The sequence below is a fragment of the Emys orbicularis genome, chromosome 10 (assembly GCF_028017835.1).
Source record: "Emys orbicularis isolate rEmyOrb1 chromosome 10, rEmyOrb1.hap1, whole genome shotgun sequence".
Taxonomy (NCBI): Eukaryota; Metazoa; Chordata; order Testudines; family Emydidae; genus Emys; species Emys orbicularis.
Window position 1 is genome coordinate 74,318,323 of NC_088692.1, and position 72,089 is coordinate 74,390,411.

The 72,089-nt window shown below is 44.7% G+C and overlaps 2 protein-coding genes across 2 annotated transcripts; one reads left to right on the plus strand and one right to left on the minus strand.

Annotated features, from left to right (window-relative positions):
- Positions 1 to 21,664: 21,664 nt before the first annotated feature.
- Positions 21,665 to 23,479, minus strand: TLNRD1 (talin rod domain containing 1). Its single transcript, XM_065412357.1, has one exon. It carries the CDS (start codon positions 23,477 to 23,479, stop codon positions 22,412 to 22,414), a length of 1,068 nt encoding a protein of 355 aa, XP_065268429.1. The 3' UTR covers positions 21,665 to 22,411.
- Positions 23,480 to 37,802: 14,323 nt separating this feature from the next.
- MESD (mesoderm development LRP chaperone) lies at positions 37,803 to 50,487 on the plus strand. Its single transcript, XM_065411983.1, has 3 exons — positions 37,803 to 37,973; positions 45,285 to 45,517; positions 48,086 to 50,487. The coding sequence occupies exons 1-3, from the start codon at positions 37,803 to 37,805 to the stop codon at positions 48,348 to 48,350; spliced, it is 669 nt and encodes a 222-aa protein (XP_065268055.1). The 3' UTR covers positions 48,351 to 50,487.
- The last annotated feature ends 21,602 nt before the right edge of the window (positions 50,488 to 72,089 follow it).

Consider the following 72,089-nt stretch of genomic DNA (forward strand, 5'->3'; position numbering starts at 1 on the left):
CACTACTCCACATAAGTAAGGATATCAACAGCTGCCTCTACATTAATATTAAAGAATATTCACAGAAACCAAATTTTGATCTCAAACACTTCCAAACTGTATCAATGCAACTACATAGAACTAAAGAGTACAGCTGAAATTTTGAACATCAGATGTAGCGAATGGCTGACAAGCAATCTGCGGGCTCAGAATGATTTGCACAAATTATTTGGTGAATAAAATAAATAATAAATAAATAAAACTAGAGAAAATCTTACGGTGCTTTTGGGACAATCCACAAGCAGAAAAAGATGCTCAATTCAAATGTTATTTATTCACTCAGCTATACTTTGATAACTAAGAGTTACTCTCTGATAATGTTTGATCTGGTTGAGTGCATTTAGAACATAAATTTAGACATACACTGAGGCCTAATTGTGATACATCCATATACAGCTTACTGTTATGTATAAGAGAGAGAAGGTGGGTGAGGTAGTATCTTTTAGTGGACCAACTCCTGTTGGTGGAAGGGACAAGCTTTGGAGCATGGAACGAGAATGCCCAAGTTAAATACAAGGTGGGACAGACTGTTTAAGAATAGGGGGTTCATGCATGTTGTAGGAAACCACTTAAAATGACGTGGGCAATTAACATCTCTGCAGTCATAGGACACTGAAGGGTTTGTAAGTAGCAGGGTGTGTTGCAAATTGTTGTAATGGGCCATAAAACCGGCGTCTCTGTTAAGTCCATTGTTTTTAGTGTCCAGGAGAGTTATGAATTTAAATTCCGAGGCTTGTCTCTTGAAGATGTTGTGCAGGTTTCCTTTCAGGATGAGGACTGAGAGGTTAGATATGAAGTTATTGCTTTGTAAGAAGTGTTTGCCCATGGGTGATGTGGTGTTTTTGTCATTTATAATTTTTTTACAACACGCCTTTCAAGATCCATAAGTCCTACACATGCCTATCACAGTAAGTGGTGTCTCTCATCCAATGCATCAAATGCCCCAACAACAACTCTTTGGGGTGAAACCAATCACTATGCTCTCAAATGAACTCTCACCAAAAAATGATAAACGCATGTTTTGTCTATCACCCGTGCGAGAATACTTTTCACATAGCGATCACTCCGTATCTGACCTCTGTCTTCATCCTCATAGGAAACCTGCACAACACCTTCAAGAGATGAGCATGGGCACTTAGGCCTGATCTACACTAAAAAATTAAGTTAGCTTAACTATATCGCCCAGGGGTGTGAAAAAAATCAACACCCCTGAACAGCGCGGTTAAACTGACCAAATCCCCAGTGTAGACAGCACTAGGTCTACAGAAGAATTCTCCTAGCTACTGCCTCTCTGGCAGGTGGATTATCTATACTGATGGGAGAATCCCTCCTGTCAGCATTGGTAGTGTCTATACTGAAGTGCTAGAGCCGTGCAGCTATGCCCACTATAGCATTTCAAATGTAGACAAGCCCTTAAATTCATAACTGCTGGACACTAAAAAACATGGACTTGAGAGACTGATTTTATGGCCCATTTCAACAATCTGTAACATACCCTGCTACCGTCACTGTCCTACCCTCCCACTACTACCTCTCCATTTTCCTATGAGTGCAGGGGTGTTACTTGCCCACTTCATTTTAAGTGGTCTCCTACAACCTGTGAACCCGTTATGTTTAACAATCTGTCTCCCCTTGTATTTCGCTTGGACACCTCCGTTACCTTCTCCAGACATGAGGAAGAGTTCTGTGAAGCTTTAAAGGTTGTCCCTTCTACCAACAGAAGTTGGTCCAATAAAAGATATTACCTCACCTGCCTTGTCTCTCTTGTATCTCTCAACATAGTTACAACGCTACCGCAAACAACCAGTCACTCTCAAGTGTGCTGTTGTACCATCTCAGACTTATTGCATCAGGGCTGGACTTGTCTGATACTCATATGAGAGATCTTCATGAAAAATACAGGTTGATGCACAAAATGGTGTTGATAATTTTGGATAAGACAAATCTCAAGGTCCTGAATACTTGCAGTCCTTAAAGTTCCTAAGTCATTTTCTACAAGAACAGGAATGTAATCCTGGCCAAACTCCAGATCACACACTTATACATTCTATTTGCTGAAAGTCCCCATACAGTTTCAGTATGCTTCACTTCCTGTCCTAAGTAGCTACTTATTTAGTGTTGCTACATAGTGTTTAATTTCTGCTGTGGAGGTTGGTGGCATTTCAGTGGAAGGTGAAGGGATTCCTGTACATGTATTCATACATAAAATGACAATTTCAAAGTTGTTCTGATGTATGTTTATTGCAGCACTCCTAAAGATTGATTAGTAAATATGGTAAAACTTGAACATCAACATAGATGGCAGGTGGAGTTTTATGACAACAGCAATTAGAGTAAAAGGATAAACGATACAGCATTTGAGTATGGTACTCAGTTGGAACAGATGAAGTAAAATCCACATGCAGAAAATAAATTCACATGGGCTAAATCTTTCGGGGGGGGGGGGGGGGGGGAGAAATAAGTTTTATAGGATGTTGTGAAGTTAGTGTAGATTTAAACTCCATTATAGTAAAATTGCAATACTCTATATTAGCTATATAGTCTTCCTTTGACTATTAAAATCAGTTATTTCATTTGTGCATGCTTGCTGTAGCTGAGATTAAACAGCAGCACAATACAGCTCCAGCTCAATAGTGAGAGACTTCAACTGAAAAGCATTTGTTTATATGTTGCGATTCACTCTGTTTTCAGTGTCACGGCACTGGCATTTTGAATAGGAGGTTTGGGTTCCTTTTAATGGTTTATTTAAACAGGAGAAACAGCAAGAACTGTATCTGGCCACCTTTATGTTAATAATACAACTGGCAAATGCTACATTTTCAGTACTGACGTATTGTACAAGGATATGTGAGAGGTTGGATTGCTACAATGGTTGCCATTAAAAAGAAACCCTAGCTGACAATAGCTCATCTTAATTAATTAGCCTCTTAGAGTTGGTAGGGGAACTCCCACCTTTTCATGTTCTCTGTATGTATATATATATCTCCTCACTATATGTTCCATTCTATGCATTCGATGAAGTGGGCTGTAGCCCACGAAAGCTTATGCTCAAATAAATTTGTTAGTGTCTAAGGTGCCACAAGTACTCCTGTTCTTTTAGCTTTTGCCATCAGTCACCACAACAGTGGTATCCGAGAACAGGTAATAATAGAATAGAGTGGTAACACAGAACAGGAAATAAGCTTACAGAAAAACTCCGGTGTCTATGGGCAAATGTTAATGTTTTAATAGCCACCATTCAAAACAAATCACTTTGGTGACTTTCAGTACAATAACCTCAAAGTTAAGATTGGTATAAAAGTGAAAAAATGCCAGAAATTTTCTAGCCATTCATGTACTGCTCTGCCTTTTAGGCTCAAACTGGGTTTTGTTTTGTTTTGTTTAACTCTACATTTCTTTGGTTTGGCTGGTTTGTATCCCAGTGTGAACTAGAATGACGAACTGCAGCCCTAAAACAAAAGGCCTCTTCTACTGACCTTACATCAGGCCTTGAATGGCATTTATAACTAGTTTAGCTTTCAGTCCTAGTTGAGCTGTACCTGGAAAGGTGGCTGTTCCTGAGTGAGCCTGGATTGTCTCCTCTCACAAGAGGACTTCAAAGCCAAAAAATCTGTCACTTTACCTTCCATTTCTAATGCTGTCTTGAGGGAGAGAATTTTTGATAGAAAGCTGCAGATCTTAGAGCTTGATGTATGAGAACAGATCAGTGCTCCATCTATTTCCATTTCCTGTCTCTGATATTGACCAATGCCACATACTATAGAGGAGGCATACCTATCCAACACCTCCAAGCCTTCCAGCTTGTGAAATACTGTACCCTCGGGGATGGGCCATTTCTTCTTGACCCCAGCTGGTCAGTAGTTTATGCCCGGATGAACAGGGAGCGATAGCCCTTTAATTTATTATTGCTAGTGATAATGTTCAGATGCCTGTATTCTTATTCACATAAAGGTCAAATCCTTTGACTATTACTACAAGTATTTGTTGCAATAATATTCTGCAGCAAGTTAGGTTGCAAGGAAAGCTCCATGAGCCCGTAATAAGTTTTCAGAGGAGCTTCCTGAGGAGAGAGTCCCTGACTTCCGATTCCCTCCTCACATTTGGCCAGAGGAGGGACTCCTCTGCACATGCAGCATACTACGGGTTCACTGTGGGCACACAGCGTTCATGGCCTTCGCTATTTAAATTGTACCATGCAACAGCTGCACATAGGGCTCAATTGTGCCTGATAGACACAATAAGGGGGTGTGCAGAGCTCCCTATCATCCTCTGAGAAGAACTATACTTGGGAGGCTCAATACTCAGAACGCCTATGAAAATGCAGCATGCTGCTCCCTGCATATCCATCCGAGAGACCTGTATCCTTTGGGATGGCTAGTGCCTTCAGGGGCACTCCATGCATCAAATGGGATTCCAGCTTGACAACTGTATGGATTACCTCTGGGTGCTGCCATTTGGCCCCTCTGCATGTACTGTTGCTGTCATGCACATTTTTCATCTAGATGGCTTTTTTTTTTTTTTTTTAATATGGAGATATACCTATCTCATAGACCTGGAAGGGACCCTGAAAGGTCATTGAGTCCAGCCCCCTGCCTTCACTAGCAGGACCAAGTACTGATTTTGCCCCAGATCCCTAAGTGGCCCCCTCAAGGATTGAACCCTGGGTTTAGCAGGCCAATGCTCAAACCACTGAGCTATCCCTCAGTGGTTGTGGCAGTGACTCTGGCAGCTCCTGTTTGCTCTTCTAACAATTTCTGTTCTCTAAGTCCATTACTGGAGGGGTCCTAGCTTTTACTATCAGAAAGACTTGTTTTGCTTCATGATCTCTTAAGTACAGTATTGATCTATAAAACTATATCCCCCTTCCTTCTTCGTGGCTGTTGCTCATCTGCTTTTAGTAGTTTTAAATATAACAATTATACCTTTTGATCATACTTTCGACAGTCACTCACCCAATTCCTCTTTAAGTAACCCTCCTTCCCCCCAGCCAACAAACTAAAGGAAACAAGTGTTCATGGTTCATTTGCTGGAGCGTACATGCAAACTAAGCATAGGCGTGCACACACAGTCACCTAGGAAAGGCAAAGTATTTGTTAGGAGAGTTATCTGTAAAACACTACCCATCTCTTCCCCATGAGACGGTGTGGGGGACTCTTCAAGCATGGTTGGTTTCCATTGTATCTTATTGTTATGGCTGTATCTTTGATATTTTGTCAGGCATCTACAACTGGGGCCAGCCATCATCTTGTATATTTTATATTAAAAGAAGAATCAGTCAGCAAGCGCTGCTAGATTCTATATAACTATCCAGAAAAGGCTGGTACTATGGAATAAGTAAGCACTTTTGAGACTTTGTTAGTCTTGTTCTCTCAAATCTCCCCATGTCTATTTCTGATCCCAACCCTCTTGGAGGCGGGACAGGGGGAGGAGGAGTTCCCCAGTATGCCTGAAATATTGAACTACTCCCAAGGGACAAAACCTAAACAAACAGTATCCTGCTGCTTGTCACACCCAATCCTTCCCTAACCTAAACAGCCACTGACCCGCTTATCGCCCTCAGTCAACAACTTTGTGAAGGTTTTATTGTGAGAGGGGAAAGCCTTTTACTACTTTCACTGGTTTTATTGCTACCTCTGTACATTACATGCCTTAAACAGCCAGCTGTGTGTGCTTGCCATTTAGAGGTAGGCATGCACAGAAACGGATGCTAAATTAGTCAGTTACTGCAATAGTCTTAGGACATCCTGTGTTGAAGTGGGGGGGAGGAGGGCAGAAATCATGACAGAACAACCTTTGATTGACATACTTCCCCTTCTTGGTACATCCTGTCTGTTCAAATATTACAGTCAGGACTAAATCCCACCTCTATTTTGAACTGACTGGCTGAGCAAATTTTCATAGGCAACCAATCACTAATGCATTCTTTGGCTCCTGCAATGTATCCACATCACAATGGAAACAAACCATGCACCTCTAATTCCAACTGCTAACTCACCACAAAAGTAAACGGGGATTGACAGCCTTAATATGAGACACCACAAGAATTCAGGACTAGCTGGGAAAAAAAATGATGATCACTTAACACAAAACCTAAAGTTCTTGAGATCAGATATCAGATCCTTGAATGCGATCTGCAATAGTCCCATGTCAGTCTTTCGAGAAGTGCACCAGCCCCTCCCCCATCACACAGCTATATTGAGCCTATGGCATTTGAATTCAGTTCAGAGCTATTTTCAAGGTGACAAGAACTTTTTCTACCCTATTATCAAGCAGAAGTTCTTAGCATTGTATAAAGCCCTTTTCACCTGTGGCTCTTAAAGCACTTCATAAAAGGTGGATAGGCAGAGCCAGGTCTCAAGACTCCAAGTCCTATGCCCAATCCACTAAACCATGCATTGCGGACACAGCAAAATATGCATCATGTGTGAACAGTTTAATAGCAAATGCAAATACATATTTTAAATTTCATATCAATCCAATAGACTAAAACAGGAATGCACTGTCTTACTAGATAATTAGCAGTTACTTTTTAAAATGTGTGTATCATATATAATGTCCAGCCACGTTTGTAAAGCGCTTTGAGATGCATGTACAAAAAGCACTATTTAGTATATATGTGCAAGAATAGGAACATCAGGAGAGATCAGGGAAAGGTGGGAGGGTGAAATTCACCCAATACAGATGGACTGCACAAGGCCCTAAATCCACATAGCTCCCACTTAAACCCTTAATAAAGAGCTTACATGGGGTGCGGTCCCTCTACGCTGAAGTAAATTTCATCCTTACATTATTTTTATGGTCTAGACTGAAATGTGAATAAAGCATAACAAAAGTTTACTGTTCCTCTGGCATAAGGAGCTGAACTTGGAACAAACTTGGTTAAACGTATGTAACCGTAAAAGGGCAGCTTGCCAATTCCTGGAGAGGAAAGATTTTTAAATAGCCGCTGCACTATAGCTCTGGCCTACAGAGCAAATAGTGTAGGCTGAATTGACTATGATCTTCAGGTCTGAGTGCACAGTAAATGGACTTCATGCGCCTTTCCAAGTCATCTCCTGTGCCCTGAACAGACAGCCCCGAAGTGAAGTACTTCCCCCCAACCCCTTAGGGTTGTGCAAACCCATGCTCTTAGCAGTAGCTAAAGGAGAAAAACACCTACCTCCACTTCACTGCAATTGAGGGAAGAATGGAAATGAGAAACTGGTAAGTTGCTGAGGTAATTTTGCATACAAAGCAGCTTCCAACTCTCTTCACTGATGATTTTTAAGAGCAAAAGTTTTTTACTTGTATTCCATTAAAAAAACTTGGCCCACAAGTACTCGCTATATACACAGATGAAAGCAGCAAAATGCCTTAAATGACTTCAGCAGGAAACTACTGGGAAGAGGAGTGGTGTGTTTTCTGACAGACCCATTGCACATTTCTAGGAAAAACTTTTCAAGCTCTGTGTCCTGAAATGAAACAGAATTTTACAGGACTGCCTCACTGCAGAGGTTTTCTACAACACTCCTTCCCTGGATCCCAGGCTATACTGCCCTAGATGAACTCCTTTAAAACACACCCCAGCATCAATGGTTCAGAAAAAAAGAGATAGGAAGAAAGCTCTAAAGACAGCAAGTTTAAAATCAGCACCAACAGGACCAAAACCTGTCTCAGATAAAATGCGTATTTTGTTCTGCTCACATTCCTAAATCCCCCTCTCATCAGCCATTCACACGCATACTCTCATATGAAGTGCTCAGTGAGCTCAGAATCTACCCACATCGTAGTGATGACAAAGCATGAGACTACTGCAGTCTCCATGATGGAGAAGCTGAGTAATAACTGACTCCAGCCAACTAGATCACTGGGGTGTAAGGTCATCCTGGAACTCTATTTCCATTATTTCTTCTGGGTAAATTGCTCTGGGAACAATCCTCTTTTCTAGCATAACGTAATCAAGAACTAGAAAGTCACTGCCACTTACCACAGGGTTGCAATTCCTGGCCCGACTGGCTGCATTGGGAATTTAAATGATGTCTCCACCCTAGCAGCATGTGGAACCAATGTAATGGCTAATACAAATCAGGCTTAAAATGGAGTGGTGCTGCAGTTCCTGCTGTTTTTGTAAGCCAGCAAGAATGATTTTTGGACAAAACCGTAAGCGTTAAAGGGAACAAAAAAAAAATCAGCAGAAGTGAGGAATGGCTTCTAATCTAACAATATACACCAAGGAACATCCTAGTGACCAAAAAAACAAAACACAAAACAACCCACCATCAGTGGGCTGTATTACATAATACCGTGCTCAGGAGCAAGTCAATGAAAAGAATGCAATTTTTCACCAATCCTTGATTATTTTGGGGGGGAGAGATGTACAGTTCTTTACCTGCATTTTAAACAATGCTCAGAACCTGCTACATCCGAAAAGGTTAAGATATGTGTCCTAAGGGTGAACGGTAGTGGCTCACCAGTGAACCTTTTGCTCCAGTAAGTGAGGTAGTTTCTTGATTCTAAACTAGGTTTGGCTAAAAGTGTTGTCAACAAGCATTAACGGAGCTCCACAATACAGTTCCCTTGTTCAGCTGTGGGCCACATTTTCCTGTTGAACATATGCCAGGTCCCAGCATTTAGTGTGCCATCTTGACCCAAGCTAACTCTGGAAGAGCACTGAGTCTCCAATTTACAGCTCTAGATCACACAATGAGTCACAAGAGTTAACACACATATTAATTCTGCCCATTAAGAAATGAGCATAGATGTTGCCTTTCTCCTAACTGCCAGAGACAGTCTTTCTTTGTTACGTATGAAGTCACTGGCAGGACATGTTGAGAAAAACCATTCATGTTATTACTAGAGTTGCCTTTTCAAAACTCTCTGCCTATGCACAGAAGTCCTCAGTCTACGGCTAATGTAAAGCCATACTTTTAGCATGTCATTATTTCCCCATTGTCTCCCTTCTTCCTGGGCTTCCTTTAGCACAGTTCTCCCACTCACGGGTAACTGACTAGACTGCCACAAGGGCTGCCTGCCTGATACAGAACCCTGCCTTGCAGTTGTTGGATCTTTTGGGTCTCATGGATGAGATGTGATTTCTGGGCTTTGGAACAAGTGACAGCCCTTCCTTTCATTCAACATATTTGGAGAGTACTATATCACAGAACACGTTAGATTCGTGTTAGATTAAGTACTGCTGAAGGGGTTAAACTCCCTTTGACAAATAGATCTCCAGCTCTACATTAATCCAACTTAAAATTACATGTTTCTTACATGTTCCAGGAGCAATTCTCAAGGGTCTATTTAATTGTACAATGTGGCATTATGAAAAGTCCTGCCTGTCCATTTTCTATGGACGATTTGGCCAATCCCAGACTTCCTGGGTCCCTATCCCTCCTGCGTAGGGTCTGCTATTTCCCAGGGAGAACGTACCCTTTTGGGGCCACAAGGGTGTGGGGAGTGAAGCTTTAATCACAGGCCACAGGAAGGATCACAACACCCCAGCAGCCCAAAATGTTCCTGACTGGATTCCTCCATGTCCCTTCTGCAGGAATATCTTCAGACCATCTCTATGCCAGTTAAGTGGAACCCCTGCCTATACACTGCTTGCTGGGATCGTAGGCAAAGCCGACACTTTCAAAACTCATCCTCCATCTCAACATCACCAGTAAGGACTGAAGGTTAGTGGTGAAAACTATGGGCGAAATCACGGGTCCCCAAACTTTTCAGGGTTGCGCCCCACACACACACACACACACCCTGTCTGCACGGAGCCGGGGACAGGCGTGGGGCCATGGCGTGGGGGTTAGGATGCAGACAGGGGTAAAGGGGCCGAGGCTGGGAGCGGGAATGGAGTTGCAGCCAGGGGCCAGGGCCCAAGGCTGGGGGGTGGAGCAGGGCTGGGTGGTGCTCCCTCCTTGCCCCCCGTGGGGGCTGGCCCAGGCCCAGCCATGCCCCCCTCGAACGGTCTTCTGTGCTCCCCAACAGGGGGCACACACCACAGTTTGGGGACCTCTGGGCTAGATCCAGTCTCACTGAAAACAATGAAAGTTTTGCCATTGACTTCAATGGGTACAAGACTATCATGTAGGCACAAGGCCGTTAATTTTTGTTTAGGTAATGCCAAGGGTTAACAAAGGGAAGTGACTGGCCTTGACAACACACACTCCCACTTAAAAAGCTCCCAAGAGCATTTTATAATTCTACAAACAGATGGGGAAGGGTAAGGAGGTTGAGGGAAGCTCTTACAAGCATAGGAGTCTGGAATTCCTTGGGATACATGGAATTTTTTCAATCAATCTCAATAAAATGCAGAATGCATAATCCAGCATTAAAACACAAACACTACACACACTAAACCTGTTCAAAACAGAATAACTCTAGGTAGAAATCACTGCAAACTAGATCAGAATGACTTTTTTTTGTTTTTACTGAATATACTCCACTAAACATTAATTCCTAAATAGCTGGAGAGTGGGGGATGAGACAGTGATGCACTCTCAGGAGGTTGTGACAAAAGGAAACAGTTTAAAAATAATTTGCTCCAGGCTTGAAAAAGTCCTAAAACAGGCTTCTACAAATGCAACGACCATTACAATTATTAAGCTAAACCTCTCATCTTCTGACCTGGGTAATTTTTTTCCCCAGAATTAATCTTAGTAAAAATGATTAGGTAGGGTTATTTCGTCGTGAGTGAAGAGGATTCAGATATGATGTGATTGAAGTATTTAAACTAGATAAAGACTTTTTAGAAAATGAAGCCAGGTGATCTATTTGAGGTCAGCGGACAGACTAGAATTAGAGGACAGATATAAGTGAATGGGGAATGTATGTAAAATGATTTTAAGGAAGTATTATCTTACTGAGTGCAGTGAGTAAGTGGAGTTAAGCAGTAAGTATATGGCCTCTAGTATGTGAAAGGGGTATTAATTACTTTTGAACCCTTCGCTCTTTCTGAGGGACCAGGAGGGAATGTCTCACTGATCATGCTTCCCCACTGCAACTGGCAATGGGTTTTCCTTCAACTTCTGGCACCAATAAATAAATAAATAAAAATAAAAAGAGAAAACATTTAAAAAGTTGTCTAGACTAGAGATAGTAATGAAACAACCCTTCAGCTCATTTCTTTCTTCTGATCCTACATAACCACACTATATGGAAAAAGCTGCATTTATTTATTTTTTAATTGGATAAATCCAGGTCTTACAGTATTTTAAACTTAATTATTCTGTAGGAGTAAAAAGGTATTTTATATAAATAAAATAAACTTCTGAACTAGGGCATCTGAAAGTGTCTCTTTTAGACTTGTCCTAAAATATTTTTGATGCTTTATTCCCTGTCTATATTTGTTTCTACCGCGGTACCGCAAATTATTAGATTCATTTTAAAAACAGTGCAAACAACCAGAACATCAAAGGCTCCCAAGGGAGCAGAGGATATTCAGCACCTTGCAGGATAGGACCCTGAGTTACTTAAAAGGGATATAATGTGAGCCAATGACTGCAATAGATACATCTTCCTTAAGTAAAACAAACTCTTACTATAACAGTCTCTCAGGGGAGGGAAAAATCAAACATAGTTTAAGTTAAATGAGCACAACAAAGAAGCAATCGCTAACATAATATTCCTGAAAAAAGAACGAGAAGTACTTGTGGCACCCTAGAGACTAACACATTTATTTGGGCATAAGCTTTCGTAGGCTAAAACCCACTGGAAAGGCTTTGAAAAATCCACTATTTGGCAACTCATATTTTTATTAGATGGATATATTAGTTTAAAAAAAATCTGTCTACTCAGCAAACCCCTCAGCCCCATGTACTACATTGCAAAGCATATTTATCCCCCAAAGAGCCATTCACAGACTGCATTGTCATTTTCAAAGGAAAAGACAAAGGATTTCAAAGATATTTGAGTGGGTTATTTCATCCCATCACTACAGAGCAAGTGTAGCATGTGCTCTCTGTTTTAGAATAGAATAGCACAGAATACAAGATGTAATTAAAACATTTCCTTTATCAAACGAGCAAGTTCTTATAATTAGCAGATAATTCAGGCTTTAGCCTTCTTGTCTTATTAAAGGAAAACTTTCCACTAAAGTCAATGAAGAATTTTGTCTGTGTAAAACATGCAGGATCAGATCCCTGTGTGGAAGTTCTCAGTACTACAAGTACCGTACCTACAATTGCGTCTGCACAGGAAGACCCATTGTGCCCACACGGAAGACCCACTGAAGTCACAACACACTTTTGCAGATTATAATACTAGCCTCACATAAATCAATCCAAGCAGCCTATCTGATCTTTAGTTGTGTTATGCCAATAAACTTAATCCTGTATAGTAAATAACATGCACTTTCTTCCTTCATATCCAAACAATAGATGTGTTAAACACACACCCTACACAACCTTCACGCAGGGCTTCTGAAAATTAAAATGAAAAGAAAGTGTTTTGGGGCTATTTATGATAGTGTCCTTTAAAGACTGCTAGGGAAATGGATAATTACACAAAGCACTTTTTTCCTAATTGGAAAAAAATGAAGACAGTCTTGAAAAACTACTCTCGAAATCCCGTGAGATGATGACATAGGCAGGAGCTAAGAATTTTTGCTCCTGTGAGATTTTTAAAAAAACAAACCCAAGTGAGCAGATTTCGAGCCCAACACAGAGATCTATTAGGAGATGCAGCAATAAACAGAAACTGTTGTTAGACTTTACAAGGTGGTATAGATCCAGGCACTGGTTCTCTATTACTGAATTCAAAGTTCAGGATCAAGTCAAGACAAAAAGCTTTTTGGGATACCCAGCCCCTTAAAAATGTTTGTGTAAAGTTATAGTTAGACAAAACAAAAAAACTAAATGCTACATAGCTGGGACATTTGCACTTGAAGCTTCAACATCAACAACCTTAACTTAGTGACTAACACCCATCTTCTCTCCACCTGCAGGCTAGAGATCCAACCCCAAACTACCTCCTCTACAAAACAGATGAACCAACACCAAAAAAGTTGCCACATAAAAGAAATGTAAGTCTGCTTTGTGCATCGGAATTGCATTGTTATTGGCTTTTGACATACCACGTAAGGCACACTTCTAGGGTATACTGATTACAGGAGAATTTCTATTCTGCATTTTGGAAGGATGCATGAGGTGGAATCTGGAACCAGTACATATGGAGCAGAGGTATACTTCCAGCCTGATCTGGATGGTGTAGTGTCAGACCATAATTTGCAGGGGAAATGAAGTACCTAGGAGAATACAATATAGGGAGAGTGCATGGAGTACAATGGAGTCTCTGTTCCACATCAGGGTGTTGTACTGGGCATGGAAGATGGAGGAGGTGAAGCCTCTGGCTAATAAATGAATGTAATATGCAAGGTGCTGGCATGTGAACCATGAGAAGCAAGTGGGGTGGAGCAGTCAGCCAGAAACAGAGCATGGGCAGGGGCAGTGCCACTGACCCATACTGGAAAGCCGGGATAGTGGCCAGGAATACAAGGGTAATTTACAATGGAAACTTAATTGCAATTGCAACACAACCTTGTAGTGTTTTGTTTTATTTTTACCACAACATTCTATTAACTTTTTTTAAAAACCCACATACTGTCAAACTTTATCACAGAATTCATAGGTTTTTTTCCTTAATAGTCACATCACATTCCCATGCCCGCCAATCTCAAACAACTTCATCTTAATCTTGCTTGTTAAGATTTTTCAGACATGTCTTTCATTACCAGAGCTAACAAATATTACAGACTCCAGTGACATAGCCAGCAGAACTTAAATTGGTGTTATTTCAAATACGATTCTCGTGATTTCACAAAACTCCACTGGCCAATCCTGTGGAGCCACTCCTCAGGCCAATGGAGGGCCAATCTAGCCACCCAAGCTCAGCCAGCCAGACCGAGTCATCGTCAGTGCAGCAACGTCCACTCTGTTGTTTTTGTGCGCTAGCTCAAACCCTGCTAGCAGGAGTCTGTCTAGCCAGGTTGGGAGGCTCACTCCCAGCTGCAGTGTAGACATACCCCAAGAAGTCACAAGTTCCACAGGCATAGACTGTTAGGATAAGCTCCTCTAGAATGGTGTTCACAGAATTTGTTTACCAGGTTTCTGATAGAAGTTACAGTACAGCTCTGTATGAGTGCCTGACAGAATTCCCACCATTAATTGAACATGTGTAATTTTAGTATACTAGTCCAGGGCACAAGTTCTCTTTAAGGACTTATGCATAAGGCCAATTTCAATTTTACAAAGTAACCAATTTTTTAAAAACTACAAGAAAAAATAGTTCACTTGCACATCAAAAACACACCCCTATTTTTCTGTGTCCCATAATTCAGACGTTATTTGTCCAGTTAACTTCCAACTTAAAAATAAAAAAGGGCTCACAATTTTTTTTTTTGGCCAGGCACATAGCAAGAGAAGTTTCATTCTTAGAGGTGTCCTAAGCCAGCAAAAAGGGGTCAAAAATATGGCCTAAAATTAAAACGTTCAGTTTTAATTATGGAGTTGCTACTGTGATTCTAATATTGTAAAGTCAAATTTATTCTGTGGTAAATTTTTTAATGAGATCAATTTTAACATCAAGGTTACAGATTCAAGCACACAACAGGCAGGACATGCAAAAGTTAAGCTTCCCATAGTAATCTTAACTTGCCATCCTGCACACCCAGCTCTGTGCAACTCTTCTAAAAGGCAATCAGATGGGGCATGTTCAGAGTGCAAAACTGAGCCCCAGACACATTAAGGTTACATTGGCTAGTAATTCAAGAGAGTCCACATGTAATGTGGACAAATTAAAATCCTAAACATACTGAGAAAAGTCTTTATGGGAAATGGCAGGTTTTTACTTGATACATCTGCAGCTGCTCTACAAATACAATCCCAGGGACCCACATGCCTGCAGCAATACCTGTGAGATCATTCAAGGCCAATGGATCAACATAATAATAGATTCAGTGGTCACCCTCTTACAACTTTCCCTAGCACCTTCTAAACAACTTTCAGGGATGGACTTGGTATACATGGTTCTGGCTCAGCGTGTGGGGATGGACTAGATGGCCTCTAAAGGTCCCTTCCAGCCCTATGTTTCTATGTGGAGATCCTAGTTCCACTGCATATGGGGCAGAGAGTCCCACAGTACATCCACTCCACAGCCATCTAACTCCTTTCAACAGACCCACTGAGGTTCTGCTGCTTTAGGAACCATCAGCAGCCCCTGATGAATGAATATTGACCAAACAAAAACCAAGCTAACAATACCCATATAAAGAAAAAGGTACCATCCACTAAAAGCTAAACAAAGGCAAATTAACATTGGTCTGGCATTATTGCTGATGATCCACTGCACTAGTGCACCCTGTGGTCCTGAATGACTGATCACGCCAAGAAATAAGCATTTGAAAGAGTAGGAGGTAAAGGTGGTTTCAATTCCCTTGATTTTAGGGCTGTCTAGATACTAGTCTGTTCTCTAGTGTAAATTACACTGACTACAAATGGCCTCGAGGGGCGATTCTGGCACCTGGGGATCTCGGGGAATGGGGGTGCCCAGGCTAGGCCTCCTTTATCCTGACCAGACCCCAAACCTTCAGTCAGGAAGATGGGAGACATAGGAGCTGCTGTGGCAGTTCTAAATCATCCAATATGGCTAATTAAGCTAATCCAGGACTGTTTTGTGATGCTGGAGCTGCACATGCAGCCTAACATACCAATGTACCAGACCCTATGAATTATTTAGAGCAATACCAGCAGCCATATAGTCCAGACTGTACTGGAGTTTCCAGTTTAAGCCCTGCTCCTGCAACAGGATCTGCAAAGGGGAATCTCTGAGCCTGTGCAGAGTCCCATTGATTTCAGTGGGCACATAGGTCTTGTGACTCTTGTTGCAGGACTGTCCCTGATCTGTGCTTTTTAGGATTCTGTGTATTTATTGACTAGACCAGTGTTAGGAAGTGCCGTTTCCCTGCCTTCCAAACAAACATACCTGAAAGACATCTATCAAATATTTGTGTATAAACAAAAACCCAGAAAAAAACAACTACTTTGAGACATCCTTGCTTTCAATCATTTCACCTCAAACTAATTCAATTTAAAACTAAGCAAGTTGTTAGTAATAATCACTTTTGATAGTTTGGGGAAAAAACCTTCAAAATATTTAGCTTTCAAAAGTGTTTAACACCACAAACCAAAAGAGCCGCATCTGGCAACCAGCAGGATTTAAAAATATATTAAATGGTATTTACATAAAAGTGAGGCTGTCAATACAGTATGGCAATCACAACTTTTACAGCCAGGGAAACCTTTAACATAAAAGAGAAATTATAAAAATTAAATTAGAACAGTATCAAGGGTCTGGCAAACCACCAAAAAGCCAGGAAATTCTGAGTTAATGCTGACTCTCCATTCTTGACTGTGTCTAAATATAGTACCATGTAGTGTATTGTATGGTAAAAATCATTTACTGCTCAGAGAACTTTGCAATCGTGTGATAGACTACAGCATGTTGTTAATATGAGTCTGAATCTGTCCCCATACATTTTCTAGCTTGGCAATATAAGCCAGACTCTTGATGTTATTTTAACATAGTTTGTGAAAACAACATTACTAAGAATATAAATAGACATTGATTTCAATGGGCTACGGATCAGGCCCTTAATGCCCATAGGAAGCCTTTCAAAAGCATGTATAGTTATGCTGATTATTAGGCCAATTTATACAAATTCAAAAAGGTCTTATAGAATAACTCTTTACACGATGTATTCAGGGTCAACAACTTCCTACAAATAAATCATAGAAGTTTCTTGGGGGAATCTGATGTCTTAAGGGATCTATAATGGAAGAAAAAGCCGTTCACTTAGTAGTCGGCCAGTTTGATTTTTGGCCCAGAGTGGGAGTTACCCAAAAATATAGATGTTTGGTGGCCTACGTCAAATGAATGGATGGTCTCAGTCCAATTTCCGACAGACAGATGTCCATGTCACCACTGAGAATCTTTGCTGGCTTCTCAGCAATGAGCCAAAGGATTTAACTGAATGGACCGGAGACCAATCTAGGAGGTCTGTGGTTTGGTATCACTGTTCTGTGGGGAAAGGACTTTTGTCTTCCTAGCCATAAATCTCACATTTTTCACAGGCACTAAGCTAACATAAAATTTTAAAGAAATCTAAGACACGGGCCCTTCTCAGACCCTTCCACTTCTAAAGCCCTGAGAGCCAAAGGTAGGCTAGCAAAGACTACTATTTCTAACAAATCGTCCTGTCAGGGTAACAGTGTTTGCCACCCTCACATAATGGTGTGGCCCTCCAAACTTGTGGATATCCTGAGATCCTCAGGCAAATTCCACAAATGCCCCATGGCTACACTACAGGCCCCTTGTTTCCTATGGCAGCACAGCTCCCAACAGCAGCCAGAATGTACCTAATCCAATCCTTCCATACAGAGAGCAATCTGACAGCTTGGAACGGGCATCCGTATCATTTACTGGATCAGTCCCAGCATTAGCTAGCATAGGGAAATTCCTGGTGGTTTACAGGAGATATTACCCCTGTGGAGCATTTCCTCTTTCTTGGCTCCACCCCTTCTCTAATCAGGCACACCCCCTAACACTACAGAGCTGCAGACACCATGATGGCTCAAGCCCTTCTCCCTCTGACAGAAGTCTGGCTAAGAGCAGGTTTTCTGCCACTTTGATCATTTCCTGTAGCAAAAAGTGAAGGGGATGGTAAGACCCATTTCCCCCCCACCTCCCTAGTTTTGCAAATAGCAAGGATAGCCTTAAATAGTCAACCTTACTTACTTTTCAGTTATACTTTTGGTGGCTAGTTTACAGGTTCTCCTGCAGTCTTTACATTTTTGGAAAACAACAAGCAAATTGCTCTTAACTTCTAAGCCCTTTCAGTTACTTATTTAGTCAAACTGCATTATAATGGAGAAACAAACAAGGTAACCGTCAACCTACAGACAATATGAACGTGCTTTTTTCCCCGTTAAAAAACTATCTATTTTTAAAAATAAATTGAATCCTCATTTGGTGGCGATAGTGTTATTTTTGGCTGACATGATGCTCCTTGCACAGTAAACGTCAAAAAAAAGGGTTAACCCTTTTACTCAGTGTACTAGTAGAATAGATCTGCTACAAATGGGACATAAGCGGCCTGAAAAATTAAGTTTGCTGCTGTCAAATAACATTAAGGCCCTGATCCAGCAAAAACTCTCACACACCTGACTTGACAATGAAATCAACAGCACTACTTGCTTGCATAGGGCTAAGCACATGAGTAAGTATTTGGACAACTGGGGCCTAAAGTATGAAGTACAAAATCAGGTGATAATCAAAGACCCTCTATAATGGCTCTCTACCTACAAAGGTGGAAGGGAAAAAAACAAAAACAATACCACCCTCACCACACACACCCATATAGAAATACTTCCTTCTATGACTCATTTTCTCTGACTTGGAAAATCCAAAGTGTATCAACAACATAAATATATTGCTGGAATACTTCCTCCTATACCAGACTTGTCTATTCCATGATAATTATCACAATACATGTTAATTTTTTTATAAACATGAGACTACATCTTTTTTTTAAAAAATATTCTACTGTAATTATATCATGCTTTTTCCAGCTGAAAAGCTGCCATTTTTTTGGTTACTCATTAACTCCGTGCCCAAAAATATCTGTTTGTATCAGTTCATATCAAAAGTCTTTCCCCCCCCCCCCCCTAATTTTTTTACATTCCAAGTGTGTGAATACATTTTCAGGGATATACTCTGAACTCAATCCATAGGCATGCAGTTCCCTTTGTCATCAGGGGAAGTTCTGCTATGGAACGAAATCAGTACATGGCCTACCTTGAGTATTTTGAGAGGTGTTTAAATAATTCATTTTTAAATTTATGGTAAATTATTTTTGCCAAGTTACTGATTACATTTTTTTTTAAATCTCCACTAATGAAAATCATGACCTTGACAACTGTGTTTCTCAGATTTTATTCCCAGGTTTCATTTAACAGTGAAACATAATTCACGCCTCACAAGGAAAAGTAATCTAGAGCAGCACATTTTACTTCAGAACTTCTAGAAAAACTAAATTCTGAAGTAAGTTACATCTGTACATCAGAGAGTGGGGGAAAATATGTGGTATTATTGTTAAAACCAAAGTAATATACTAAACCACTCAAAAAAAAAAAATCTTACCACAACAAAATCAACACTATTGTGATTAATAATATATTGCCTTTCATATTCAGAGGTAAGAAGAAGGCTTTACTGTGTTTCATGTAACCTCACTAAAAACATATAAATGCATCAAAATGAGTCTAATTATACAGCAATACCAATAATTATTAAATTCACACATCAAAAGACGCAGTAGGACATTACTTTTCTGTCAGTTACACTACAGAGCTGCCCTTCAGAATCCTTGGCTTTTATATCTGGAAGCAGGTCTGGGAAATTTAGGTCATAGCAAATTAAAATAAATTAGAGCTAGATGATACCACCTAGATACATGCACAGAGGGGACCCTCCGAAAGATGTCTCGGGGGAGGGAGAAGCAGGTGGAGGTAATAGCTGCCTTCACCGCACCATTCTTACGGATCCTACAGACACCTCTCACTTGGTCAAGTGTCTGTGCTAAAGAAAAGGGTGGCGCCCACTCCTCATCCCCTATCCCTCCCCACAGAAGTTAGTCAAAAAAAGATAATACCTGCTGAGACTTATCTTTTCCACTGAACATCTCTCCTTCCGTCCTAAGGGCGGCTGTAATCAGGGGGAGGCCCTGGTAGCTTGGTTTTAATGGAGACAGGCTACTATGAAGACAAGGAAGGAGGGGCCATAGGAATCACTGACAGTGCAGTGGCACAGCAACTCCATGTAGATGCCCCTGGCCTGCTGTGGGTTCCCAAGGGCCTCCAAAACCATTCCTGAGGAAGACAAACCTTGCCATCCTGATGGGAATGTGCAAGTGGGGAATCTGAGGGAATCCTCATGGAGATTTCCTCCAAGGGAGTTTCCTCCTGTGGGCTCTTCCTGTGGGAGAGGATTATCTGAGCCAAAGGGTACGTCTTCACTACCCGCCGTATCGGCGGGTAGCAATCGATTTATCCGGGATCGATATATCGCGTCTCGTTAAGACGTGATATATCGATCCCCGAATGTGCTCACCGTCGACTCCGGAACTCCACCAGAGCGAGCGGCGGTAGCGCAGTCGACGGGGGAGCCGCGGCCGTCGATCCCGCGCCGTCTGGACCCCAGTTAATTCGATCCAAGGTACTTTGACTTCAGCTACGCTATTCGCATAGCTGAAGTTGCGTATCTTGGATCGACCCCCCCCCCCCCCCCCCGCCCCCAGTGTAGACCAGCCCAAAGTTAGAAAGTTACGCCTGAAGAAACTGGATCAGATTGCATTAAGAGGGTTTACACTAGAGTTATACAGATGCAGTCACCTATACCTGTGTTGCATAAATTACACAGAATAAATTAGTAACTTAGTGAGGAACACACAAAGGCATTAAATTCAAGGCTGCGCCTCCAAAAATAAAATTCCTAGCCACAGAGGTTGCTGAATTCAAATTAGTTTCAATGAGGAAAATACCCTAATTTCAGGATCCATTGAATTTCAGTAAGGAAAAAACTCTAGCAAACATCCTTCCAAACCCAATGAAACGCTGTACAAATAGATACATATAATCTCATCTAAAAAAAAGTTCAAACTGTTAGGGCCTAGAGAATCAAGTGATCTTTTTCTTATGTTTGAGGTTAGGAAAATAAAAGCACCATATCTGCCACCAGCCTTTAAACCGTGCTGTAATAGGAAGACACTTCAATAGTCTAGGACAGTTTATATTCTAATGCAGACATCAGCTTTACTTCTTATTAAACAAATACAATAGTCTATGGCAGTGGTCCAAAACATGGTAGTAATATTTTTTAGGTACAGTTTTAGACAATTCCTGTAAAATTCTATAGTACTGTTTATATGCCAAGTCTAACTTCCACTGCTGGACCAGGCCTTCCTAGGTAGGTCTCTTAGTCAGCGAACCTTTACTTGTACCTGCATTATCAAACTTGTTATACTTGACCTCTGTCGAAGAACTACAAATGCAAGTCTTTGTGGGATCATAGGGCCCGATCCTGCAAAGCTTTATGTACAAAAGCAGGCCCAATGAAATCAATGGGACTTCATCTGTAGGTAAAAGTTTGCCGGAATAAATCTTCCTACCAGAACTCACAGGCTTAACATATTAGAATCCATAATACCAACAAAAGCTAAAATACACAGTAAAACTTCTCAAATACTACATGAAATGTACTTAACTTGACAATATAGATTTGCAAACCCTCCCTGTGCCACCCAGAACCAACAACTACTTCTTTACAAGTGTGTGATCTCTACACATAGTACGTTCCAGCTTTTAAAAAAAATAGACTAATTCAATGGATTCTCTTTTGGGGGGAGGAACAGGAGTGGGGAAAACAGGGGAAGAAAAGTATTTGTTAGAATAAAATAAATTGAATTCAAGTCTGCATGCTGCTCTGTATAAATTACAGTTGCATTTGTACCACGCATTCCCTGGGGAAAGTGACATACAATGCAAACAGGCCTAGTTGTTCAATTATTCAGGTTTTAAGAGATTCACAGAAAGACATCTGAGAAACATAACATTTTAATAGATGAAATAAATACTCCAGTACATGCAAGATAAAAACTGACATTGGGAAAAAAATTAAAAATCATTTTAGTTATAGTGTAATTTTTTGTTTGTTTAAACACTCACAGTAGCTTTTCCCCCAGTTTGGAAATCAACACATGGAAAACATAATCACAATCTCCACTCCTGCACACCAAATGCACTTCTCTAACCTAACACTTGATTCAAAAGAAATTAGATCCCCATTCTCCTCCCCCCTCCCGAAAGTAGCTACATCCATCATCTAGGTGGTGTTGGTTTGTTTTTATACGTGAAAACTGAGGTAACTTCTTTTTCCTGCACAACTGAACAGTGGAATTTAGAAGGGAAATTTTGGAAGACAAGACAAGACAAACTTTAAAAACCGCACCCAGCGCGATTAAAGCTTTTTAGATTCCCCCACCTCCTCAGGTATAAAGCTTTTTTGATTACCTTTTGTTTGTATATAGACCTTATTGATTGATGGAAAATATATTTGTGAATAATTACTCAATTACAAAAATGCCTAAACTGGCCACTAATTATTCTGACCACCTCTTCTTGCGTATATATAGTTTAAGTATGTTGCTGCTGTGTTCCCTCACCACATAAAATCAAAGGATTGGGCTCATCTAAGCAAATTCTTTGGTATACAAAAACCAGGACTTGGGGAGGTGGGATATTATTTTCCTTTAGCAATGACTGAGATCTAAACGGGGGGGTGGAGGTTAATTCACAGAATTGGAGTTCACTGGCGGTAAAGTCCTGGGTGAAGATCTTTCTCTTAGTGCCTGAGATAGCAGGTTGCAACCTTCTGAGACGGCGCAAGCCGAGTTCCTCAACCTTTCCCTGTAATCTGTCATTTTGGTGCTACTTTCTGGGTGTTGGGCTATATCCCTGAGGCATTGGGTCAGAAGCACGCAAGCAGATACCACGCTCATGGCCCCTCCTAGAATGGCAGTTTGCACAGCTTTGCCCTCTGGATTAATGGTGGCAGCTTTACCCAAAAACTGGGGCTCAGTGGCAAAGCCCACCAGAGCATGGACAGATTGCACCAAGGGTCCACTGAACAAGACGCACCGGTTCCTGGTCAGCTCACTGGGTGAAGTCTTGACCTCCTTGACACATGCCAGGAGGGCAGAGGCGCTGGTGCTCATGCACTTGACGCTGAGTTTGAACTGCTCCTTGGCAAACCTATCCTTGGATTTCTCACTGGCCAAGACACAAGCATCTGTCAGGAATTTCAAGTTCTTGGACATGTTCTGGGAAACCTCCAGCAGGAGCTGAGGGCTCATGTCTGGCAAAGGGGTGTTTTTTAAGATCCCACAGCCATGCTCCACCTCGTGCCTGCATCTGGTCACCTTGTAGCGATCCACCAAGCCGGGCAGAGCAGGCTGAGCCCCTGGTGTCTCCACAGCAGCCAGGTAGGCAGCATGGGCAGAGCACTCAGTGAGGGAGACCACCAGGTTCCCCATATCCACCAGGCTGTCCCCCACTTCCCCGAAGCGCCCCATGTTGAGCTGGCTCTGGACATCGTGGGTCAGGATGGAGAGCCCCTTGGTCCTGGCAATGATCGTGTCCCTGCACTTCTCGAAGGACTCCCCGAAGACCGAGAGGCTCTCGGTGTTCACCGGCCTGGTCTCGCTGGACAGCAGGAGCAGATCCGCCACCAGTTGCATCTTGATCTTGCAGTGGTCGCAGATTGAGACGAGTTTCTTCCTCTGCAGCGAGCTGCTGCTGGGGACGGCGCTGCTGGACACCTCGCTAGTGGACTTGCCAGAGCCACCGCTAGCCATCGCGCCGGGGGGGCACTCGCATGCCTCTTGCGACCCCACTGCCACCGCCTCTCCCGCCGCCCGAGCAGTCCCGACTGAGCCCGGCAGGATCTCTCTGCCTTTTCCGCACCATCATTCCATTAATCTCCGCGAGTAAAAAAAAAGCCTCTGGGCGCCGGGGCTGGGGCTGCTGGGAGTGGGTGGGTGGAAAGCAAAATCCTCCGCACTTGCTCAAGCCCCGGCCTCTCCCCTTTGCAATGCACTGGCTAGACCTCCGGGCCAGCGGCGGGCTGCTGCTCTGGGGGAGCCACCGGGTCCCTTCCCCGCATGATCTATTTTTTGTATTTATTTTGCACGCTGATCTGTGCTGTGGTGGTTGGTTTGCTTCCCGGCAGCTGGATTTTGCAAAGTTCCCTCTTCACGGTGAATACATTACGGATGCAAACCGGTTGACATGAATTAGAAAAGAAACATCCAACTTATTACCGTTTAACTCCTTCAAAAAAAAATCCCACTGGTCCGAAAGGAGGCGACTGCGAACCATGTGCTCCTCCTTTACATGTCCCCGAGAAGTCAGTCGCAGGCGGCGGCAGACCCGCATCTCCTGGTATCAGGAAGCACAGCCGAGGGTGTGGCCCGGTCGCTCTGCACGAGCCCTGGAGGAGCTGGGCACAGACTTAGTGTTTGCGCTGCTGGGATCGCGAACTGTTTGCACACACCCCACCTCGGTGCAACGGGAGGGGGGAGAGCAAAAGAGCCACCGGATCCGGCTGCTGGCGGGGAGGGAGGGATCCTCTCCCCTTCCCTCTGTGGCTGCCTCACGCCTTCCTTCCTTGCTCATGCATCCAGGCGCCCCGAGCTCGCTCCCTGCCGCCTGGCTCCATCCCCTCCTCTCTGCGGGCCCTCCGGACGTGGGCGCATCCGATCCGACTTCGCCCGGCTCCTCGGTGGCCTCTTGCTGCCGCGGCACGAACTTAGACTCTCCCCGCAAACAAGGGTGGTGGCTCCGGGCTGCAGCAGCGGCAGATGCTGCGACCCGCTCGGCCTCGCTCTCCTCCTGCCATTTTTCTGGTTGAATCACCAACTTCCAGGGGGGGAACAACCCTTCGGCCGCCTTCTCTCCTCCGATTCCTCTGCCCGGGCCCTAAAACAAACTACTGGGAAGAGGCGGCTGCTGCGGATCTGCCAGCCAGACGCTGCATGGCTCTAAGGGAGGCTGCTTCGCCCACTCCTCCCCCCCTCCCCGTTGCCTTTGCTGTAACCTCACTTAAGCCTATAGAAATCTTTTGTGCGGTGTCACCGCCCTTCGTTCAAATCCTGCCCTCCCCCTTCTGCGCTCTCCACGCCCGCTGCTTGACGCTCCTCCCAGGGAAAGGGGGCAGCAGCGCCTTGCTGTGGCCAGCCCCATCCCATTCATCCGCCTGGCTGCTGCCCCGGCGGCGCGCTCTGCACAGCAATGGCTCTAGACGCTGCTGTTTTTAACATCTCTCCCCCCACCACCACCTCCCCTTGGTCCTGTGCCTGGGTCTTTTGCTGGTGCAAACAGCACGGATCAGTCTATCAGGAGCTTTTGTGGGTAGAAGCAGGTTAGCGTGATACGTAGGGAAGGTGATTAAAAAGGAGGTGATAGTTTTTATTTATTAATCAATCTCAAATAAACACAAGAGGGAGGAGATGAAAGGGACGGCAGAACACAAGGAAAATAAAATACACAAGGAAAGGGGTTTGCCTCACGAGATCAGCCTGTATGGATTGGCTTATGGTTCCTCACTGACCAATTAGGTGAAAGCACATAATATGCAATGCAGTCATATTAGTTGGAGATGGAAAAGATACTATGGTGAAAAAAAGGCAATTGATAGGGAAAAAAAAAAAACATTCCGACACCCACACGCAAATTGACCAGTTCACAAAGACTACTGTGTCAGATGAATATATCAAAGGCTCTGCCACAGCTACATGTAGAGTTCCCTTGCTGCAGATTTCCATGTTGGATTAATTCTATCTGGAACTACAGTACTGCTACTCTGAGCAGGAATTTTTTAGTGGGAGTTTGATATACCTATTAAATTCCCAGCATTATCGCAACTTGTTCTGTATTATACAATGAAGTAAAATACTTTGCGCAAGCATGGGCTAAAGTTTAATAGTATATCAGGTTTGCAATATAGAATGCAATTTGTGAATTAGTAAAGTGCAATAGAGGAATCTGGTTCATAGTTCAGTTAATATTGTAATAATTTATTGAAAACTTTTCATTGTGTTAGTTTGTTGTTGGGTCGGCCCCTGTCAAGTCAGTTTAGGACCCAAACTTAGTTTTTATAAAAGGTAGGTGTTGTAAAACCAAATATAAATAGAAAAAATAGAGTGTATTTATAATGCCAATTATTACCTTTTTCTGTTTATATCTAAACTTTCCCCTGCACTGTTTGCAGTGGCCTTGTGCATTAGCCGAGGCAGGGACAAGTTTGAATCCTATTTTGGTCTGGTGTAAAAATGAATTTTGGTGCTCTCCTTACATTTGTGCACATCACATTGTAAAGATCTGTTGATATCTGTCAGAACTTTTTCACTGGGGAAGGCAGGATCCTGCTTCTGATGACTTTAAGGGTTTTTTGGAAGGGCTATGAGAAAAAAACCTCTTTCCTCTGGCTGATTTCCCTTCTAGAACTTATCAAGGGCAGTATAAGAAGATTCTTGGCATAACATCTCATCCAATACAAGAAAGTTTTGGAGGCAACAGAGTTAAGTCTTAAATAAGAATCAAATGAAAATTACTTATTTTGAAGATACAACGGTTTGTCATATTTAATGGGACATTTCCATAGAAAATTTACATTTCAATAAAGTGGTGGTGAATGATGCAAAATATTAGAAGTCCATAGGTCTGATTCTCAGCTATTACACCATTTTTATGCTAGTGTAATTCTGTTGAAGTGAATGGATTTCCAGCAGCATAAAACTGGTGTAATGCAATCACAGAAACTTAGGGTTGGAAGGGACCTCAGGAGGTCATCTAGTCCAACCCCCCTGCTCAAAGCACGACCAATCCCCAGACAGATTTTTCCCTAGATCCCTAACTGGCCCCCTTAAGGATTGAACTCACAACCCTGGGTTTAGCAGGCCAATGCTCAAACCAGCAATATAGACTCAGGCCCAGCCTGTGATCACGTTATGTTTTTATATATTTTGCTGCTGCTGTTAACTCAGCAAAGCAAGGGTTAAATAGTAATATTAATCTTTTGACTTCTTTCAGATCACTTTGACTTCTTATAAATCAAACTCCCTGTTACATATGTGTATAATTTATTTCGCAATGTAACGATGGCTACCGAATACATAAGTCTAACTCAATACATGGGGCCTGATTCTCATTTACACTGAAATCCTTTACATTTATACTGCCAGAGTGGTGTGGCCTTGGTTTAAAGGCAAATCAGTCCCATGCTGTACATCTGCATTCTTGATCCAGCAGTTTTTACCAACTGCCAGTTACTGCTTTTTTAAATGCTCTATAACAGGGGTGGCCAAACTTACTGACCTGCCACGCTACATACGACAATCTTCAGAAGGTTGAAAGCCAGGGCACACCTGCCGGGAGTTGGGGCTTCAGGACCTCAGGAGGCGCTTGCCGGGGCTTGGGGTTTCAGCCCTGTTCCTGTGGGGCTGAAGCCCTGAGACCCCCCCTCCCCGCTGGGCAGAAGCCCCTGTCTCACTATGCTGCTGCAAGGCAGAGGTCCTGAGCTCCCCAGGGGTATGCAGGGCTCCAAGAGCCACACTTTAACTGTTAAAGAGCTGTGTGTGGCTTGGGAGCCACGATTTGGCCACCCCTGCTCTATAAAATTGATTTCAAAATAGTCTGAAGAATAAGAATCAATGGCCAGATTCTAAATTAGTTTATATTTTCAAATATTTCCAGCCATACTCTTATAGAAAAACCAGATATTTTCTGTACCAAGATGGGCACCTATTATTTAAAACTTAACTTAGGTAATTGTTGAGGATGGCCAAGGTTGAAGAAGGCTTTGAAAGCTCATCTTGGAAGCTGTTTAGTCTCTGCACTGGCAGAAAGAACTAGTAGATAACCTATTCAATCTTTTTCATCTCTAGACTCCGTGGCCCCAGTTCTCCATTATATTAAGTCTGCTTTGTGCCATTCCTACTGGGCCAAAGCAGACAGATCCTTGGGTTGGGTAGAATCTCTGTAGCATCTCCTATACCACCTTTCCTCCCAGCTGCCAGTACAAGGGACATGGCTGATCTTTAAAATCCTGACAATTCCTAATTGTTGGAATGTCCCATGGGGCCATTAGCAACCAACACAATTTAAAGCAGAAAACCTTTAGGCTTCTCTAAGTTGCCCCAGAAGGCTGGACCACTGCTCACTAGCCCCAGGATTGGTGATGAGCAAAAATAGCAAATGTTGCCCTTCAGTGTGTTGTTGATACTCTGACTCTAAATTACTATCTGTCCTTTACAGTGTATTTTTCCTCCCCAGTGACAGTTGGTGTTCTGCTCCTCTGCACATGAAATGTATGACCATGACCTAGCCATGTGATTTGGTTTATTGCTAATCATAGAGCTGGGAGAATTTGTTTAGTGTGTCCTCTAATTTCTATACTAGGACATGCATAAATCTCTTGAGGCATCTGCTACTGAATTCTTCCCATTGATGTGCTGCATCAGTGCCTCTGTAAGCGCCATATATTCTGCACCACAAGCCAGATAGAGCGCAAGCATTGTAGACACAGATTTCGATTGATCTTGCAACAGATTTGTTTGCTCAGATTTTCAGCAGTTGACTCAGTGCCCTATTGGCCTTTTTGACTCACCTGATCATTTTTATCTGAGAGTGATGTGAGCAGGATGAACAACAATTCTGAAAGCAATTATGTTAGCAGGATGCACACCGTTATGAAAAAAAGAAAAGTGTGGCTGCAGAGCTGGTGGGGTGTGTTTTGGGTGTGTCCAGAATATGGCAGTTCTTCACCCCTCGATGCACCCTCTCTTCATAGTGACAATGGTGGTTATTATAGCAGTTTTAGGGAATGTCATAATTTGGGTCTAAACAATGTCTTATTTTAAAATAAAGTTAAGACAGATTCTCAACAGGTATTAATAGGCTTAGCTCCAGTGACTTTAGTGGAGCTACACCAATTTACAGTAGCTAAAGATCTGGTCCTTACATTTTTAGGATCCAATATAGATGTATTTACATTGTTTAATATTAAACTTTTAAATGACTCAGTAGTGTCTTTATTAGCTCTTTAGAAAGATCTTTACAAAGAGAGCCTCTGCAGATCTGCTGGGCTCCACAGCTGCAGAGTTCAAAGAGTAACTCTAGGACATTTTTTAATAGTCTGTCCAACAAACTGGTAAACAAAGATACCATACCTCCTATTTTGTGCTTCCTAGCTTGATTATCAGACATGGAAATCAGGTGGCAGTGCTTGACTTTCAAGAGATTCCACTGAGCATGTCTGAGGCTCAAACCACTCTCGAGGCTAAAAATTGCTTGCATTGCTACATTGGAAGGGATTAAAAATGTTTTTTAATATGGATTAGCATGCGTGGGAGGCTGACTCGTGTGAGCTCTTCTCTTTGACCACTTTCATGCTTCCCTTTCCTTGTGCTTAATAAAACAAAAATGAAAAGCTTTAATTAGCTGGGTGGAGTTTTGTTTCCTGAATCTTTCGATCACGTTATAAAGTTAATTTCTCTAGATCAGCTTGGGTTTCCATATTGCAGAAACTTGAACTTTTTTATTGCTTAATAGAAATGTTGTGAAAGAAAGATTGATTTGTCAGTGTGACAGATATGGAGATGCTATTTAATAATCTAAGAATACTTGTAACAATTTGATGAATTGTTCCCTGGTCAGTGAGAGGAAGGTATTATATATTAGAGTATAGATTATAAGATTTTCCTGAATGAAAGCACTCAGCTAGTTTAATAGGGGGCTGTGGGAAGAAGAAATAGGAAGGCAACACAATGGCTCCCCAGATAAGTAACCTCTGACCAAACACTTGAAGTGGCAATTACAAGACAATGGCACCAGGAGCCAGATTGAAATTACACAGCTGTTTTGCCAGGCTGGGAAGTAGAGATCAAAATGACATTAACAGTTAAAAAGCCCTTTTCAGGAGAAGACAGGAGTGTGTGTGTGCGTGAGAGAGAGAGAGAGAGAGGATTGTCAGAAAGACAGGCTGACACAGAGAGAGGATCTACAGAGCAATCTGAAAGAAATTGGATCTTCCTAGATCCAGGAAATGGTAAACCTTAGGGAAACACAGACAAGTGTGTAGACTGCTTTCTTGTTTTTAAGATCTGTTTTCTTTTAAATACTTTGATTCTAAATAAATAAAACTTTACTTTAAGAAAGCTGCCTAGTCACTGGTTACAACTGTCATCCCTCCCTGAGGGAACACAGTGGCAGGGTCAGAGCCCAAGTCAGACCTGCCGAAGTAATCATGGTTGATACACCAGGGACTACAACTCAAAGCCTGTTTTGAGAGCAGGAGAATCCCGTGATTTCATCCCAAGAGACATGATAGCCCAAGTCCTGAGACCTGCATTGGGGGTGCACTCAAAAAGACCAGGAGGAGTCAGAGACGCAGTTAAACTGGTAACTGTGACAGTGAGCAAAATACAAATAACACAAATGTTATATCTTTGCACAAATTTTATTTTTTCATATTTTAAAATAATTTTATGTCTTTAGTTTTTGGCATAGTAGCGGTGTTCTTTTTTTTTTTTTTAAGACCTGATTTTTCACATTTTGAGCAACGTTAGTTTCACACTTATAATCAAAAGTTCTATATGTGACATAAGAAAAATACAATTAAATAAAAATACCAGTTTCTCCCTACTGTTAGTGTGGGTCTTTCACACAGCAACAGAGAAGAGAAAAACATTTAATTAAAAAGAAAATGTAGCTATAAAACTGCTCTGCCACTCTTTGGAAAACTGCAGCATACATTTTCTATGCTGGCCCAATCTGAGAGCTCTAATGGCCTCCACCTCATGTTTCCATCTTCCCTCCCTACAAGCCATTTCATGAGGCTAGCACCTAGGGGTAGGCAGAGGGCAAAGTGGCTCCTTGTGGCCTCTCTCTTCTCTTTGCGCACTCAAACATGGCCAGACACAATCTAGCATGCTTGTAGACACAGATTGGTTTGAAATTTCAAAGCACTTTATAGAGTTGTGAATACCAGATTGATAAGAATGGTCCAACATAAATAGGAATCCCAGACCTTCCCTTAAAACCCTTAGGTCTGTTTTTGTTAAGATCAAAAGTGTTCTGTACAAAATGTGCAGAGGCCCACCCTTCCTGGATTGCACTTTTGGTAAATGGGTTGTGTCCTGCAGCTGTACAGCTCTGAATTTTTTTTTTTAATGTATATCGTCAGACTGCTTTAATAGGTGTTTTTCACGTGATCACTGCAGGAATTCCCCAATCCTACAATCTCCCCACATTGTGTGTGTTCTGTAAGGAGAGCTGCTAATAATTAGATGTACCTCATTCTGGCACCTTAACTCCCATTGAGTAGTAACTTACTCTGCAAGTAGTCATACTAAAAATCAGTGAGACTCCTTGCAAAGTAAGGTACTACTTACTCTGAATAAGAGTGCCAGAACTGAACTGTAAATAACCTAAAACCAAACTGAGACTCTAAAATTAATTTAACTTGGAATGGGAAATTAGACTACAAATGGAGTCCCTAGGGGAGATGCATGAGCCTCATCCAACATTCATTTCCACTAATTCTTTCCTAACATGACATCTGAATCTATGTGATCAATATGTAGGTATAATCAGTGAAAATTTGCAGTTCAAATAAAAACAAATTTTACAGTGAGACTAACATCAACATGGATATTCTAAAGCATTGCAGAGATTAAAGATAACAATGTCTAGCCCTACTGGAGCTGATTGAATAATGCAGCACTCGGACAGAATTTATATCCATGGAATTTGTGCCAGTTGGTGAAACCAATGGATTCCAGCAACAAAACTGGCACAGCACTTCCCCCAAAAGCTCAGTTTAGTCAGTCAGGATGCAGTTAATTCATAGTGTCATTATATACATAAAATACATGACTGTGTATGTATGTGTATGGTTAATTGTAAAGATATGGCCAAGTCTAAACTCCAGATCAGTATAGCCCTGAATTTTGGAGAAGTCAGTGTCTGAATCAGAGCTTCATGGCTGGCTCAGACTATGACCTAGATCCCAACCAGCCCTAACTTTGGAGAAGTTTGGATTCAGTCCTGAATTTTGCAGCTTCAGCCTATATCTGGGCTCTGGCTAGCTGTTCTCTAAACCTAACCAATCTACTTAGTGTGTATTCTCACTTCATGAGTGAAATGGATTCAAGGCTCCTGACATGATACTGAGGTCATGTCTACACTACAAACTTTTGCTGCTGCAAGTTATATTGGCCACCACAGTTTATTGCTTGTGTGCATGCATACTTGGCTCCCCGTGTTGATGTCTTTTAGGATCTTTTGATGTCTTTTAGGATGTTTTGGCAATGCATGGTGGGTCAGAAATGTGCAGGGGGGACTGGGAGCAAGAGGTTAACTTCCCAGCAAGCAACTTTCTCCATCCCATAACATCATCCATATCCAATAATTTAAAAACACACACACACACACATCCATGTGACCCTGCTTGTTGTCCACCATCTCTGACAGAAGCTCACAACTCTGAACTATTATCATGAGCATTGCAAGCACAGGATGCATGATCCTCCAGCATTGCTGTGGAACACAGTGAAAACCAATTCAAGGTTGTGGGTAACATTCACAAAGCAGCTGCAGATCATGGAGTGCCGCTTCTGGGCCTCAGATACGATCACAGACTCATGGGATTACATTGTAATGCAGGTTTTGGCCGACAAGCAGTGACTGCAAAACTTTCAGATGCACAACTTCCAAGGCCACAATCCTGGATCTATATGCCAAACTCACCCCAGCCCTCCAGCTCAGGGACACCAGAATCAGAGCTGCATTGACAATAGAGAATTGAGTGGTAACTGCACTGTGGAAACTTGTAATTTTGGATTGATTCTGTTCAGTGGGAAAACATTCTGGAAGTGGAAAATCCACTGTGGGGGCCATTAAAAGTCTCCTGTTATGCAGCACTGTGACTCTTGGCAATGCAGGACATAGTGGATGGAGTTGCAGCAACATGGTTCCTGAACTGCAGTGGAGCAACAGGCAGCACATGTATCCCTATTTTGGCACTGGACCAGCTTGCCACAGAGAATGTCAACAAAAAGGGTTACTTTTCTATGATTATGCAAGCACTGGTGTATCACCGGCAATGCTTCACCCACATCAGTGTTGGCTGGTCAGGGAAGGTGCAGGATGCTTGCATCTTTAAGAACACAAGACTGCTCAGAAAGCTGCAAGCCAGGACTTCCTTTTCCAACCAATGGATTCCCATTGGCAATGTTGAAATGATAATGGTAATCCTGGTGGACGCAGTCTACCCTTGCTTCCCTGGCTCATAAAGCAATATACTTGCCACAACAGCACCAAAGAAAGATTCAATGACCAGCTCAGCAGGGGCAGAATGACAGTTGAATGTCCTTTTGGTAGAATGAAGGAATGCTGGCACTGTTTACTCATAAGAGTGGATATCAATGAAAAAAATATCCCAATGGTTATAGCTACCTGTTGTGTCCAGCACAGTATCTTGTGGAACAAAGGGGAGAAGGGCGCAGGTGAAGCAGCTATCTGCTGAGTTCAAACAGCCTGACACAAGGGCTATTAGAAAAGCTCAATGCAAAGCTATAGGGCTCAGGGAGGCTTTGAAGGAGTACTTTAACAACAAGCCACAGTAATGTGTTATGGTGGACTGTGATCTGCCTGGCCCTGCAGTTTTGAGGGCTATTAGGAATTGTGTGGTGCTTGGTGTACATCTATGAATATATCACTGTCAATGCACCTATTCATTTTGTGGTGCTCACTGTACATTTAGGATTGTTACACTGTTTGTCACTGATCCTATGAGTTGTCATACTGTACAACAGGGGTAGGCAACCTATGGCACGTGTGCCAAAGGCGGCACGTGAGCTGATTTTCAGTGGCACTCACACTGCCTGGGTCCTGGCCACCGGTCCAGGGGGCTCTGCATTTTAATTTAATTTTAAATGAAGCTTCTTAAACATTTTAAAAACCTTATTTACTTTACATACAACAATAGTTTAGTTATATATTCTAAACTTATAGAAAGAGACCTTCTAAAAACGTTAAAATGTATTACTGGCACACAAAACCTTAAATTAGAGTGAATAAATGAAGACTCGGCACACCACTTCTGAAAGGTTGCCGACCCCTGCTGTACAATAAAGTGTAAGTGGGGGCTTTCAGTACCACCCAGCATTCTGTAGCACATGGAACAGAACTTAACTTAACAAGGGGAAACATCCATTTTGGGGACACCCCTACAGCAAGTATGGCTCTCACTGGTCAATATGTGTGAAGCTGTGGTTGTCCTAACTGTCCCCCAGTATGGAGTGAGAGGGATGCAACCCCTGATGCCACATGGAATATTGAGGGGGATGTAGGGAGGTGCTAAATTTGTGTTATCCAGGGATTGCGAAGGGGGGCGAGCCCGTAATTGTTGAACCTGTAGGTCCACAAGAGTCTGCAGCATCTGTGTTTGCTGCTGGAAAAGCCCCATTATGTCCTGGTGAATCTCCCTCTCCTTTTCCTGTTGGAACTCCTGGGCCTCTCTCATGTCCACTCTTTCCTTCGCCACATAGTCTGCAATATTCATCCTCCAGGCCCTCTGCTCATGGTCTGATGAATCACTGGCTTGTAGGATCTTGCTCAACATGTCATCTCAAGATCTCTTCTTTCTCCTCCATATCTGGCTCAGGCATTCCAGGAGGTGTGGAGGGGGAACCCCTCAAGGCCACTACAGCAGCACCTACAGACAAAATACAGAGAGGTACCATTGTCAGTATAGTCACAATGGAAAGTGAAAATTAAGATTCAGAACTCCCTTCCCTTGCTCCCCTAAAGTTTTATGCTTATTAACAAGACATGCCTATTGATGCTTTGCATGGCACCACTCACAGTACCAGCCATGGTAAGTATGGCCCGCTAGGGATGAAGGAAATGAGGAAAGAATTGTTCAAACTGCATGAAACTATGAGTATAGGGCAATGGCATTGATTACTGGCACCATTTTCCACAAGCAGTGGTGATTTTAGCAGATATCTCACTTCTGAATGTAACAAAGGCACAGAGAGCACAGCTGCTGCTGGCATCCCGAAGCCGCCCAGACTCATATTCTGCTAGCCTGTTTATTGCAATGGTCCCTTCCGGAGTTATCGCTGACTGGCGTGGGAAAGCATCCTACCACGGAGGAAAAAATAAGGCTGCCATCCCTAGGAACCTTTGTGAAAGGATTGCCGAGAACATGAATGTTTCAAAGATCTTTCAGGATTCAAGGGGCATCCTTGTGTACATAAATGAACTGCTCCGTATCCCTCCCCCCCTCACCTAAATCTACAAGGAAATAGAATGCAGATAACAACTCTACCTTTGTTGTACTGCTATCTTTTCTAGCACAAATTAACAAAATGTCGATAGCTGCGTCCTGTTAAGTTGGAAACACCATTATTGTAATGGGAACTACTCGTATACACTTAGCTCAAACTTTCTTCCCTGCATCAAGCTCACCTGTGCTCGACTGACTGGACTGCGGTGGAGTCTCAAACAGGTCCTGGCTTGCAGCATAACTGGACCCCCAGTTGCATGTCCTCCAACTACTACTTCTTCCTCCTTCTCCTAATATTTATCCAACAGCAGGAGCAGCGGGCCAAAGCGCTGGCGGCGCAGTGAGCTGAGGCTGCGTGTGGGGGGGGGGGCAGCAGGGGAGGGGCCGGGGGCTAGCCTCCCTGGCCAGGAGCTCAAGGGCCAGGCAGGACAGTCCCGCGGGCCGTAGTTTGCCCACCTCTGTTCTATGGTATATATTTAGGATCGCATTATTCTTGTTTTCCACGAGTATCACTGGGGTAGGAAGAACCATAAAGCTCACAAACATTCCCCTTGCTAAGGCCCTGATCCTGCAAATGGCTTCATGCAAGCCATAATTGATTTGAGTGAGGTTCTTCACACACGGAGCCAGTTGTAAGATCCTAGCCTCGTATAAGAAATGCTCCTTTCCCTGAAATTCAGAATACAACATACAAAAACTTTAGTACATTTAGAAGGAATGCATAATATTGTACACTGTAGGATATTCAGAACCATCTGCTCACCTGACTCATACAAGTAGTTCCATTTAGGTAAAGTGAACTACTCATGTGAGTAAGGCAAGCAGAACTTGTATGTGCAATAGGAGCACCAGAAGACAAAGTAAAGAGAGGTTTTTTGTTTTGTTTTTTCAGGGAAAATGTGTTATTAGAGACAATATATCAAATCAGAAACTTAGTGGTATGTATTTTTTTATTTGCATACACCAAAATCAGAGACAGAGATCCAGCTTTCTAAACTTTGAATATTTAGTCTGTAAATGTGAACGTTTTCAGTAAATGTAAACATCTTCCAGCAGTAAGAATGTTACCAGAATCATCTTTAATAAAAGCAACATTAACTATGGCAATCTGATATACCAGACCAGATATTAGATACAGTGCCAAATCCTTGAACAAATATGTTAATTAATAATTTATGGAACAGCTTTGTGAAATGGCAGCTAATTAAAACACTGATTTGGTTACTGTTCATTTAATAAGCTACAGGAATAGGCTTATGGTTTAACAGCTTCCTCTTTCTTCTGCACATTTGTAGTAAAAATGTTAGAAAATGGTAACATATTATATGGTTTTTACAGCCCTAGCTGAGCACACCCTTGCAGACCAAGGCGGCTGTAACTAGGGTGACCAAATAGCAAGTGTGAAAAATCGGGACAGGGGGTGGGGGGTAATAGGCATCTATAAGAAAAAGCCCCGAATATCGGGACTGTCCTTATAAAATTGGGACATCTGGTCACCCTAGCTGTAACAGACCCAAGCCTTGGATCGCATAGACTCTTAGATTTGTTGGGTCTGGAACAGAGGCCAGTCACTGCCTTAAACTCCAGACTTCTGGGCATACACTCAGGCACATCCTCTATCCAGCTTCCTTTCCTGTGATATGGACTCCAGTCCACCTGCCAAGGTCCTGAAAGCAGTGCTGGGTGCTGGCCCTCTCCAAGCTGCCTTAGAAGCTATGGCCCCTCATGGTTTCACCCTTCAGAGACTACATGGCAGTTAAAGCAAATCTTCTGCTACAATTGCATGAGATCTCTGCGACAATTCCAAAAGCCAGAGGATCTCCAACACTGGGAGCCAATCCTTACAGCACAGACTAAACACATCTGCAGTATTGCCAACTCTCATGCTTTTGTCATGAGTCTCATGATAATTATTGTAAAAGCGGCAAAGAGTCCTGTGGTACCTTATAGACTAACAGACGTATTGGAGCATGAGCTTTCGTCGGATGCATGTATCCGACGAAGTGGGTATTCACCCACGAAAACTCATACTCCAATACGTCTGTTAGTCTATAAGGTGCCACAGGACTCTTTGTCGCTTTTACAGATCCAGACTAACACGGCTACCCCTCTGATACATGATAATTATTGTTTTCTTTAAAGCCCCAGCTCCTGGAGTCAAGTGGATATGTGATTTCAGCCTTCCTTCTTAAAGAAAAAGTTTTTAGCCCTCATGGCTGCAGAGAAAGCTTCAAAATGTGACCCCAGTGTGTCCAAAAGGCTCAAAAAGCAGAAGGAACACTAAATCTATTATTTTTACCTAATCTCATGATTTTAAAGCCAATTTCAAGCTTGACTCATGACTTTTGAACATTGGGGGTTGGCAATACCGCATCCGTTCATCCTCCTGAAGGAAAGGGGAGCAATCACTTAAAGATGTGAAAAGTTTACATTACGTTTTGAACGGTCTTTTCAAACCTAGGGTGGGTTTCAAACCTGCACTGGGTTACACCCAGGCAATCCCTTGGCCTCCAGGAGGGCTTGAGCTGGGCCTAGGCGTGCAGAGGCTGCCCCCAGTGTCAAGCCAGGCTGGGAATTGATGTGTGACGCCTTCCTGTTAAAGGTGGGGCGGGCGGGCGGCACTTCTGTCTTTGGTCTCCCACCCCTGACCGGTATATAGCCAGCCCCTGCTGCAGCTCCCACACGCTGGTGGCAGCTGCTGCCCTACCCCCATCCCTCGCCCGGATCTCAGGCCGGGCCCTCGGGCAGAGGCCGAGCCGCTGTTGCCCCCGCCCCCTGAGGCAGGACTCGGAGGAGGCGCCTCCTCCCCGCGGAGCCCGGAGAAGATGGCGGCGGCCGCTAGCTGGGCCCGCCTGGGCCTGGTGCTGCTGTTGCTGGTCGCGGCCGCCGGGGCTGGCGAGCCGGAGGGGAAGCGCCGGGCCCAGCCCGCCAAGAAGAAGAAGGACATTCGGGATTACAACGATGCGGACATGGCGCGGCTGTTGGAGCAGTGGGAGGTACGGGCTGGGTCGGGGACCCGCGGCGCCCCCCGCTCAGCCCCTGAGCCCCCCTCGCCGAGCTCCCCTCAGTCCCCCACCGCTCCCCGGTGTCCACGTGGTGCCCCCCCGCTCAGCTTCCCGGCCCCCGCTTAGCCCTGAACTGAGTCGACATGTGCTCCCCGCTAGGGCCCCCTCTGCCGCCTCCGGGCTCTCGGACCCCCCCAGTCCCCATCGCTGTCCGCTCCCCTCCCGCGCCACGGGGCTCCGCGCAGCTCGGGGGTGGCCGACGGGAGGGCGCGCTCCTGTCCCAAGGGGCGGCGGGACACTTCCCTAAAGCTGCTGTTGGAGCCGTGTCCGCAGGGGCCGGGAGCGCGCTGGCTAGTTCCCGCCGCTGTGCCGGGGAGAACGGGCCGGGGTTCCCCTGGCAAAGAGGTGGGGGGCGAGCTGTGCTAGTGGGGTCGGGGTTCCCTTGCCGACAACGGGGTTCGGCCCCGCCGTGACATATTCCACCTTCGTCAGGTAGATGCGATAAAAGGTTGTTTGGGGGCGTTGATGGAATAGGTAGGATCCTAGTCCCCGCATGACCCCCCTTCCCTCGTCTGCCTGAAACCCCCATTTACAGTCTGGGATGAGTGCAAGTAACCCTGGGAGTTGGCAGTTTGAGCCCTGTCCACTTTACTATGGCCAGAACTTGATTCCCTCCCTGCTTGAGAGCTCTGCTGTGGTCAAAGCTAGTGAGCAAGTGGATAGTTACTTTGTGAGATTGTGAACAGATAAATGGTTTCTACGAGGTAGTTGTGGTGGAGAGCACAAATTAAGGTACCACATATCATCAGTTACTCAGTTCAACTAATTGTAGCCCACTTTGTTCTCCACTATCTCTTCCCAACTAGACTGACTTTCAAGCCAGTTACTATTTGAGGCCCCAATCTTGAGGACATGTACTACTCATACATGTTAACAATTTCATTTATGAAACAGTAATAAGTCACCAGAACCAGATGGTATTCACCCAAGAGTTCTGAAGGAACTCGGATATGAAATTGCAGAACTACTAAGTGTGGTATGTAACCTATTGCTTAAATCAGCGTGCTACGTTAGCTATCCACCCGTCAGCTGGTAAAGGCCAATTTTTTAAAAAAGGCTTCTGAGGCGCTCCTGGCAATTACAGGCTGGTAAGCCTAACTTCAGTACCAGGCAAATTGGTTGAAATTATATTAGAGAATATTTAAAAAAAATAAACAATACAGAAAATTTGAGGCGTCAGTTATTGGTCATTGGGGGTAACATACAGAGTATAGGGGGGATGTTAGTGTTTTGGGGTTGGGCAGCACACATAGTATATACAGACTGCAATGTCCCCAATGGGGGGGGGGGGGTAACCGGTGGGCGGGATCAGGATACAGCCGATAAGTGGTGAGGGTCTATCACCCATACAGAAAGTAGAGACAATCACGGGTATAAGTAAGTGGGCTGGGTAATGGGGATGGGGTGACCCTCACGTGGTGGGATTCAGTTAGGTTCGGTGGGTTCAGGGCTCAGGGGATAGAGTCCAGCGGGGGGGTTTATAGGTCTCTTCCCCCTTGTGGGTGCACGAGGTCTCCCCGGCTCACTCTCGGTATTGGCGGTGGCCGGTGATGTGCTCTGTGTAGATGTCCCGGGACCAACGAATAGTGTCCGAGACCATTAGGCGTCTCATGAGCCGCGCGTAATGACGGCCCACCCCACAGGTCCTCAGCACGCGTTCGTTACATGGGTCCCAGGCACCCAGGGCCCCAACGAGCAGAGCGTCAGTGTGCACCTCATAGCCCTTAGTCCGCAGGGTGTCAGCCAGGGGGGCGTACTTTTCGAGCTTGCGGGCTCGGGCTTCACGGAAGGCCGGGGTCCTGTTCTCGAATGGAATCGTTATGTCGACCAGGATGATCTTTTTTCCAACCTCGTCCGTGACGACGATGTCTGGGCGCAGCGGGCTGTCGGTGCCGGGGACGGCGCGGTTGACAGTGACCTCTCCCTAAGGACAGAATTATCCGAGACACAGAGCAACACAATTAGTTGGGGAAGAGTCAACACACCTTTTGAAAAGGGAATTCATACCTCGCCATTCTATTAGAATTCTTTGAGGGGGTCAACAAACGTGGGCAAGGGTGATCCAGTGGATCTAGTGTACTTGGACTTTAAGAAAGCCTTTGACAAGGTCCCTCACCAAGGGCTCTTAAGCAAACTAAGCAGTTATGGGCTAAGAGGGATGGATCAGTAACTGGCTAAAAGGAAACAATGGGAAGGAGTAAATGGTGATTTTTCACGATGGAGAGAGGTGAATAGCAGTGTCTTCCAAGGATCTGTACTGGGGCCATTACTGTTCAAACATATTCATACGAGATCTGGAAAATGGGGTAGACAATGATGTGGCAAAGTTTGGAGATGATACAAAATTACTCAAGGGAGTTAAGTCCAAAGCTGACTGCAGCGAGTTACAAAGGGATCTCACAAAACTGAGTGGTTTGGGCAACAGAATGGCAGGTGAAATTCAATGTTGTCAAATGCAAAGTAATGCATGCTGGAAAACATAATCCCGGCTATACATACAAAATGATGACTGCCAGATGATGGGATGGATCACTCAGTAATTGCCCAGTTCTGTTCATTCCCTTTGAAGAATCTGACATCAGCCGCTATAAGAAGAGAGGCTACTGGGCTAGATGGATCATTGGCCATACTGGGTCAGACGGTTCTTATGTTCTGTTTACTTTCCTTTATTGCCTGTTCCCTGTCTCCCCATGGGTCCTTCTGTCACTACAGTCTCTTCTATTTCTTTTCTCCCCATCTGCTGCCTTTTCTATTTGTCTCTCCCAAATGCCACAGAACCTTCGGATTCCATTCCTTCCCCTATGGTAGTTGTTCAGAATGTTTTGTTCTGTTTTTGAAAGCAGAGGTAAAAATATATGACTTTTATCTGTACCCAGTTACACAGGGCTCCAAGTCAAAGTGTGGGAACTGGTTTTTGCATGTGCCTTTTGCACAGGAGATTTTTGCAGAGAAGAAAAACGCCACCTGATTCTGCTGAACTGAGTATTTTTGTTGAGCAGCTTCTGGACTTCAGTCTATGAACTGGCACTAAGGCCTTGTCTACAGGAAAAAAGCATTGCAGTAGAAATTGTTACCTAATATGTTTTAACTAAACTGATGTTAAAACATGATTTAACTCTTGGTTTAAAGTGATGGTAATCATAACTAGCTAATATGTTTCCTTGTAGAGAGCCTTATTTTTTTAGTGTTTCCTATCTCTATGGTAACCAACAGCAAGGATTGGAAAGTGGGAGTCACACCCTGCCTTCCCAGGGGGCTGCCAAAAGAGCACACAGGCCTTGTGAGGCTGAAGAATTTGTAAGAGGGCTATATGTGCACTCTCCTCCTCCTCATGTCCCCCTGCCTTCGCCACCCTCTCCCCCAACCTTCTGGGTGTCGGAAGGGAAATTTGAAGTAGGTGTAAATGTGTGGGATGAGAAAACTGGAAGTGTCAGATAAAGGGCAGGGGAAGAAAAGGAGAGTTATTACAGAGCGTGTGATTGATAAAAATGAGACCATATGGAAGAATGGTTGTGGTGTTAGGAGTCAGGAAGTATTAAAATTCAAATCCTGGCTCAGCTACTAACTTACTATGTGGCTTTGGACAAGTTACTTTACCCCCTACCTCAGTTTTCCCACTTGTATAATGAGAATATTGGCCAGTCTCTCAGGGATGTTGAGGATTAATTCCTGATTATTTTAGGAGGAGGTCAAACTTTATTTAATAATCTACCATATATCTTTTTATATACACAGGGCATAATCTTCAACTGTTCTGAACTCATTCTTGACACAGTTGAGGGAGGAAGGCAAAGTTACCGTTAAGCTGCCTTTATGCCTGCCTCAAACCTGCGAGCACATGGGACTGAATCAGACATGTAATAGTTAAAGGAGTTTAAGGGTTTCTAATTTATGCTTTTAATGGCTCCAGGAGGAGCTAAAGAGGGCAGTGATTGGCCAGCACGCATTGTGCTCAGGCCTTGCCCATTATACTGTGGGGGCACGTAGCATAGAGCACACTAGATTTTTTTTTTTTTTTTTTTTTTTTTTGTGTGCCACCCAAGGGTTCCCATATGTCAGGGTAATTTCTAACAGCCCCTCCACGGTTGCTTTCCCTCTACTTTGTATAGCCTGAAGAGCATAAGAGAGCCAGAAATGGAGCCAGAATTCTTTCCATGTCTAAAACTTATGTTCTTTAAAACCATTTATTATTGCACTAATTTTAAACTTTGGCATTCCCCAGGCTTGGCTCAGAGCTAAAATCATAAATTACCATAGTTTTTTTGGCTAATTCTGTAATAGAAATATATACAATATAGGAGGGGTCGGCAACGTTCGGCACGCGGCTCGCCAGGGTAAGCACCCTGGCGGGCCGGGCCAGTTTTATTTACCTGCTGACGCGGCAGGTTCGGCCGATCGCGGCCCCCACTGGCCGCGGTTCGCCGTCCCGGGCCAATGGGGGCGGCGAGAAGCTGCGGCCAGCACATCGCTCGCCCGCGCCGCTTCTCGCCGCCCCCATTGGCCCGGGACGGCGAACCGCGGCCAGTGGGGGCCGCGATCGGCCGAACCTGCCGCGTCAGCAGGTAAATAAAACTGGCCCGGCCCGCCAGGGTGCTTACCCTGGCGAGCCGCGTGCCGAACGTTGCCGACCCCTGCAATACAGTATGTGGAAATCAATAACCGAGTGAGTTCATTTTAGGAAGGGGTGTGTGAAGAGAAAACAGATGAAGAAATGTATGGGTGTCATTTAATCCATTTAGTATTTTCTTTGTGAAACTTCATGTTCATACATGCCTGGCAGACTTACCTATTCATTTTAAACTGAAAAATCACTTATTTGTCTTGCTTTCAGTTATTAGTTTTGGACTTCACACAGTACAGTAATACATATCTCTTTTATAAAGCTTTCTGAGAGGTCTTCAAGTGATGAAGTGCCATGTAGAGAAGCTGTCAATCACTCCTTTTGATGGAAGGTTATACTTACTCAAACCAAAGCAATACTACTTTGAGAAAACGAATAAATGTTCATAGCCATTTAGCTAATTGATATCAATAGGCATGTGTTGTTATTGCAGTCTTAGCCAGTTTGTGTAATGTATAAGGATTAGTTGAAACTTTGTATTCCTAGCTCCTCTTTTCACAAGTACAAAATAAACTACATTTGTGTGGCTTAAACTAATTTTAGAATAGTACTGAGAATTGCTTTTCTGTTTCCTAAAAATTATTACTCAGTAATATGCTTTATGCTTTCACAATACTTTACAAACATGGCCTTTCTCAGCATCCTCAAAAAGTGTTATTCCCAATTTTCAGGAATGGGGACTCAGGCAGAGAGAATAAGGATGGGATTTTCAGAAGTGTTTATGATCTTTTTTCCCCATGGAGTTTGTGCTAGTAAATCACTTACATGCTTGTGAAAAATCCACCATAAATGATTTACTGAAGGCTACACAGTAAGTTGGGAGCAGAGCTGGGAGCATAGTTAGAATTTCTGAGCTCAATCCACTAGACAGCTATTCTCTCCTCTCCTCCCTTCAGCCATGCTTTGTATATACATGGAAAATTCACAGAAGTTCAATCAAAACCAGTTTGCAAGCAGTGAAGAAGGAAAAGCTTAAATACCTATTTAAGAAGTAACACTGTAATTCCCCAAAGTAAAAGACTGCAGGACAACGTTGTGATAGAAATTCAATTTAAAACCCTAGGTCAGTCAGTAAAAAAGCAAACTCCACTTGTTCCAGACAGGAAAACAGCTGCGGCCATTCATCCGAACCAGCATTGTCTTTTCCTGTCTCCATCATGTGGTTGGAGGATAATACCTGATTCATAAGCTGGTATAGGGCACGGTGTAGAAATGAAAGTAATGTACAGGGGACCTAAATTTAAAAAAAAAAAAAAAAAAAATCAGGAAGAGCTACTAAACCTTAAGGGTGTGTGTGTGTACATGTACATTGCAACACTGCTTTTGTATGTTCCACAAAGTATACAAGGTGCACTGAAGTGTTTATTGCTTCTGTGTGTCTTGTATAAACGAATATATAAAGCAGGGGTGGGCAAACTTTTTGGCCCGAGGCCACATCTGGGTGGGGAAATTGCATGCAGGGCCATGAATGTAAGGCTGGGGTGTGAGAGGGAGTGCGTGGTATGGGAGGGGATATGGTGTGCAGGAAGGGGTTCAGGGTAAGGTGTTGGGGTGGAGGAGGGGTTTTGGGTATATGAGGGGGCTCAGGGAAGGTGGTTGGGGCGCAGGAGGGGGTGCGGAGTGTGGGGGGGCTCAGGGCAGGGGATTGGGGTGCAGGAGGGGTGTGGGGTGCGGCAGGGGGTTGGGGGCTTAGGGCAGGGGCTTGAGGTGCAGGAGGGGTGTGGCAGGGGTCGGGGTGTGGCAGGCGGCTCAGGGCAGGGGGTTAGGGTGCAGGAGGGGCTCGGGGTGCAGGCTCCCTGCCTGCCCTGGCCCCATGCCGCTCCCGGAAGCGTCCGGCACCATGTCCCTGCGGCCGCGGGGGCGGGCAGAAGGCTCCACGTGCTGACCTCACCTGCAGGTACCCTCCCAGAAGCTCCCATTGGCCGCGGTTCCCAATTTCTGGCCAATGGGAGCTGCGGGGCGGCGGTGCCTGCAGGCAAAGGCAGCGCACGGAGCCCTCTGTGCCCGCCTGCCCCAGGCGCCGCAGGGATGTGGTGCCGGATACTTGCGGGAGCACTGCGGGGCCCGTGGCACCACGGAGGTGGCAATCCTGTGGGCTGGATCCAAACCCCTGATGGGCCGGATCTGGCCCGCGGGCCGTAGTTTGCCCACCCTGATGTAAAGCATGTGGATGATGTAATTTAAATTGGCACCAAGACAGTTACATTTCTTATGTAGTACGCAATGAATGGGTCAATTTTTGTTTGTAGTTTTGTACCCTTGTATCCCCATTGAAGTCAGTGGGACTTCAGGGGTGTGAATAAGGGCAGAATTCTGCCCTAAGCATGTGGCATATATAAGGTGATGGGGGGGAGGTGAGGAAGGATTCACAGGTCAGTACATATCACTTAAGAGTTGGAGCACTCTCCCAGTAAAGAGTTCAGGAGATGCAATTTTGCTATATTTGTCTTTATTTTGGAATCCTCATAATTAAATCAAACACATCTTGCTTGTTATCACAAGCAGTGTCTAATAATTTTCTAAACTAAACAGAGACAAATGTCAAAAGAATAGGTTGGAGTTTATATCGAGGTGGCGTGTTAAGTTTAATGTGTAATTAAAATCTGTTTGTTTCAAAACAGAAAGATGATGACATAGAAGAGGGAGATCTTCCTGAACACAAAAGGCCATCAGCACCAATAGACTTCTCCGAAATTGATCCAAGCAAGCCTGAGAGTATCCTGAAAATGACAAAAAAAGGGAAGACTCTTATGATGTTTGTCACAGTGTCAGGAAATCCCACTGAAAAGGAGACTGAGGAAATTACCAGCCTGTGGCAGGGCAGTCTCTTCAATGCAAACTATGATGTACAAAGGTAAACGATTGTCTTCAAAGTTCTGCATGGCTTTGACAGGACCCTGATGTTTCTTTCTTGAAGTGTTCTTCAAAGCTGTTCTGTTTCTCTCAGTCTGTTTCTTTGCTCTCCTAAATCACTGTTTATACCTTTTTAACCTTTCTTCAAGCCTCCTTGGTAGTAATGTGGTCAGGTATACGAAGCTTTTTAAGACTTAAGGTATGTCTGTACTATAAATGTGAATCCACCTATATGAGGTTGATTTACAGCCACTGCAGTAATCTCTGTGGTGGTGCATGTCCACACTACCCTCCTTGGGTCGGTGGTGTGCATCCTCACCAGCAGCGCTTCCACCAACCTAAGAGGGGCAGTGTGGGGAACTGAGAGCCCAGTCTCTCAGCTCTGCTGGCAGTTTCCTGCCAGTAGTGCCCCGAGTGGGCAGAGAGTCGCCCAGGCTTCTTGCCCTGGCTCTCAGACGGGAGCAAGGTCCAGCTCTCCGGGGGAGCAGAGGCTTTTTTTTTTCCTGTGTGAAATTGACAAGACAGCCAATGTAAGGGACGCAGCCTCTACACAGTCACTGCATCACCCTAACTACACCGACTAAGCCGTACATCTCTCATGGAGCTGGAGTTATTATATCGGTGTTGTAGGGCACTTTCGTCGGTGGGAGGAAGGCTGTAATGTAGACATTGACATAATTAGGTTGACATAGGTCGACATACGGCAGCTTAACTGTATAGTGTAGACCAGCCCTTAGTCATAGTGTCTCTATGGCCTAGCCTTTTTCTAACTCAATCCAGCCATCTGTCTTTTTAATTGTAATTGTTTATATCAGGGGTCGGCAACGTTCGGCACGCGGCTCGCCAGGGTAAGCACCCTGGCGGGCCGGGCCAGTTTTATTTACCTGCTGACGCGGCAGGTTCGGCCGATCGCGGCCCCCACTGGCCGCGGTTCGCCGTCCCGGGCCAATGGGGGCGGCGAGAAGCGGCGCGGGCGAGGGATGTGCTGGCCGCGGCTTCTCGCCGCACCCATTGGCCTGGGACGGCGAACCGCGGCCAGTGGGGGCCGCGATCGGCCGAACCTGCCGCGTCAGCAGGTAAATAAAACTGGCCCGGCCTGCCAGGGTGCTTACCCTGGCGAGCCGCGTGCCGAACGTTGCCGACCCCTGCTTTATGTGCTTGATGAGAAAGTATTCCACCTGGAAGTCTGTGTCACCACTAAACTTTTAATTCCTTTTACTAAAAATAAACTTTCAGAGATCCTTTCGAAATAGAAGGATGATTGTCTGCCTCCTCACCAGCACAGGCAATCTGAGTTCTGTTGCTATATTGATCTTACATCCAGTAATGGAATACTGTTTATTTCTTTTTATGTGAAAGAGATTTAATGCATGTTGGCAGTTTATTAGCTACTTAATGGAATCTTGTTGTAATATTTTTCATATGTTCTTAAGTATTCATCAACTACATTTTTGAAACATAGGCAGATGTCTTTCTGTGGTTTCCTTGAAGGCACCAAGTCTCAACACAGCCAAAAACATTAGATAATTTAATGTCCTGGTTCTTACTTAGTTTTTGAGCTTATATTCTTCACTTTTCTCTTTGCTTTGTTTTATACATATTAATGAGTATTTATTGTAAGTAAGGCTACGTTTTAGTTACAGGTATTTTTAGTAAAAGTCACGGGCAGTAAACAAAAATTCACGGCCCGTGACCGGTCTCTGACTTTTACTAAAAATACCCATGACTAAAACTTGTGGGGGTGGGTTTGCCTACCTGCCTCCGCACCTCCCCCCCAGCAGCAGCAGCAGCAGACTCAGTTTGGGTGTGGGAGGGGCCAAGGGGTTGGGGCCCGGGACGGGGTGAGGCTGGCTCTGGGCGACGCTTGCTTGGGGGGGCTCCCTGGAAGTGGCGACATCCGTCTTGCTCAGCTCCGTCCTAAGCAGGGGGGCCAGGTAGTTCTGCGCGCTGCCTCGGCCTGCAGGCACTGCCCCTGCAGCTCCCATTTGCTGCGGATCCCTGCCAATGGGAGCTGTGAAGCCAGAGCTCTGAGCCTCCGCCTAGCACCTGAGCGAGGGTGATGTCACTGCTTCTTGGGAGCCTCCCAGGTAAGCGGTGCCCAGAACCTGCCTCACCCTGTCCCGTGCCCCAACCCCCTGCCCCCTCCCACACACAAACTCTGCTGCTGGGCGCACGGTGACCAGACTGCCCCAGCAGCAGCCGATGCGACTGGCACAGGAGCTGCCTGAGCTGGGCACACCGGCGGCTGCAGAAGTCATGGAGGTCACGGAAAGTCATGGAATCTGTGACTTCTGTGACAACTTCGCAGGCTTAATTATAAGATATCAACACTTTTATGTGTAACTAATAGCAGTAGTTGTATAACAGCAAATTTCCTGGCGAGACTAATAAGAAATTGTACTTGCTGCCGTGGTGTGTGTTTGGGTTGAGCACGATCTGCTTTTTAAAAAAAGCAGATGTACCACTTAATGCTACTAAGTGCACCTGCTCTTGGAATTGCTCTAAATGAAACATAATGTTTTTAGCACTTCAAAGACCAAATGCTAATTGACAGTATTTTTTCATCTAGGTTTATTGTTGGCTCAAATCGTGCCATCTATATGCTACGTGATGGGAGCTATGCGTGGGAGATCAAAGACTTTCTGGTAAATCAGGAGAGGTGTGCAGATGTAACTCTAGAAGGTCAAGTGTACCCTGGCAAAGGAGCAGAAGAAAGTGAAAAAGTAAAAAATAAAACCAAACCAGAGAAAACTAAAAAGAAAAAAGATGCAGACAAGAAATCGAAACCCCTCAAAGAAGACAACCGAGCTACCAAGCAGAGAGAAGATCTATGACAAACAAATTAACCAGACTGAATATAGTAAATAGAAAATCAACACTTATGTTGTTCACAGAGGAAACCAACTGTCTCTAAGTTTTGCAGCCTTACCCATACAATTTCTGGCTATTTAGGGGGGCGTGGGTGGGAATAAGAAGACGAAGGATTACTGGGTTTAAGAGACTGTATGTTTAAATGCACCAATTTACTTATTAATGTTGGGCATTTGCTTAGTAACCGCAAAGTTAACGTTTAATGTCTTGGGATTGCCTACTTTAGATAGCAACTTTTTTATGTTTTACTCAATTGGTTTAAGGTTAAAATAGGCACCAATGCATCTGATGTTATGGACTTTGTTCGTATGACGAGAAAGGAAAAAGAATTGTGATCCTTACAGTGCACCAAAGTTAATATATAGTAGTAGTTGGCCATTGTGGTTAGGTAAGTCAGTTATGTCAATGATTCACATAGTCACTGCTAGGAAGTAGACTAAACTGGCACAGTATGTTCCTGGCAGCCATTATAAAGACTCTGCTCAGTGAATAATATTCGCTATGATTTTAATGAATTGTACTCTGATTTCAGGCAGAGTATACCCTCAGAGGACCACAGCTGGCATTGAAATAGGTGCTTGGATGCATAATATAAGATAGACAAATACAAAAACTGTTTTGTTTATACTCTGAATCGGCAAAAGCAAGGAGATTCCTGGGACCCAATTCTCTAGTCATCTAGATCTGTGTAAATGAGGCATAACCCTATAGGCATCAATGGAGTTACAATGCCAGTCTGAAAATGGTCTAAGTGAAAGAAGAATCAGGCCCTTGGCCAATCCCCAAATGTATTTAGGTGCCTAACTCCCATTGAATTCCGTGGGAGCTAGATGCCTAAATACCTTTTGAGGATCTGGGCCTTGATGTGTAAACTGCCAGTCCAGTTTTTGTTTCAGCAAGCAGAGTTCTTACAGAGTAAAAGACAAGTGAGTTAAAAGAGAAGCAGCCTTAACTCTGAATTTGTTTTTTATTGGTTTGAGAGCTTTTATAACTCTCTCTATAAGTATTAATTGCAGTGTGAGGGAAAATTGATGTACTACTAGCCATCTAGGGCCTGACCATTCTGTCAGTTACATGCTAACGGCTCCCATTAAAATGAGTTAGGGGGAGAATTTGTTGGTTTTTAATACTTGGTTCAGTCTACTTGAATACTTCCTCATTAAAATAATTAAATCGGTCTCCTTTTGCAACAACCATAAATGCTGGGAAAGTTGATTGCGAGTGGGGGTGGAGGATTTAAATCCTCTTCAAAAGACAACTTGTTTAAATAAAAGTTTTTTATTCTAACTGTGTCCACATAAACGTATGTCTTCGAAGTTTTTCCTCAAATATGTTGAGGAATAAATGCATAATGACCCAGAGCACACACCGATTTCAGGATGAGAGGCACAGTATTAGATATCTGTTTGATATTACTGAAATAAAGTTACTTTGATTTTTTTAAGGTGCCAAAATTCATGTGTTTTTAATAACTAAAAGGTCCTAACTTGAACCATAATGGTTAATCTTTTTACATTGAAGTATTTTGTAAGTGGTTGACTTAGTGAGTGTTTCAGAATAAGAATGTAACTAAATTTGTACACAAATAGAACTTGGTTTAGTTTGTTGTTTCAAAATTCACCTTTTACAATTGTGGGCATGATATGTTCATTTCAGTAAATTTATCTTTGGACACAGGCTAATCCCTCTCTGGTTTCCATAATTACTCACAAGTAAAGACTAAATTATGTTGATGAAACATGCAGGTATTAATATGCGTATCTTCACTCTTCCCCTTCCAGGTCTTTGTGTGAACTAAAGATTAGATTGTAGTAAATTGCAGTCGAAAAGATTGCTGTAAATGTGTATCTGCCCAATACTCTGAGTGAAAAGCTATAAAGCATTTGTGTCTTGGGGATTAATTATATTGCTTTTCTGCACTACTATTCATGGCAAAGATACAGAGCAGTTCAGACAGTTCTGTGTAGATATTTGATATTCAGAATGTTTTCTGCTCTTGTAAACACATTGTTTCATCTATCATTGATCTGTTGCTTGCAAGTACTCATTCTGCATTGCCTTTATTTGGAGTATTGTGTCATTTTTCAGGAAAGAATCACAAGCAAACTCAAATAAAAAAACTTTAAGATCCAATGTTTCTTAGTGTATAACAAACAAGTTATAATTTACCTTGTAAATTATAGAATACTCTTAACACAGGCCTTGAATCCTTTAGAAACTAAGGATATTTTAGTATGGATATAGAGACTTTTAACATGGCTATTCTAATCTCTGAGGAGACTACAGAGTGTTTCAATTGTATAATATATACCAGATGCATGCTGGAACATTTTATCCAGTTTGACAAAAACTATGCAGTATGATTCAGTTCAAGCACAAAAATGTAAATTTTAAAAATATTACAGATACTGTAAAAACAACTAAGTTGTGTGAGGGGGGAAAAATTAAAAATTAAAACTATCCAAATACAACTTACAAATGAAGTTCAAGCCAACATTTTAAAGTTTGGATGTCTAAAGTTAAATATCTAAATCCATATTTAGGTAAATAACAGTAGCCTGATTCAATAGTGCTAAACGCTCAACAGCAGGGATCTGTCTAAAGTGGGAAAAGGTGTAGTTTTATTTTAAACCTGATCTAGCTAACATAATTTGAAACAACACTTACTTAGACATGAGCTGTTAAACTGTCAGCATTAGGTGCTAAATCGTGTTTCAAATCATGTTATCGAGCTTGATTTTTATTATATATATATATATATAATTAAAAGCATCTTTTTTTCCCTAGACAGACTTAATAGGCATATAGCTGACTATTAATTAGTTAATGTTTTTTGATCCTCAAATAATTAGAAAAGTATATGGTATTACATTCACCCAGATCTCCTATACTTCATTTTTCTTAATTCTCTCCTACCCACACATTCCAAGGCCAACAGATAGTGTTATGCCTATTAATGTTACTTCACTGCACCTCTTAAATCTGCTATGAATGCCATGATCCTATTGAAAGCACAGGAAATTGTCACTTTGGTTATTCTCTTGACTGTTCCTCTTTCAATTGTTAGGATACTAACTAGTATCTCCAAAACAAAGGTATAGGGATCGGAAAGGAAGAGGAGAGAGCTGAGTACTTTTAGTTTTGAACGCTGGCCTGCCAGACTGCGGGAGTCCTGTGTTTGTTCTGGATGTCCATTTTCTTTAATTCCATTTTAAATTCTTGCACACAGTTCACCTGTATGTTTTCTTTCAATGACACTTTTTGAATCGGATGTGACCTTGGGACAATGAGCAGAATATGTGTAATGAAGGGACAATTTACAACAGTGGCTGAATATCCTCAGTGAAGATGCTGTGGAGCAGTGAACTAAGCAGGAATCCAAGCCAACTGGTGGATCCCAACATGCAACTCTGCATTTGATATGCTGCTTTTAAGCTTAAATGGATGTCTGAGACAAGGTTGGCAGGTTTTGGCTACCAGCACAGCTTGTCTGGAAATATTCCCTGTACAGTCAAGCGGGTGATGTAATATGTATGTCAGTGATCCACTTTAGAGAGAACTCTGTATCATCATTTCCCCCCTCCACCATTTTCTTGTTTACACAGTTGCATGAAAAGCAAATCTGTGTTTTCATCAAAGCTAAATTGTTGCCTGCCTGCCTTTGTAGCAGATGTGCTGTAGCAGCGACCCTGCAAAAAGTTTTCATTGAAAATCTAACATGCTAGTATAAATTATTTCTGTGGATTGCAAGTTTTACAAAAGCTAAATGTCATGCCTAAGTTAGCCAACTTTGGGGTTATACTACATAAAGGTTTGTTACAGAACCTTTACAGGCAAACTATATTGATAGTTCTAATTGTATGGTCAGCACTTACATCTCGGATAAATATAGGCATGAATTTTTACAGTACTTTGTAGAAACACCATGATGAACTGTTTTATCTATTTCAGTGAGCATCATCATTATTCTGAAACTTCCTGGTTAGAAGTCCAGTACAATGATGCAATTTCCATTGACAGAGGACTTGATCTTGTTTCCATTGGTTTCAATGGGAGCTTTGTCATGGACTTCAATTGGAGCAGGATTGGGGCCCCTCGCCTCACACAAAAGAAATGCTGAATGCAGCAGCTCAATTGAATGCCAGGGGCTGAACTTTTAGAGAAAGACTTTAGCATAATGCTGAAACACCATTGCCTATGGAGAAGTAGGTGGTGGTAGTGTTTACACAAATAATATTTCCAGGGCAGCATTTGTTGAAAAATCATTATATACAATGTAATGAATCATTTTAATAAAACTTACTGTAAAACTACTGTCTGTTACTAGCCTTTTCTCCTGATCTGTTGCACAGTACTCTCCTATTACAAACCATTTGCAGACAAGGAAGATGACTTCCCATTTCTTCAGTAAGTTCTCTTTAGCTTGTTTGTGCATTTCCTTACACTTCCATCTAGTGGTATAAATAAAAATGTTTTAAAAATTCGACTTACTCCATTATGGGACACCTAAAATAGAGGAATCTTATATCTCCTCTACAAAGAGTAATGTTGGCTTCTGCCCCCCCAAAAGACTTCTTCATCAGTGGCAGATGCAAACGGTATTTTCTAAACATGTTGTCTTCCATTTTTAAACTTTCAAAATTAAACTCTTAAAAACTCAAACGTTTTACAAAGATTAGGAGGAGCCCAATGACATCAGGCTTTGGATGGTGACCTATGATGATGGTCTGTGAACTTAAAGAACATAAGAATGGCTATAGTGGGTTAGAGCAATGGTTCATCTAGCCCAGTATCCTAACTTCCTACAAGAGCTAGTGCCAGATGCTATAGAAGGAATTAACAGAACAGAGCAATTTATTGAGTGATCCATCCTGTCATCCAGTCCCAGCTCTTAGGGACAGCCAGAGCATGGGGTTGTGTCCTTGACCATCTTGGCTTACAGCTATTGGTGGACCTATCTTCCATGAATTTATCTAATTTTTTTTTAATTCAGTTATAGTTTTGACCTTCACAACATCCCCTGGCAATGAGTTCCAGAGGTTGACTGTGTTGTGTGAAGAAGTACTTTTGTTTGTTTTAAACCTGCTGACTAATAATTTCATTGGGTGACTCCTGGTTCTGTGAAGGGGGAAATAACACTTCTTTACTCACTTCCTCCACACCATTCATGATTTTATAGACCTCTATCGTATCCTCTCTTAGTTGTCTCTTTTCTAAACTGAACAGTCAGAAATGCCTTAATCTTTCCCCATATGGAAGCTGTTCCATCCCCTAATCATTTTTGGTGCCCTTCTCTGTACTTTTTCCAATTTTAATGTTTTTTTGTTATGTTTTTGTTTTTTTTAGATGGGGCAACCAGAACTGCACACTATTTGAGGTGTGGGCATACTATAGACTTGTATAGTGACATTCTATTATTTCCTGTTTTATTATCTATCTCTTTCCTAGTGGTTCCTAACATTCTGTTGCTTTTTGACCACTGCTGCACATTGAGCGGATGTTTTCAGAGAGCTATCTACAATAACTCCAAGATCTCTTTCCTGAATGGTAACAGCTAATTTAGACCCCATCATCTTGTATGTATAGTTGGGTTTATGTTTTCCAATGTGCATTATTTTGCATTTATCAACATTTAATTTCATCTACCATTTTGTTGCCCAGTCATCCAGTTTTGTGTGATCCGTTTGTAACTCTTTGCAGTCATCTTTGGGCTTAACTATTTTGAGTAAATTTTTTGTATCATCTGCAGACTTTGCCACTTCACTGTTTACCCCTTTTTCCAGATCATTTATGAATATGTTGAACAGCACTGGTCTCAGTACAGTTCCTTGGGGGAACCTGCTATTTACCTCTTTCCATTATAAAAACTGACCATTTATTCCTATCTTTTGTTTCCTATCTTTTAACCAGTTACTGATCCATGAGAGGACTTTCCCTATTATCCTATGGGCCTTGTCTACACTACCACGGTAAGTGGACCTCAGTTACGCTACTCCAGCTATGTGAATAATGTAGCTGGAGTTGACGTAGCTTAGGTTGACTTACTGCGGTGTTTACACTGCGCTGCGTCGATGGGAGATGCTCTCCCATTGACTTACCTTAATTGTCTCGTTCCGGTGGAATACCAGAGTCGACCGCAGAGCGCTCTGCAGTCGATTTAGCTGGTCTTCACCAGCAGCATCGATCCCTGGTAAGTGTAGACATGGCCATGATGGCCTACTTTGCATAAGAGCTTTTGGTGAGGGACCTTGTCGAAGGCTTTCTGAAAGTCCAAGTGCACTACGTCCACTGGATCACTCTTGTCCCTATGTTTGTTGACCCCTGCAAAGAATTCTAATAGATGGTTAAGGCATGATTTCCCTTTACAAAAGCCCATGTTGACTCTTCCCCAACATACTGTGTCAAAAAAAAATTGCTGTTAGTTTTTGTGTCTTTTGCTAATTGCTCTTCAAATTCTTTTTTGATCTGCCTAATTATACTTTTATATTCGACTTGCCAGAGTTTTTGTTCCTTTCTATTTTCCTCAGTAGGATTTGCCCTTCAATTTTTAAAAGATTTTATTTAGCCATGGTGAAATTTATTTTTGGTACTCTTACTCTTTTTTTCATTTGGGGTATACATATAGTTTGAGCCTCTACTATGGTGTTTTTAAAACTTTCTATGCAGCTTTCAGGCATTTCACTCTTCTGACTGTTCCTTTTTATTTCTGTTTAACCTCATTTTTGTGTAGTTCCCCCTTTTTGAAGTTAAATGCTACTTTGGTGGGTTTCTTTGGTATTTTCCCCCCTACAATGATGTTAAATTTAATTACACTATGGTTGCTTTTATCAAGTGATTCAGCTATATTCACCTCTTGGACCAGATCCTGTGCGCACTACTTGGGACTAAATCAAGAACTGCTTCTCCCCTGTGGGTTCCTGAACTAGCTACTCCAAGAAGCAGTCATTAATGGTAATTGCAGAGCCATTGGCCATTATCTTTGAAAACTCGGAGCGATCAGGGGAGGTCCTGGACAATTGGAAAAAGGTAAATATAGTGCCCATCTTTAACAAAAGGGAAGAAGGAGAACCCAGGGAACTACAGACCGGTCAGCCTCACCTCAGTCCCTGGAAAAATCATGGAGCAGGTCCTCAAGGAAACATTTTGAAGCACTTGGAGGAGAGAAAGGTGATCAGGAAGAGTCAACATGGATTCACCAAGGGAAAGTCATGCCTGACCAACCTGATTGCCTTCTATGATGAGATAACTGGATCTGTGGATATGGGGAAAGCAGTGGATGTGATATATCTTGACTTTAGCAAAACTTTTGATACGGTCTCCCACAGTATTCTTGCCAGCAAGTTAAAAAAGTATGGATTGGATGAATGGACTATAAGGTGGATAGAAAGCTGGCTAGATTGTTGGGCTCAACGGGTAGTGATCAATGGCTCAATGTCTAGTTGGCAGCCAGTGTCAAGCGGAGTACCCCAGAGGTCGGTCCTGGGGCTGGTTTTGTTCAACATCTTTATTAATGATCTGAATGATGGGATGGATTGCACCCTCAGCAAGTTCACAGATGACACTAAGCTGGGGGGAGAGGTAGATACGCTGGAGGGTAGGGATAGGGTCCAGAGTCACCTAGACAAATTGGAGGATTAGTCCAAAATCTGATGAGGTTCAACAAGAACAAGTGCGGAGACCTGCACTTAGGAAGGAAGAATCCCATGCACCGAAGAAAAGGACCTGGGGATTACAGTGGATGAGAAGGTGAATATGAGTCAGCAATGTACCCTTGTTGCCAAGAAGGCTAACGGCATATTGGGCTGCATTAGTAGGAGCATTGCCAGCAGATCGAGGGAAGTGATTATTCCCCTCTATTCGGCATTGGTGAGGTTACATCTGGAGTACTGCGTCCAATTTTGGACCCCTCACTACAGAAAGGATGTGAACAAATTGGAGAGAGTCCAGTGGAGGGCAATAAAAATGATCAGGGGGCTGGGGCACATGACTTACGAGGAGAGGCTGAGGGAACGGGGCTTGTTTACTCTGCAGAAGAGAAGAGTGAGGGCAGATTTCAAAGCAGCCTTCAACTACCTGAAGAGGGGTTCCAAAGAGGATGGAGCTCGGCTGTTCTCAGTGGTGGCAGATGACAGAACAAGGAGCAATGGTCTCAAGTTGCAGGGGGAGAGGTCTAGGTTGGATATTAGGAAACACTATTTCACTAGGAGGGTGGTGAAGCACTGGAATGGGTTACCTAGGGAGGTGGTAGAATCTCCATCCTTAGAGCTTTTTAAGGCCTGGCTTGACAAAGCCCTGGATGGGATGATTTAGTTGGTGTTGGTCCTGCCTTGAGCAGGGGGTTGGACTAGATGACCTCCTGAGGTCTCTTCCAACTCTAATCTTCTATGATACTATGATGATTTAGAAATTTTATCTCTGCATCCCATCCTGAGGTGACGTGTTCCCAGTCCATATGGGGATAGTTGAAATCCTCTAGTGTTATTGGGTTTTCTGTTTTTGTAGATTCTCTGATCTCCCTGAACATTTCACAATCAATCAGCTTTCTGGTCAGGTGATTGGTAGTATATTCCTACTGCTATACTCTTATTCAAGCACGGAATTTATATCCATAGTGATTCTATGGTACTGTTTGATACATTTAAGATTTTTACTAGAGTTGACTCAGTTTTCTTTCATATTAGTGCTACTCCCCTACAAGTGCGAATTACTCTGTCATTCCTATATATTTTGTACCGTTATTACCATGCCCCATGGATTATCATAATTCCACCAAGTGTCTATTATGCCTGATATATCAATAGCCTCATTTAGTACTAGGCACTCAAGTTCACCCATCTTAGTATTTAAACTTCTTGCATTTGTATACGAGCACTTGTAAAATTTGTCAGTATTTAGTTGTCTGTTTTCATGTGATGCAATTGAATGGGATTCTTTCATTTGTTTCTTTTCAGCTCCTACCTGTAATTTATCAACTTTTATCGTCTCCTCTTTATGAAGTTATAGAATATCCCCTTTAATCATCTCCTAAAGGCGAGTCTCTCCGAATTGTGTGCTCCTCCACACTTACTGGCTTCCCCGCAGCCTTTAGTTTAAAAACTCCTCTAGGAACTTTTTAATTTTATATGCCAGCAATCTGGTTCCATTTTGGTTTAGATGGAGTCCATCTTTCCTGTATAGGCGGCTCCTTTCCACAAAGGTTCTCCATTTCCTAATACATCTAAATCCCTCCTGTGAACACCATCATCTCATCCATGCATTGAGACGGGCAGTTCTGTCAGTCTAACTGGCCTGCACGTGGCACTGGAAGCATTTCAGACATGGGCGGCGTGTGGACCTTTGGCTGGGGGAGGCTAGCTCCCAGTCTTGGAGGCCAGGGCTGCCCAGAGGGGGGGGGCAAGTGGGGCAGTTTGCCCTGGGCCCCGCGAGCCCTGGCCCGGCGGCGGTCCGGGCCTTCGGCAGCATTTCGGTGGCGGGGGGCCCTTCAGTGCTAATGAAGATGCAGAGCGACTGAAGGGCCCCATGCCGCCAAAGACTCGGACCGCCCCCGGTTGAGTACAAGCGCCGCAGCTCCCCTGCTTTGCCCAGGCCTCCTGAGTCCTCTGGGAGGCCCTGTTGGAGGCAGGGCGGGCGGGTGGTGCTCACCCAGCCCCAGAGTGCTGGGAGGGCAGGTGACATGGCCCCAGTGGTGGGAGGCCGGATGGACGGCAAGGCCTCAGAGTGCTGGGCGGTCGGTGCAGCCCGAGCCCTGAAGTTCTGGGAGGGTGGGTGGCATGGCCACAGCCCCAGAGTGCTGTGTGGGTGGGCAGCGTGCATGGCCCCAGTGCCAGCCGGAGCCCAACCAGGGCCACTGCACAAGGGAACTGGGATGAGTGGGCCAGAGCAGGAAGCAGGAGGAAGCCTGGGGGCGGAGCATGGGTGGGGCCACCCCGGGCACAGCCTTCCCCAGCCTATGATACCCGCTGCCCATTATTTTAGATAATGTTACCATGGAGATCCTGGCTTTTAGCTAGCACTACATTTGCCCCCCTAGGACTTGTCTCTTACCTTTCCCTGTGTGTGGGGTTGTTGTTTTTTTGCGGGGGAAGACAGGGGAGGTGGTGGTATTGGCTTAAGTTTAGTGAGCATTTCTCAGGTGTAGCTGGCTCTCCTGCTCTAAAGTCCGGCACAAAACTCTCATTTGCTGTATCTATTCTCTTGCTTATGAATTGGTTTTTTAAACCCCTGTTCTCGCTGAGTTATCCCCATCTCCTTGTCAAGGGATAAGGGAATCAAAGGATGGAGGCTAGAGCCTCCTTAGGAAGCTCTCCGCATTGCCTAGCAGGCTGCTAGTCGTCTTAGTGCAAAGAGCCCGGCTGTCCCCCTTCTCCCCCGAAACAGACCATATTATAAAACTGCAATCAAACAGGCACATGGCAACAAGCTCGCAACAAACACACTCACCTCACATAGTGGCCCCTCCTTCACTGGGAGAACTCCCTCACAAAAGCCTTGTTTGCTGCTCCTGCTTGCTAACTTTCCTAACCCCCTGCCCCAAGCTCTCTCTTCCCTGCCACCCTCCATTTTCAGAGGTGCTGAGCACCAACAATTTCAAGTCCATCTTGGGAACTGAGGTCATCTACACCTGTCAAGGCTGTATCCCTACTTTGAACTTTAGGGTACAAATGTAGGGGCCTGCATGAAAACTGCTAAGCTTATCTACCAGCTTAGCTCTGGTCCGCTGCCACCATCTTAAGAATTCCCTCCCTGGGAAGCCTTGAGAAACCTTTCACCAATTCCCTGGTGAATACAGATCCAAACTGCTTGGATCTTAAACAAGGAGAAATTGACCCTTCCCCCCTCCTTCCTTTCACCAACTCCTGGTGAATACAGATCCAAACCCCCTTTGGATCTTAAAACAAGGAGAAATCAATCAGGTTCTTAAAAAGAAGGCTTTTAATTAAAGCAAAAGGTAAAAATCATCTCTGCAAAATCAGTATGGAAAATAACTTTACAGGGTAATCAAACTTAAAGAGCTCAGAGGAATCCCCTCTGTCTTAGGTTCAAAGTATAGCAAACAAGATAAGCACTCTGGTAAAAGGTACATTTACAAGTTGAGAAAACAAAGTAAATCTAAGACGCCTTGCCTGGCTTTTACTTACAATTTTGAAATAAGAGAGACTTGTTTAGAAAGATGGGGAGAACCTGGATTGATGTCTGGTCCCTCTCAGTCCCAAGAGCGAACAACCCCTTAAACAAAGGACACACACAAAAGCCTTTCCCCCCCCAAGATTTGAAAGTATCTTGTCCCCTCATTGGTCCTCTGGGTCAGGTGTCAGCCAGGTTACCCGAGCTTCTTAACCCTTTACAGGTAAAAGGATTTTGGAGTCTCTGACCAGGAGGGATTTTAGTACTGTACACAGAGAGCTGTTACCCTTCCTTTTATAGTTATGACACGCCCCCCCAAATCACAGATAGTGTTGGACGTTTGGTTCCACACTGGCTGTGATTTCTTTCCTGGAGCTCTAGGAGAAAACAGAGTTAATAAGACACATGTACCTTTAGACATACTACTGATTATATAAAAACTAACAATATGTTTCATTACAAGAACAATTGTTAACCAGTTAACTCTGGGAAACTTTCCCGGGAGAGTGCATCAGCCACTTTGTTAGAAGCTCCCGAAATGTGTTGTATTTCAAAATCAAAATCTTGGAGAGCTAAACTCCACCGAAGAAGTTTTTTGTTATTTCCCTTGGCGGTATGAAGCCACTGTAGCGCAGCATGGTCTGTTTGTAGTTGGAAACGTCGTCCCCAAACATATGGGCGTAACTTTTCCAGCGCGTACACAATGGCGTAGCATTCCTTTTCGCTGATTGACCAGTGGCTTTCCCTCTCAGACAGTTTTTTGCTGAGAAACACGACAGGATGGAATTCTTGATCCGGTCCTTCCTGCATTAAAACTGCTCCCACGCCTCGCTCGGAAGCATCTGTGGTTACTAGGAACGGTTTGTCAAAGTCTGGGGCCCTTAGCACAGGGTCAGACATGAGTGTTGCCTTAAGCAGGTTAAAGGCCTTTTGACATTTATCAGTCCACTGAACTGCATTTGGCTGTTTCTTTCTGGTTAGGTCTGTCAGCGGGGCGGCGATTTGGCTGTAGTGTGGTACAAATCGCCTATAATATCCGGCCAAGCCTAAGAAGGATTGGACCTGTTTCTTTGACTTTCGAACCGGCCACTTTTGGATAGCATCCACTTTGGCCTGTAGGGGATTTATAGTTCCTTGACCCACCTGGTGCCCCAGGTATGTCACTCTGTTTTGGCCTATTTGACACTTTTTAGCCTTAACAGTTAGTCCTGCCTGCCGGATGCGCTCGAAGACTTTTTTCAGGTGCTCCAGGTGTTCTGTCCATGAATCAGAAAAAATGGCCACATCATCGAGATAGGCAACGGCAGATTCTCCCAATCCTGCTAGGAGACCATCTACAAGTCTTTGGAAGGTGGCGGGTGCATTTCGCAACCCGAAAGGGAGTACATTGAATTCATACACCCCTGCCTGGGTGACGAAGGCTGACCTTTCCTTAGCGGGTTCATCTAGTGGTACTTGCCAGTACCCTTTGGTTAAGTCTAAAGTAGAGATGAATTGGGCATGTCCCAATTTTTCCAATAGCTCATCTGTGCGTGGCATTGGATAGTTGTCAGGACGAGTTACAGCATTTAGCTTACGGTAGTCCACGCAAAAGCGTATTTCCCCATCTGGTTTGGGAACTAGAACCACTGGAGATGCCCATGCACTGGTAGAGGGGCGGATTATACCCATCTGTAGCATGTCCTGGATCTCCCTTTGTATAGCCGCTTGGGCATGAGGTGACTCCCGGTAGGGTGGGGTTCTAATTGGGTGAGCATTACCTGTGTCAATGGAGTGGTATGCCCGTTCGGTCCGCCCTGGAGTGGCTGAGAAAATCGGTGCAAAGCTTGTGCACAGCTCCTTTATCTGCTGTCGCTGCAGACGTCCCAGGGTCGTGGAGAGGTTCACCTCTTCCACGCCACCATTCCTTTTTCCTTCATAGTAGACACCTGCAGGCCACTCCGCATCATCAGTTTCCTGGGCTGTAAACTGGCAAACGTTTAATTCTCTAGAATAAAAGGGCTTAAGAGAATTAACATGGTATACCTTAGGCTTTATGTTGGAGGTGGGGGAGGCTATGAGATAGTTAACAGCTCCTAGGCGCTCCTGGACCGTGAATGGTCCTTCCCACGACGCTTCCATTTTATGGGCCTGGAGCGCCTTTAAGACCATGACTTGGTCTCCTACTTTGAAGGACCGTTCTCTGGAATGTTTATCATACCAGGCCTTTTGCTCTTCCTGAGCATCCTTTAGGTTTTCTTTAGCAAGGGCTAAAGAGTGTCGGAGGGTGTTTTGTAGGTTGCTTACAAAGTCTAGAATGTTAGTTCCTGGAGAAGGCGTAAACCCCTCCCATTGCTGCTTCACCAACTGTAATGGCCCCTTAACCTCGCGGCCATACACAAGTTCAAATGGTGAAAACCCTAAACTGGGATGTGGTACAGCCCTGTAGGCAAAAAGCAACTGCTGCAACACTAGGTCCCAATCATTGGAGTGTTCATTTACGAATTTACGTATCATGGCCCCCAAAGTTCCATTAAACCTCTCCACCAGACCATTGGTTTGATGGTGATGAGGGGTGGCAACCAAGTGATTCACCCCATGAGCTTTCCACAGGTTTTTCATGTTCCCTGCCAGGAAATTAGTTCCCGAATCTGTAAGTATGTCGGAGGGCCACCCTACCCTGGCAAAAATGTCTGCTAATGCCTGGCACACACTTTTAGTCTTGGTGTTGCTTAAGGGTACAGCTTCCGGCCATCGGGTAGCAAAATCCATGAAAGTCAGTACGTACTGCTTTCCTCTGGGTGTCTTCTTTGGGAAAGGACCCAGAATATCCACAGCTACTCGCTGAAATGGGACCTCAATTATGGGTAGTGGCTGGAGAGGGGCTTTAACCTGGTCTTGGGGCTTTCCCACTCGTTGGCACACCTCACAAGACCGGACATAATTAGCAACGTCCTTGCCCATTCCCTCCCAGTGGAAGGACTTCCCCAACCGGTCTTTGGTTCTGTTCACCCCAGAATGGCCACTGGGATGATCATGGGCTAAGCTCAAGAGTTTTACCCGATACTTAGTGGGAACTACCAGCTGTCTTTGAGGATGCCAGTCTTCCTGGTGCCCACCAGAAAGAGTCTCCTTGTATAAAAGTCCTTTTTCTACAACAAACCGGGATCGGTTAGAAGAGCTGAGAGGCGGTGGGGTGCTCCGTGCCGCTGCCCAAGCTTTTTGAAGGCTGTCATCTGCTTCCTGCTCGGCCTGGAACTGTTCCCTTGATGCTGGAGACATCAGTTCCTCCTTGGACTGTGGACTGGGGCTTGGTCCCTCTGGAAGCGATGCAGGTGCTGGGGCTTTTTCCATTGACTGTGAACCGCTGTCCGCTGGTGCACTATGTGGTATTTCAGGCTCTGGCTGAGCCTCTTGGGTAGGGTTATCTGCTGCTTCCGCCAGTTTAGGCTCGCTGGTGCCCTCTGGAATTGGAGTTGTAGACGGGGTTGCAAGCGCTGGACTCAGTGCTGGCAATGGTTCTGGTGCTGGTTGCGTTGCCAGTTCCGGTTCTGGGACTGGCTTTGGCTGGGTCTCTGGGATTGGATCCACTACGGCTGTTGCAGTCGTTGGCAGGGGATCCGGTTCCACCACCTGGTTTTGGGTCTCCGGTAACACAGACGGGGCCCTGGTGAACGGCTCAGGAACAGGGATGGGGGTGAAAGCTTGCTTAGCCTGGCTGCGGGTGACTATTCCCACCCTCTTGGCTAGCTTCACATGGTTGGCCAAGTCTTCCCCCAGCAGCATGGGAATGGGATAATTGTCATAGACTGCAAAAGTCCACATTCCTGACCAGCCCTTGTACTGGACATGCAACTGGGCTGTAGGCAAGGTTACAGACTGTGACACGAAGGGTTGAATTGTCACTGTAGCCTCAGGGTTGATGAGTTTGGGGTCCACTAGGGATTGGTGGATAGTTGACACTTGTGCCCCAGTGTCCCTCCAAGCGATAACCTTCTTTCCGCCCACTCTCAAGGTTTCCCTTCGCTCCGAGGGTATGAGAGAGGCATCTGGGTCTGGGGTTCTTTGGTGTGATTAGGGTGTAATGAACTGTAATCGGTTGGGGTTCTTGGGGCAGTGAGCCTTTATGTGCCCCAGTTCATTACATTTAAAACATCGCCCTGCTAAGGTATCACCGGGGCGATGTTGGTTGCTGGAGACTGGTGTGGTGGGGTGAGAAGGCGTCTGGGGTTTCCCTTGGGATGTGGGTGGGGTCTTGGGTTGTCCCCGGTGATAAGGTTTTGTTTCGGCTTGCCCCTTCTGATATTCGCTCCAACTGCTACTAGCTTTTTTCTTTTCTGTCACCTCCACCCATTTGGCTCCAATCTCCCCCGCCTCGGTTCCAGTTTTGGGCTTCCCATCTAGGATGTACCTTTCTATTTCCTCAGGAACACCCTCTAAAAACTGCTCCATTTTTACTAGGGAAAGCAGATCTTCCAAAGATTTAACATTTGCTCCTGATACCCAGGCATCACAATTTTTGTCAATGTGATAGGCATGCCGGGTAAATGACACATCTGGTTTCCACCTTAGGGCTCGGAACCGCCGACGGGCATGCTCGGGTGTTAGCCCCATTCTGAGTCTGGCCTTGTTTTTAAAAAGTTCATAACTGTTCATGTGTTTCTTAGGCATTTCAGCCGCCACTTCTGCTAAGGGTCCACTGAGCTGCGGCCTCAGCTCTACCATGTACTGGGTTGGAGGGATGTCGTATCCAAGGCAGGCCCTTTCAAAATTTTCTAAGAAGGCCTCAGTATCATCGCCTGCCTTGTAGGTGGGGAATTTCCTGGGATGGGAAGTGGTACTTGGAGAGGAATTGTTAGGATGGTCTGATGCATCCTGCTTAGCACTTGCTGCTTCCAGTTCATGCTTCCTTTCTTTTTCTCTCGCCTCCTCTTTGGCTTTTTCCAGCTCCATCTCTCTCTTGTGGGCCTCCTCTTTGGCTTTCTCCTCTCTTTCATGGGCCTCCTGTTTGGCTTTTTCTTCTCTTTCATGGGCCTCCTGTTTGGCTTTTTCCTCGAGTTTTTTAATTTGAAGTAGTCTCTGATGTTTTTTCTCATTTTCTTCTGCTTCTAGTCTGGCCAGTTCTAGTTTGCTAGCTGCTTCACTGGTAGTCATTTTCCTGGTTTTCTTGTGCTGGGTCTCACCCTCTGCAGTTGACTGAAACTGGGATGTATTTAGCTCAGGCTCCTGCTGAGTGCTGCTGAGTTAACAGAGAGTTTCTAACTAGCTACTTCCGAGGATGTAAAAAAGAAAAAAAACACAATTCAGCTTGTAAATTATCTTTACCAGTTGTTTGCTCATTAATTGAACCCTTCTCTTAACAAAGGACCTTGTTAAAAAAACTTAACACCTCTGCCTTCAGGCAAGGAGAGATAAGATATGCATCTACCTTCAGCTCTGCTCTCCAAGCAGCTAGAAGGAAAAAAAAATCTCTTACTGGCTTTTGGGTTTAAAACGATCCCACCGCTGTGCCACCATGTCAAGGCTGTATCCCTACTTTGAACTTTAGGGTACAAATGTAGGGGCCTGCATGAAAACTGCTAAGCTTATCTACCAGCTTAGCTCTGGTCCGCTGCCACCATCTTAAGAATTCCCTCCCTGGGAAGCCTTGAGAAACCTTTCACCAATTCCCTGGTGAATACAGATCCAAACTGCTTGGATCTTAAACAAGGAGAAATTGACCCTTCCCCCCTCCTTCCTTTCACCAACTCCTGGTGAATACAGATCCAAACCCCCTTTGGATCTTAAAACAAGGAGAAATCAATCAGGTTCTTAAAAAGAAGGCTTTTAATTAAAGCAAAAGGTAAAAATCATCTCTGCAAAATCAGTATGGAAAATAACTTTACAGGGTAATCAAACTTAAAGAGCTCAGAGGAATCCCCTCTGTCTTAGGTTCAAAGTATAGCAAACAAGATAAGCACTCTGGTAAAAGGTACATTTACAAGTTGAGAAAACAAAGTAAATCTAAGACGCCTTGCCTGGCTTTTACTTACAATTTTGAAATAAGAGAGACTTGTTTAGAAAGATGGGGAGAACCTGGATTGATGTCTGGTCCCTCTCAGTCCCAAGAGCGAACAACCCCTTAAACAAAGGACACACACAAAAGCCTTTCCCCCCCCAAGATTTGAAAGTATCTTGTCCCCTCATTGGTCCTCTGGGTCAGGTGTCAGCCAGGTTACCCGAGCTTCTTAACCCTTTACAGGTAAAAGGATTTTGGAGTCTCTGACCAGGAGGGATTTTAGTACTGTACACAGAGAGCTGTTACCCTTCCTTTTATAGTTATGACAACACCCTTGAAAAATTAAACCTTAGTTGTGTCCAGTTGGGCACCCAAAAAATGGAGGTACCCAAACTTAGTGGATATGCTTGAAGTTTTGCTCTTAAACTGAGCCACAGAAAGGTTAACTTGATTTCTGGAGTAAAACAAGGCATAAAAGTGCTTACCTACTCACCAGACGGGTGTTATATGTCAACTTTGCTATAGACATTTTTTTGGCTGTTGTCTGGCAGTGGCAGATTATGTATATGAGAGCAGTAAGGGTCAAAGCAATATAATTTAGCATTATTTAAATGCCTATATTTTATTGGATAAAGTATGTCACAATTTAGCGCTAAGATTGTAGTTCAAAAAGTTATATATTTTTTCCTGTTTCTCCATTTTGGTTCTGTGGGAAGCTACTGAAGTTGGAGATATTGTATCTAACTCTGCCTTAACATGGGCATAAATTGGGAGTAACTCCATTTTAGTCAATGGAGTCACTTCAGTGTAAAATCAGAAGTGGGCCCAGTAGCTACTGCTAATATACCCCAGTAGCAATCTGAATTCCATTAAAGGCTTTCTGAACAAATTTACTTAGTAATAAGTGATGAATTCAGGCTATATTGGGCATTTCCAGCTCTTTTGCTTCAAATAGGTTGCGGTGTGCTTCTAACCATTGATGCTTAGCAAATATTTTATGCAGTATGCATTTGGGAACATAAGCAGCTGTTTCATACAGATTTATATTAAGTACAGTATGACACTTACATTTTACAGCCACTAGTGATGATAAATTATCTGAGTCCACCATTTCGAATTTTAGCTTAAACTAAATATAGCATGGGCGTCATGCTGTAGTATAGAGGGGAATGTAGTTAGTGCCAACTGCATATTTATATATAATATAGTGAGAGTCATGCTGTTCAGCCTGATGTATTTTTAAACACCATTTGCCAGTAGTTAACCCTGATAGAGGATTGCTTGCATTATAAAAATAAAGGCCCCACATTTTCAAACCCGCCTGTTTACAGTTAGGCGGCTGAATCCATCTCTTGGCACCCACATACAAATAATCTGTTTTTCAAAGCTATGGTGCATGTAAATGTTTCCTGCTTACAAATTCTATGCAGTTCTCATCTCCTTCAGTAGGCTTTCTGCATGCTCAGCTTACCTGAAAAAATCGGAGGGCCTTATCTTTAGATGGCTAAATATGGTTTTAGGAACATCAATTTGTGCACGCGGCATAGAACATTTTGGCACCTCTTTATCCCCGGGTAGCATTTCACTTTTGAAGTTGAGCTCTGTGTGGCTCGAAAGCTTGTACCTTACACCACCAGAAGTTGGTCCAGTAAAAGATACTAACACACCCACCTTGTCTCCCACTGTCAGGGCCCTCCCTAGAGGGGTGCGGGGCCCAGGACAAATCAGCCCATATGGCACCCCCTTAACATTTTTTTTTATACGGGTGAAATCTGGTGTGGGGAGGGGACACCAGTGCTGGTGGGCGAGGGAGGCTGGAGAGTCACAGAGTGGCACTGTGCTGGGGCAAAGGGGCCCCTTGTGCTGGGGGGGGGTCCTGGAAAAGGGAGGGGTCCGGGATGGAAGGGCAATGGATGGGGTCAGCCTGTCACTGGTGTGTTCCGGTGGCCGGTGTGGCAGCGGGCGAGCAAGAAAAAGAAACACAACGCATGCGTCCCACGGGTGAGTGCGGGCCTGACTTCTGCTGCCGGTGCCAAGCTCACCCCCGGTCCCCCCCGCTAACCACCCAGGCCAGCCTGCCCCCCCCAGGCACCCCTAACCCACCCCCACCCCGGGCCAGCCTTGCTCCCCCCACACGACATGCACATTGAAGCGCGGGGCCCCCCCCAAAGCACGGAGAGCAGTCACCCTGATTCGCCATACCCAAGGGACGGCTCTGCTCACTGCACTATCCACTGTTAGCTGGTTATAGTAAGTGTTACAGGAGCAGTGTGCCATATAGTTCTGTGAACTTTAGCCCCTTGATTAGTTAGGCCTTGACATAGGACTAGGGTAAAGTTGGCAGGGAGTACACAAAAGTGACTTTACACTTGGCTGCTCTAAGTTGGCTGCTCTATCCAGGGCCCTTTGGCGCCATTCTGGTAGCTGGAGATTGCTGGAGTTTAGCAGTACTCTACTCACATGCTGTTTTCCTCAGCCATGCCCCCTAGTGGTGGAGGACAAGGCCATTGAGCTGCCACATCAGCCTTATGCCAGTAGCAGGGGCGGCTCTAGGCACCAGCGCAGTAAGCGCGTGCCTGGGGCGGCAAGCCGTGGGGGGGCGGCGAGCCGGTCGCTGTGAGGGCGGCAGTCAGGCGGCTTTTGGTGGCAATTCGGCAGCAGGTACGCCGAAGCCGCGGGACCGGCAGACCGGCAGATCACCTGCCAAATCCACGGACCGCCCGCAGATACTGCCGTGCTTGGGGCGGCAAAAAACATAAAGCCACCCCTGGCCAGTAGCAGGTTCCCCCTGACCTGGGGAAATCCTTAGAAGGCTGGCTAAGCAAGTTTTACAGCCCCTTTGTCCCTTGCAGGTATGCCTACACTGCATACTTCTTTCAGCAGCATGTGGCGTACATACCTGCATAATGCCCCTTCCCTGCCCAGATATAAATAGTTGTGGAACTGGTGAGGCAAGTAGAGAAAAGAGGGATCTATGTGAATATATGCCCTACACAGCTCTCTATTCACCCAAGTCATGCCTCCCCAGCTACACTGCTCCCCTCTGTAGGAAAAGACTTGCCTAGCCAGGAAAGGCTGCGCCAGCTCCCCACAGAGGGAGCCCTTCCCAGCCACAGGGAAAGGCGCTGGGAGCTGATGAAGATTTTCCCCAATGTATCCCCGCACCAGAATTTTTCACAGAAGCTAGACACAGAGACGGAGTAAGATTTATTGGGCCCTGAGGACAAAGAACATCTTCCTCTCTGCCCCACCCCCACGGGGCCCTGCTCCCCCCAAGGCCCTGACGCCTGGCCAGAAGCTGGAGCCGGGCCATTGTATGAGCTGCCCAGGGAGCCCGGGGCCTTGGGGAGCCCTGGACCTCCACCTGCCCTGGGGGGCAGAGACACAGGCTGGGGGCTGCTCTCAGGCTCCCCAGCCCCTCACTCAGGGCAGGTGAAGGGTCCAGGGCTCCCCACAGCGGCCCAGGCTCCCTGGGCAGCTCTTAAGTGGTCCACAATCTCAGCATCTCCCCTTCTCTGGCTCTGGAGGCGGGGGTTAACCCTGGCTCTGGAGGCAAGGGGGTTCCCTTGCTTAAATCAGGATCAGGGCTCCATTTCATGAGAATACACAGACATCAGAATAAAGGATGGTTAATGAGCGCAAGTCATTCTTAGAAGAGCTCCAATCATTCTTAAAAATGAACGTGATTGCTGCTAGGAGGATAGTGATGAGGCACTCTTGCAACCTGACAACAGGCTGGTCCCAAATCAGATATTTTAAAAAAATAGCATTGTTAGTGTTCTCTATCAAACCCGATCCCCTGGACTCCCTCAAGGCCCCACCTGAGGAACAAATCCCCCTGGCTTGCTGCCCATTATTTTTAGAGCATTTTATTTTCCCCTTCTGTACAGATTCTTCTCATTAGGGTCCTTTAACCAGCATCATTAGTTACCATCTCTTCATTCCCCTCAAACCGTGGGCCAGTCCCTCAAGGTGTGTACGCCCCATCTCTTTGCTGTTATGTAGGGGGCCAGGATGGGTTCATGACATATAAGGAGTCCACTGATCAGTTATGGAATGCCTGCTTTGATGGCCCCACCTGTGAGGGTGCTAATGGGAGCCTGCCCAGTACCGAACTCCCTACTTAGAAGCCTGTCATTAGGGACTTCCTTATTGCTATTGATCTTATGTGGAAGGCCCTCAGATATTATGGTGATGGACAGCAGGACAAAACTCTAAGATAGCAAGCTAGACCGCTCCCCCACCCTGGAGTCATTCTCCCAACCCTACAAAAGCACTCACACATTCTGGACATGCTGCAACCGAAGCCCGGGTGGGCCTCACACTAACAGGAACTTCCATGTAGAGCTGCTGAGAGGGGATATGGGGCAACCAGGGCCCCAACAATCTGGCATCAGAGAAACAGGGGGATAGAGGTCAGCTCTGTTACTAGTTGCAGTTAGAAGCAAGAAGTACCTCTGGCATAAGAGCCCCTTTATGCTGCACAGCATGCCCCATGGAGGTAACAGTCAGAGCTGCCGGCTCTGAGGGAAACACACCCTCCTGTTAGGACTGTAGACTCAGCCCAGTGATGGGCGAGGGAACCAGAAGCTAGTCTGGCTCACACAGCCCCAGCAGGATGGTTAGCTGGGACAAGTGCTCTTGGTTATCCGTGGGCAAGCTAATGAAGGCAATGGGGTTAGGACTATGTGGGGGCTCACCTCGGAGCAGGACCCAAAGGTGATGGGGGGGGAGGGGTTGTGGCTGCACATTGGTCACCTGAGGGTGTGACCTGAAGGTGACAGGACAGTTGGGGTGGGGACTGAACAGCGGTCAGGATATGGCCTGCCGAATCATTCCGTCTGATGAGGCTACAAGGCTGGGCATGCCTTAGCATAACTCCCAGCTCCTGGGGAGTGTTAGGCATTTGTGCCACTGAGATGATGAGTACAGGGCCCCGTGAGATGGTTTGACAGGCACTCACTAGAGCAGAGCTGCGCTGTGAGTCACCGTTTGCCTGTGCTGTGATGGGGAGGCCACAAGGTCCTGCTCAGCTGGGGCACAGGGAGGGCGCTTCAGCCCCTGATAGCGAATACCGAGCAGGGACGGGGTAGGAAAGCCCTTGCAAAGGCTCCTCCCAACCCTGATGCTGCTTGTTCTCAACCTCTACATGAGCCGCTTGTGCCCAGCTGAGGTGCCAGTGCCAGGCCATGGCTGAGCACTTCCACAAAGAGGCAGACTGTTGTTGCTTATGGAGACCACAGTGTCCAGCAAACCCTGGATAGCAAGTTTGGGGCCTGGGGGACCTGGGAGGGAACCTGAGCCCAGCATCTCCAAGAGGACAATGGGGTGAACCCGGGGGAGAGGGAGCGGAGGGGAAGGTATCTAGGCCCAGGGGAGGAGACGCTGGAGGTGGGGAGGGAAGCCTGGAGGGTGGGAGGAGGCGGGGAGGGCGCTGCGCTGGGGTCGGGGGAAGAGGTGCTCAGGCCAACTTAGGGTGGGGGTTTGGGCACCCTACCACTGCCGGCACTGGCTAGACACCACACTATAGCCACCGCAGTATGGATGCAGCAAGCATCCCATGGCAGTGTGTAGCTACACATAACCTACATCCCGCCAACAGTAGCGTGTCATGTAGCTGTAGCATCAGAGTGGTGCAAAGGGGCTATGGTTAGGGTGACCAGACAGCAAATGTGAAAAATCGGGACGGGGGTGGGGGGTAATAGCAGCCTATATAAGAGAAAGACCCAAAAATCGGGACTGTCCCTATAAAATCGGGACATCTGGTCACCCTAGCTATGGTGCACCTGAAAAATCTGCCCCCTTTGTATTTTACATACATTATAGGAAATGGTGTCTCCAAAGTGTAACATACACTGTTTTTCTCCTGTGTTAGCAAAAGGCAGGGTCAAATTCCATGCCGTCCAGTCATGTTGTTGGCTGAGCTTGCAAGGCTTTCCACTCACTCGACGGCATGCCTCTGCCTGCATGTCTGTAATGTACTGGTCAACTTTTGACTGGCCACATCTGATCAATTCCAAAATTTCAGAGGCTATGCTAGGCATCAGTGGCCAGAAACCCTAGTGATTTGGGAAGAAAGTGAAAAAGGGCACATGGGGGTGGGAGGGGCTTTCAAGGCCCTGCCTTCTGATTAGCACAGACCAGTTTCAAGCACGCTGCAACTGTCTATAGAGTAAATTAAACAACAAACTGATTGATGGCTCCCCTGCATGTCTTTGAACATACCCCCAGCCCACCCTGAAGAGCACTACATGCATGCCCTGCTGGCAGCAACCAAACAGCTCCGCCAGTAGGAACAGTCCTTCCCAGGGCCGGTGCAAGGAAGTTTCGCGCCCTAGGCAAAACTTCCACCTTGCACCCCCCCCAGCCCTGCGGCAGCTCCCCGCCCCCCCGCCCTGAGCCCCCCCCCCCCCCCGCGGCAACTCCCCCCCCCCCCCCCCCGGGGAGCCATGCGGCAGCTCCCCACCCCAGCTCACCTCTGCTCCACCTCCTCCCCGAGCACGCTGCCCACGCTCTAATTCTCCTCCCCTCCCAGGCTTGCGGCGCCAAACAGCTGATTGGTGCTGCAAGCCTGGGAGGTGGGAGAAGTAGAGTGGCTGTA

Bases quoted from the DNA above. Each gene is read 5' to 3' on its own strand.
- TLNRD1 (XM_065412357.1), bottom strand. From the start codon at position 23,479: ATGGCTAGCGGTGGCTCTGGCAAGTCCACTAGCGAGGTGTCCAGCAGC.
- MESD (XM_065411983.1), top strand. From the start codon at position 37,803: ATGGCGGCGGCCGCTAGCTGGGCCCGCCTGGGCCTGGTGCTGCTGTTG. The intron at 37,974-45,284 runs GTACGGGCTGGG...GTTTCAAAACAG, and splicing joins GGCTGTTGGAGCAGTGGGAG to AAAGATGATGACATAGAAGA. The intron at 45,518-48,085 runs GTAAACGATTGT...TTTTTCATCTAG, and splicing joins GCAAACTATGATGTACAAAG to GTTTATTGTTGGCTCAAATC.